Source organism: Orcinus orca, chromosome 1 (genome assembly GCF_937001465.1).
Source record: "Orcinus orca chromosome 1, mOrcOrc1.1, whole genome shotgun sequence".
NCBI lineage: Eukaryota > Metazoa > Chordata > Mammalia > Artiodactyla > Delphinidae > Orcinus > Orcinus orca.
In genome coordinates this window covers 180,496,877-180,549,738 of record NC_064559.1, presented here as the reverse complement: position 1 = coordinate 180,549,738, position 52,862 = coordinate 180,496,877, and the positions used below count along the sequence as shown (strand labels likewise).

Below are 52,862 nucleotides of genomic sequence, written 5' to 3'. Positions count from 1 at the left end.
GAAATGGTCCGTCTTGGAGGAGGGGTGAGGGGTGTCGGTTAGGAAAGTGTCAGCGCTATATGCTCCAGGTTTGGAGCAGAGGGAGACTCGAACTGACTCCAGACGTTAAAGGGGGCAGTAGGTTTCCAAGCCTCTGCCTTTCCTAGGCCTGGGGGTCGGAAGTCTTGGGGTGTAGATCACACTCAGGTAGAACTCACTCTGGGGGACCTCGGGCAGGTCACTTCTAGCCTTGGACCTCAGTTCCTCGTGCTTGTCAAGTGGGTCTCCGGCTTTAACCCCGGGGTTACGCGGAGGCGCGCAGCCGGACGCGGGCTCCAGGCTGGAGAACGTGGCTTGGTGGCACAAGCCGCAGAGGGGTTTGGGCCGGCGGGAGGCCCGACGGGCTCCAGGATTGGCTGGCGGCGGTGTAGCAGAGCTCCAGGATTGGCCAGTTAGAGAGGGCAGGGCCCAACCTTTTAAGAGGCGCGTGGGGAGTGCAGTGAGCGAGTCAGCGGCGTTCGTAGCGGCGGCGGCGGCTACAACTACAACGCGAGCCCGGGCGGAGCGGAGGCCCGCGGAGCAGAGGAACATCGCGGAGCAGAGGAACATCCCGGCTTCCCGGTCCGGGGCGGCGTGGCCCGCGGCTCATGGCCAAAGGAGAGGGCGCCGAGAGCGGCTCCGCCGCGGGGCTGCTGCCCACGGGCATCCTCCAAGCCGGTGAACGCCCGGTCCAGGTGAAGGTGAGGGCCGGGCACCCCGGGTGGAGGGTCAAGGGTGGGCGGCAGGCTGAGGTTGGGGCGTCACGGGATAAACCTGGTTCTGGGACACCTTGGGCTAAGCCGGGAACAGGAGGACCCAGAGGCAGGAGAGGGCCCTGGGGTGCCCTGGAGGCAGGCAGTGATGGAGAAGGTTTGTAGGCGCTGGCCCCCTTTTGCCCACCCCCCACTCTGGGTGTCTCTGGGGAGCGGCCCCACCGGCGGCTCCACGTTGTGCCCGGCTCCGCTCTGCCTAGTCGGTTTCCGTTCCTCTGTGACCAGACGCTTAATTTTGCTGCCCTAGACGCCAGAGAGACCCCAGAAATCTGGGAAACCCAACTTGGTCCCAAATCTCTCATCCCCCTGCTCTCCACCCCCACATGCTACGCCTGCTTCTCAACTCCGCAGTGAGGGCCGCTCAAGTTCATTCATAAGAGCAAGGGCTCTGCTCTTAAAGGAGCCGCATTCCGCAGGCGTTTGTGTCAGTGTAGGTGTCGGCCCGCGCGCGGCGCTTTGCGCGTCTTGACCTTCGGCCCCATTCCCAGCTCTCTGGACTTAATGAAGGACCCAATGACATCAGACGGCCCCAGGGAGGGATCCCAGGCAAAAGATATCTAGATATCTAGGAGGTGACTGCCTTTTCGTTTTAATTTTATTAACCGATCCTTGGAAGAAGCCTGGGAAAGCAATTATGCTGCTCCCGTGTATGAGTAATCTACTTTCCCTGGGCAACCTTAACCTCCCTAGTGCCCCACCCAGAGAGGGTCCAGCCCTGCACCTAGAGGACTTTCCTCTCCTCTCCAAGATCCTCTGGGAACTGGGGGAGGGGGACAGGGAGAGAGGGAGGGTAGGACAGCTCCTGGGTTTGCCTGAAGGTCTGGCTGCCTCCAGGGGCCAGGGAGGCTCTGGGACAGATGGAAGGAACAGCTGGGCCTAGAGCCAGCTGGGTTGGGCCCTTAGGGATCTCTAGAGCCCTCACCCAGTAGGCAGGTTCACTAGCCTCTGAACCAGGGCAGAAGCCAGGGCTGGGCTTAGGCAGCTCTTGGCGGCAAGAGGATTTTCAGGTTGTGGCAGCTGGTGCCAGGTGGGGACAGGTCCATTGCTGGCGCGTGCTCCCTCTCCAACTTGGAAACAAACAGAACTGAGGCCTTTGGAGGAGTCATTAAGTGAAGACGAGCTGATAAGGATCTGGGTTTGGGGTGGGGTGGCTTAGGGGCTACTTCCTCAGTATGGATTCCCCTTTTCCAGATTCTTAAGAACAGAGAATACCTTTCATTTCTTGTGGGAAGTGAGCTCTCCCTGGGTGGGAATAGGGCAAGGCAGACTTGTTCCTCCTGGCAAAGTTCCAGAGTTTCCTGTCTCTGGAAACTTCCAGGATGAAGGCCAGGATCGTGGATCTCTTTTCATTCTTTCCTCTTCTTCCCAGAAGGAGTCGAAGAAGAAAAACCAGTTGTCCATTTGCAACAAACTTTGCTATGCAGTTGGGGGGACACCCTACCAGGTGACGGGTTGTGCCCTGGGGTTCTTCCTGCAGATCTACCTGTTGGATGTAGCTCAGGTGAGTGAGCTGAGCCCGCTAGGGCTCCTCCATCACCCCAAGGTGGGAGAGACTATGGACTCCAGGGTAGGGTCAGTTTCCCCATCTGTGAAATGGGACTGGGAATCCCTACTCTCCTGCCTCTCAGAGTCACAGCGGGTGAGAAATAAGAAGGCTTTGGAGAGTATCCAGAAGGGGAGTCTCTGCCCCAGGCATCTTAGCTGGCAAGGTCAGCTCACTCCTCCTTGCCTGGCAAGAGCAACAGAGCCTGGAGGGGTAGGCGGTGGTGTGATAGAATGGAGCCCGCTGTGATGTTCTTAGAAGAGACTGGCACACAATACCCCCAGCTGGACAGCAGTAGCTGGCTTGGCTCAGGGGTTGGTGACTTTGCAAGCAAGGCATCTTGTATTCACTTAATAGATGGGGAAGCCTAAGCCCCAGAAAAGACAAATGACCTAATTTAAGCAGCTAGTTTTTGAGCAACTCCCATGGGCCAGGCCCTAAATGGGGTGCAAATATGGGGAACCTGCTGTCAAAATGTAAAAAGTTAGAAAAGTCAGACTGGGGAAACTGCAGTGTGGGAGAGGCCTCTCCAGCTTCCTGGAGCGATAGTAATAGTAGAGCCTATTGATGGATGAGGAAGAGTCCAGAGAAACTGTCTATTTAGGCCTAGAAGGTTTGGGGGGAGGGGGATAGCTTGAATGGGTAGTGATAGTAACAGTCTACTTTTTCAACATTTTTTCTATTGATTTCTTTTTCCACATCCAAGATAGAGCTTGACCCTGTAAGATAGGGATCATAACCCCATTATACAGATGGGGAAATTGAGGGCCACTGCGGTGACCCAGCAAGTGCTATTTCTGATATCAGGTGGTTGGGGCTTGTGAGAGGGAGGCAAGGAACTGAATTCTGGATTCATTCTAATTGATGGGAGTGTTTTTCAAGGGCAGCGGAGGGGAGGACCTAGGGGGAAATATCTGGGAAAGTTTCCAAGGAGACACACAGTGCTACTTCTGTTGGGAAACTGTTGTTGTCATTATTAACAAGGCAAGTGATGATGCTTAAGGCCTGGGTGGGAGAAGTACAGGGTCCTAATGGCCAGGCTGAAGTAGGGAGGGAGCCCTGCCTTTGCCCGTCGGTGAGGGTGGATGTTGCCCATCCGTTGAAGGATGAGGAAGTCATCTTTTGCCTGTTCCCCATCCCAGGTGGATCCTTTCTCTGCTTCCATCATCCTGTTTGTGGGCCGAGCTTGGGATGCCATCACAGACCCCCTGGTGGGCTTCTGCATTAGCAAATCCCCCTGGACCCGCCTAGGCCGCCTCATGCCCTGGTGAGTAGAAAATGCTCCTTCTGAGGTGGTAGAAGGCGGGGCTTCTGACATGTCTGCTACCCCGTGGTCCTTCCACATGGTTTGTCACAGGCTGGGGGGTGAGGAGGAGGAATGATGCAGAAACCCCAGCAAGGTCTCAGCTGCCCCAGGCATGGGCATTGGAACTCCTGCCAGTTCATACCCAGGCTGGCCGAATTGCTAGACTGAGCAGCTTCCCCTGGCCCAGGCCCCATTCCTCCCCAAGGTCCTTTTCCCTTCCATGAAGCTGGAATTCTAACTTCTCCCGCTCCATCACTTCCCATAATCGTTGAAAGGTTACGCTCTGGAGCCAGCCTGCCTCATTTTGAATACCGACTTAGCCACTTAGAGCTGTACGACCTTGGGCAAGACATTTAACATCTCAGCCTCAAGTTTCTTCATCTGCAAAGTGGGGATAATGATTATGCCTGTCTCACAGGGTTGTGGTGAGAATTAAATTTTTTAATACGTAACGTGCTTAGAACCATTTCTGGCACTTATTAAGTATAATTTGGCACCCCTGCAGAGTGGCTCCTGGTGGAGGGGTAAGCGTGGAAGGTAAAACCCAGAAGGGACAGCATAACCTCTGGCTCCTTGGACCGTGAGAACTACCTTTTCCTTTGACACAGAGCCTACAGGCCTCAGCCTCAGGCTTTGAGGCAAGGCTGGGGGGTGGTTGTGCTACAGATCAGCTGGCAAAGGCAGGCGCGAGGGACAGGCTGACAGGCCAGGGCTCTGGCTCCCTCCAGGACATCCTGCTTGGTGGTTGGGGGGCGGGGGGGGGACATGCCCCTTTCATCTCTAGCCCATCCAGGCTCGAGTGGGCGCCTTCCTGCCCCAGGGGCGCCCATACCTGGTCTCCGGCCTTCAAGGCCTTCAAAGCTCTTCCCACAGTCCCTGCCCCCCAGCACAGCTTCCTTTCCCACGAGGTCCCCCTCCCACTGAAATCCCGCCAGCCCCTGGCAAAGGCCCAGCTTGGGGCCTTTGATCCAAGCTTCAGGGCCAGTGGGCAGGAGAGTCTGCCTTACCTGCACAGGCTGCTGGGGTTCCCGGTGAGCCAGCCCCTGAGACTGGGCCTGGTACCCGCCCCCCTGGCAGCCACTCAGGGGCGGGGCTGAGCTGCCACATCTCCTCGTAAGACACAGCCAATGGCAGGCAGCTGCCCGGGCCAGCCTGAAGCAGCAGCAGCAGTAATAGCAGCAGCCCGGGCCAGCCCGAAGCAGCAGCAGCCCGGGTTACTCCCAGCACATTTGGTTCCACAGCCCCGGCTGCTTGGATGGAGTGTTTGGGGAAGGCTGCCAGAGGAGCCCTGGTTCTCTGAGGATCTGGGAGGGGTGGGGTAGAGTAAGGGCGGGAGAGCAGAGGAAGCCCTCCCTTTGGGAGGTGAGATCTGAGGACGTCTCGCCCACGCAGGCACGTGCGGCAACCAGCTTGGTGAAGTAGCTGAGGGCCCTTCAGGCTGGTTTGTGATTCAGCACGTGGCCTCAGCTGTCAGGGTGAGAACTCCTGGCGACACCTCTGAGTGGTACCCCCACCCCTGTCTGAACGCATGCTGAGGGCTGCCGTGTAACGTACATGACCCTCCTCTTCATCCACCCCCGTTAGGACCTGGGACCTGGCACCCCTTCTGCTTTCGGTGTAGAAAGAGGCTGGGCCTTCCAGGGCTCCTGAGCCCTGGGGCCCCCTCTCCCAGGCCTCAGACCAGTCCCTGCCCTCAGCCAGCATTTAAATCCTCCGTTTCAGACGAGGAAGACTCTGACGGAACACTTTCCTGGAGTTCCCGGCCACCCATTGAGAGGCAGAGTGTCAGCAGGGTCCCATGGGAGATGCAGCAGGGATGGATCTGAGGTCTGATTCCCAGCCCAGTGCTCTCGGCAGCTCCCTGAAGTCTCCCGCTGAGCTTTCCTGGTGTGATAATCACAGCAAACACTTGTTGTGTCCCAAGAACTGTTCTACATTTTAATATCAACTTAAGTCTCAAAACGACTTCAACCCTGTGAAATAGAGCCAAAGTCCTTACAATGGCCTATTGGGCCCTACATGACCTGGCACCCCATTTCCTGTCCAACCTCATTTCCTAATTCCATCTCCCATGCGCACGCCACTCTCTCTGGCCCCCTGGCCTCCTTCCTCCTCCCCAGGCCTGCTGGGGCACATTTCCCACCTGAGCCCTGTTGCCCCGCGACCTCTGCCAGGCCAGCTCCCTCCTCTCATTCGAGGCCTGGCACAGAGGCCACCTTCTCAGTGAGGGCTACCTTGGCCACCTGCTTGTGAATCATACCCACATACTCCCAATCCCCTTTAGCCTGCTTTCCTTCTTTTTTCTACAGCACTTAATCACCGTCTACGATGTTATGTGGCTTTTTTGGTGTGTGGTAGAATACACTATTTAAAAATTTTTTAATTTACCATTTTAGCCATTTTCAAGTGTACAATTCAGTGGCATTAAGTATAGTCACATTGTTGTGCGACCATCTCTCCAGAACTTGTTCCAAACTGAAACTCTGTACCCGTTAAACACTAACACCCCATTCCTTGCTCCCCTCCAGCCCCTGGCAACCAACTACTTTCTGTCTGTGAATTTGACTCATCTAAGTGGGATCATGCCAGATTTGTCTTTCTGTGTCAGGCTGATTTCACTTAGCATAAGGTCTTCAAGTTTTATGTTGTAGCAAGTGTCAGAATTTCATTCCTTTTTAAGGCTGGATAGTATATATCTTATGTTTATTTTTTGTTTGCCAACTAGAATGTAAATTCCACAAGGGCAATGACTTGTCTGTTTTGTTTACTGATACGTCCCAAGTCATTAGAATAGTGCTCAGCACAGAGTTGGCACTTGAATATTTCTTGAGTAAGTGTTGAAGGTAAGGTAGGTGCTATTACTATTATCGTTTGTAAACAATAATTTGGTAAAATGAACCTCAAAAGTTAAATAACTTGCCCAAGACCAAGTTATTTATAGTTACTGGTAGAGCCAGAACTGGATCCCGGAAGTGTGGCTCCAAAGGCCTTTTCACCATGGTTCTCTGCTGCCTTTCTATACTGATGCCGTGAAGTTGGACCATCCTGAGATCTAACTAGGATGGTGTGGGACTCACATGTGGGGAGGCACTGGGCCCAGTCCTCCCCTCTGGCGCTCCAGAAGCAACACCTTCACCTGGAGTTGGCCTCCCCCACTCCTGTGTATGCACACATGGGTGAGATCCCACTGGGATGTCTCCTCCCCCACTGCCTCCCTGCCCCACCATCTGAGGTCTTGGCCTGCATTCTCAGCCCCTCAGCCCATAGAAAGCCCCTGTCTTTGGAGCCTTCACACCTGGGGAGATGCAGGCAAGACTCAGGAGGGTCTGACCTCATACCCCATGCTCAGGATTGTAGGCTGGGGGCCCTGCCTCAGTGTGCCCTTCTGGGCTGGGCCATCAGTCCCTTCCCAGAGACCCTGGGGCGGGTACATCCAGGGGGAGGAATTTCCTTCCTGCCGGGCACCCTGTGAGGCTGCAGAGCAGTCCAGCCTGGGCCCTGATCCTGGGGTTTTGGCATCCTGCCTCCACTCAAACCCTCCCCTTCCTCAGGATCATCTTCTCCACGCCCCTGGCCATCATCGCCTACTTCCTCATCTGGTTCGTGCCTGACTTCCAACAGGGCCAGACCCTGTGGTACTTGCTTTTCTACTGCCTCTTTGAGACGCTGGTCACGGTGAGTATGGGCAGGGGTGCAGGAAGTCCCTGGGGCCTCCGGGGTTGGTGCCCGAAGCCACATCTGTCTGTCCATCGTCTGACTGGCCGAGGGCCTCTCTTCCATGCCAGTGTTTCCACGTTCCCTACTCAGCTCTCACCATGTTCATCAGCACGGAACAGAGTGAGCGGGATTCTGCCACTGCGTATCGTAAGTCTCCCCAGCCCACTGAGCCCACCCACCAGGGACCCAGGGTCTCCACTCCCTGACCCTCCTACCATGTTTCTTCCCTTGTGGGCCCAGCTCCCTGCTCTTGGGAGTGGGTGTGAAACCATCTTAAAAATAACTTATTGCTCTGGTGAGACCAGGAAGGTGGAAGGACCAGGGAGAGGTCACATAGCGAGGCCATGAGTTTAGGCCAAGGTGCCGTCTACCCCAGTACCCAGTACCCATCCTATCTGGAGCTGCTACTATCGCCTGTGGCTAGAGCTGGGCTTATATCCATCTGACCTTCCTCCCTGGGGGCCCACAAACCGTGCGGCCCCTCAAAAGGACTTGCTTTTTCCTGCTCAGGGATGACCGTGGAGGTATTAGGTACAGTGCTGGGCACAGCAATCCAGGGGCAGATTGTGGGCCAAGCACATACACCTTGTGTCCAGGACGCCAATGCTTCTACAGTAGCCTTGGAAGGTGTCAATCGCACGCAGAGCGCCACCTCGCTCAGAGAAACGGTAAGGCCCTGGCAGGGCAGGGCTGGGGGAGATGAGGAACGATGGGGTGATTTTGCCATTATCCTCAAAATATTAATAATGACTAGTGTTTGTAAATGTTGGGCATCTGTTACACAAAGTGTTAATGTGCCCACTTTGCAGATAAGGAAACTGAAGCACAGGGAGGCTAAATAATTTGTCCAGGGTAATCGAGCTAGTGAGTTGCAGAAACTAGATTTGGGGAGCTTTGAACTGTGGGCTCTCAGACTCCACAGCCTGGCCTTCTTAACCTTTTGTTCACCTGGACTTGGCCTTGGGAAGCAATAGCAGGCGCAGGCTGATTTTCCCATTTCGCGGATAGAGACAGTGAGGCCCCCAGAGAAGGGACTGATCCAAGGTCATTGAGTAGAGCTGCTGGGAGCTGGGATGAAATCAGACTGACTGTTTCTCTATGTCACCTTTCCCCTCTTTACAGCAAAACGCATACCTGCTGGCGGCAGGGGTCATTGCCTCCATCTATGTCATCTGCGCTGTCATCCTGACCCTGGGCGTGCGGGAGCAGAGAGGTGAGGGGTCCTGGGGAGGGGTGCAGGCCCCAGCGTGGGGTGGTTTTGTCCCTTTGCCTCAGGCTTGGGGAGGGGCCTCTGTTCCTGCCTCACCGTCCCCTCTGGCCCCCAGAACCCTACGAGACTCAGCAGGCCAAGCCGATGCCCTTCTTTCGGGGCCTCCGGCTGGTCATGAGCCATGGCCCGTACATCAAGCTTATTGCCGGCTTCCTCTTCACCTCCTTGGCTTTCATGGTGAGTCGGGCCCTGATATGCTCAGCCTGGGCGGGAGGGCGTATGTGGAACGAGGGGCGGGGTAGGCCTCGGACTCAGGATGGGACAAAGCCCGAGGGACAGGTGGAATGGAGGCGGAGTGAGCAGGGGTCCCTGGAGCATGGGGAATGTCATGGAGGCTCAGCCCCAACTACATCACCTGTTTCCTTACCTTTCCTTCCCACCACGCTCTCCTGTCCCCCAGCTGGTGGAGGGGAACTTCGCTCTGTTTTGCACCTACACCTTGGGTTTTCGTAACGAATTCCAGAATCTGCTCCTGGCCATCATGGTGCGTGTGGGGCCCCGAGGGTGGCCGAAGTGGCTTAGGCTGCGAGATGGTTCTTTGGATAGCCAGAGGACGTTTCCCAGACTGGCCCAAGGTCATGAGGGATGAGGGAGGCTTCTCAGAACCTTTGGATCTGACCTACCACTGCTTAGGTAGGACGATGAAAGAAAGAGTTTGGGTACATATATCAAATCTTTATGTTGTACACCTTGAACTAGTACAATGTTATATGTCAATTATATCTCAATTACACTGGGGGAAAAAGAAGAAAGGGTTTGGGGTTAGATGTTCAAGTAGAGAGCATAGCAAAAGCAAAGGTGTGGAAGCCAGAACTTCCGGAGCTCTGTGCTCAGAGAAGGCAGGAGATGAGATGGGGACTCGCTCTCAGCTCCCCTGAAGAGCCATCGGGTGCCTGTCCTCAACTGTCCAGATGATGTCATCTGTCTCTTGAGCAGGGCTGGGAGCACCTTTAGAGTTCTGGGAAGAGCAGGGGGTATTCCATGGCTCTAACCCACTTCCCTCTCCTCCCCCTTTGCCCATCCACAGTTCTCGGCCACAGTCACCATCCCCATCTGGCAGTGGTTCCTAACCCGGTTTGGCAAGAAGATGGCTGTGTACATTGGGATCTCAGTGAGTGGGGCTGAAGGACAGGGCCTGGGCTGACTTGGGGGCTACTGATGGGAGCTTCCCAGCTGACTCGTATTCCTGTGCCCGCTCCCCTAGTCAGCAGTGCCATTTCTCATCTTGGTGGCCCTCATGGAGAGTAACCTGATTGTCACATATGTGGTAGCTGTGGCAGCTGGCGTCAGTGTAGCAGCTGCCTTCTTACTACCCTGGTAAGTATATATAGGCCCACCGGGGTATGTTTCCCAGCCTCCCACCCCCCAGTTCTGAAGCTCCTTAGGGAGAATCCTGTGGGGCTTGTCTCCCTGCAGGCCATTCTGTGGGTCCAGGTTGGGGGTGGGGCAGGTCTTCCCAGTACAGTTGTACAGGTTGTGAACTGCACAACCACATCTAGTCAGGGTGGGAAATGGGGGCTTAGATCTAGCCTGCACTCTATACCTGCCTAGCTGAGCAACTAGATCTGGGGCTACTTCATCTTGGAGGAAGGGGCCGTCTTTTTTATTCACATGAAGTTGCCCACTCCTCATTGAACTGTGTGTGAGCTGTGGGACTGCAAACTCTCAGAGGACCACTCTTATTGACACGGACCACATGGGCTAGTGGAGGTCTGGGGTTGCTAGGTGGAAGGGTGCTCACGGCTGCCACCACCGTGTACAGGTCCATGCTGCCTGACGTCATTGATGACTTCCACTTGAAGCAGCCCCATATCCATGGGACCGAGCCCATCTTCTTCTCCTTCTATGTCTTCTTCACCAAGTTTGCCTCCGGAGTCTCCCTGGGCATCTCCACCCTCAGTCTGGAGTGAGTGGGGGGGGGAGTCTGGGCAGTGCTGGGCAGGGGTAGGTCCCAGGTGCCCCATCCTCACCACTCCCCTAACCACTGGGTCCCACAGCTTTACTGGGTACCAGACCCGTGGCTGCTCCCAGCCAGCACGTGTCAAGTTCACACTGAAGATGCTGGTGACCATGGCTCCCATAGTCCTCATCCTCATAGGCCTGCTGCTCTTTAAGCTGTACCCCATTGACGAGGAGAAGCGGCGGCAGAACAAGAAGGCCCTGCAGGGCCTGAGGTGAGTGGGGAAGGGACAGGGAGGTGGACGAGGGGACATCATCCAGTCTAAGCCCTCGGCTAGTACCTCCTGGGGCCAAAGCCAGATTTGCCTTCCACACATCTTCCCTGGACAGCTCCTCCTCTGCCCTTTCCCCCAGCTGATTCATCACCGTGGCAGTTAACATTTCTTGAACACAGGCTGCCTGCCTGGGCTGAGTGGTTTTACATTTATTCATTCAACAAGTACTTAATGGGACGCCTATGTGCCAGGCATTGCTCTAGTGAATGAAACAGATAAATCCCTGCCCTCAAGGAGTTTACATTGTAGAGAATGTACTCGTGATCTCCTATGGTCGTCCAACAACCTTGGGTGTCAGAGATTCCTATGATTCCCACTCTGCAGATGAAGACACTGAGGCTTAACCAGGAAGAGTGACAAGTGATAAGGGGCAGAGCTGGGGTTTGAGCCCTGGTGTTCTGACTCCAGAGCCCACACTCTTCACGGCTCTCCTGGTGTGCAGGACCTCAGGTGCGGAGACCAGAGGGCAGGGTGGAGTGAGTTGTGCCAGCCCAGCTCGCCCAGGCCAGGGCGTGGTACTGGGGCTTGGGGTGCCTTGTGGGCTGCAAGAACAGCAAACAAACCTACCAGCAGTTTCTGGGCTGAGAGTGGGAGTGAGCAAACTACGTCCTGTGATTTAGACCAGCCTGGCAGCGAGCTAAGACCTCAGAGCCAAGATCCTGTGGGGAACAAGCAGGTGGGTGAGGGTGCTTCCTCCAGCCCGTCTCCTCTGGCTTTTGCAGGGAAGAGGCCAGCAGCTCGGGGTGCTCTGACACAGACTCTACAGAACTAGCCAGAATCCTCTAGGGCCTGCTGGGTGGCCCGAAGCCACCATGCACAGGGCCTGGGTCGCCAGGCCAGATGAGGAATCTGGGCCTGCTTGCCTGCTCACTGAACAGCTGGTCTCCAGATGCCAGGAAGGGAGCCAAAGACTCAAGAGTGAGCGACTCAGGACGCCTCCTGTGCCCATCGTGAGGCGGGCTGTTCACACAGCCACCAGCCTCCCTCTGCCCACCACAGGGGCCAAGCCCAGGGGCTGCTACTGTGAATATGCCACAAGGACTGATCGGGCCTAGCCCGGGACACTAATGTAGAAACGTTTTATACAGAGACTAATTAATAACTTAATGACCATGTACATAGCAGTCTGTGTTTGTATATGTCTGTGAGCTATTAATGTTATTAATTTTCATAAAAGCTGGGAAACGGAGCTGCCTGTTTTCTGTCTTTGTCCTGACACTGAGCCGTTCTGTGCCAAGGTGCAGAGAGTGAGGGAGCGCTCAGCCGCAGGTGCCCTGGGGGGCGAGAATGTGTGTGGAGGTGTGATAACAGCATCAGCTAACATTTACTAAACACCTGTCTGTACCAGGCTCAGGTGTGGAAGCTTTCCTCTCACTTTGCTGATGTTCTCACTTAATCCTGGGAACCATCCTGCTAGGTCAGGACTGTCCCCATTTTAAAGATGATGAAACTGAGCCCCAGTGTTGAGAGGGACTTAGCTAAACTCACACAGCCAAAAGAGACCTAACTGGAGTAACATCCCGGGTCTTCGAGACTAGTGCCTTAACCACTATCCACTGCTCCCCTGTGTCTGAGAGTGGCCAGTTTGCTCTGCTCAGGCCCGCATGCTCTGCTTCCCACCCTAGGCTTGCCTGAGCATGTGACGCTGGCTGTGCTGGGGCAGACTCTGTGATTGGGCCCCTGTGGGGTCCCCAGAGACCTGTGATTCTTCCTCCACCACTGATAATGACAGTGTTGGAAGGCGGGAATGTGCCCAGCTGGGTGTATGTGTTGGTTGAGGGGAGGGGGTCTCACTACTGGTGGCGGGGAGGAGCATGGTGGGGAAGGCCTAGTTTGTAGCATTTGCCTATTTCCAAGCTGTAAATATTCTCACTATAGCCAATTTCAAGTTACCAGCAGTTGTTCTCTCCTGCGAAATTCCTGAAAATTTAATAATTTGCCCCCACAAGCTGGTAGGAACTTGCCTCAGCAAGTCATTGGGGGGTTTTTTTGGTTTTATTTTTGCGGTACGTGGGCCTCTCACTGTTGTGGCCTCTCCCGTTGCGGAGCACAGGCTCCGGATGCGCAGGCTCAGCGGCCATGGCTCACGGGCCCAGCTGCTCCGCGGCATGTGGGATCTTCCCGGACCGGGGCACGAACCCGTGTCCCCTGCATCGGCAGGCGGACTCTCAGCCACTGTGCCACCAGGGAAGCCCCAAGTCATTGGGTTTTACACACTTAGATGAAACTCCAAAAAATGAGGAAAGCAACACTGGCAGGATCAAGAGGCTACCCATCCAACCCCTTTATTCTATATCGATGGATAAATGAGGCCCAGAGAAGAGGCGTGCTTAGACTCTTTAGGCTTGGTTTTTACTTTGGGTTTGGGGTTTTTTTTTTTTTTTTTGAGTTGGAGCTCCATTTTTTGGATGAAGTTCTACTCAACCACTTTTTTTTTTTTAATTTATTTCTTTTATTTACTTATTTTTGGCTGCGTTGGGTCTTCCTTGCTGCGTGCAGGCTTTCTCTAGTTGTGGCGAGCGGGGGCTACTTTTCGTTGTGTGGCCTTCTCGTTGTGGTGGCTTCTCTTGTCGCGGAGCACAGGCTCTAAGGTGCGTGGGCTTCAGTAGTTGCAGCACGCGGGCTCAGTAGCTGTGGCGCACAGGCTCAGTAGTTGCGGAGCACGGGCTTAGTTGCTCCGCGGCATGTGGGATCTTCCCGGACCAGGGCTCAAACCCATGTCCCCTGCATTGGCAGGCAGATTCTTAACCACTGCGCCACCAGGGAAGCCCTCAACCACTTTTTAAAATTTATAAAGTGTTAATAACAGGCACTGTTACACATGCTTAATAAATATCAATTTAATTAGTCCTCATAACTTCCCTCTGAGTGAGGTAGGTACATTTCCATTCAGTAGTTTTGCCACCACCAAGCCAGGTCCTGCTGCTGCCTTTGGAGCTGCCCTCAGGGTCAGAGGCTGCTCTGGTCTGACCTCCGTAGCTGGAGCGTTCAAGGACTCCAAGATGACATTTGCAGAGGTCCACTCACACCTCTCTTCTCCCTCCACTCTGATCAATAGCCACCAAATCCCATCTTTAAAACAGAAATTTCCTAAACCACCCAAGCTTACTTCTTTCCCATCCCTGCAATTCTCAGGTCTTATCTTCTCTCACCTTGGATGATTATACCAGCATCCTCACTGGCTGACTGACTGATTTGATCTCAAATCAGATTTGATTCCTTCCGCAAGCTATCCAAGATAACCTAGTAGATTTCCTGTTTAGAAACTCCTTTGAGTCCCCATTGTCTTCAGGAGGAAATCCAAGACCCCTGCTGACTTCCCCAGCTCTAGATTTAGATGCAGCCCTTTTTGCAGGTCACCTGCCTGGCCCTGGAACACACCTCTGGCCCTTGGTCCCCTTGGCAGACACTGGTCCAGTGTGCCTTTGCTCCAGCATGCCTCTCGAAAGCTATGCCTGTCCCTTGCATCTTTGGGGCAGCTCTGGGAATCCATGCCCTCGTCATGGTCGCCTACACAGCGCCCAGGGCCAGGCATGGAGGGGAGGGGTGGGGCGTGTGGAGGTGAATGAATGAGCTAAGACTAGAGAGGGCTTTGTCAGCCAGACCCAACTCCCACTGACCCACTAGGAGGCTTCCCCGGTCTCAGTTTCCCTCCATTGTACCTTGGGGATTTAGAATTGAAAACCCTTGCTTCTCCAGTTTCATGTTCACAGAAAGTGGTTCTCCTCAAAGACCCTTTGCTGACGCTTGCGGGTGTGATTTAGGAGGCTGGATGGGCGGGGGAAGTGGGAAAGCGATCTGGGATCCCAGGGACTCCTTGGATCATTGGCTGCTCCAGGTGCCTCTGGACAGCTCATACCTTCCTGTCCTTCGGGAGACGCTGCCACCTTGACTTCCTCTACGCTTGGATCCAGCAACACTACAACAAACCCTGCCTCTCCCTCTTCACTGTCCTTCTGCCCTCAGCCAGGCAAAGCACGTACCCCTCCACTCCACCCCTGCTGAGGACCAGATGTGGCTTTGACTCCACCTGCTGGAAGAAAGGGGAAACACCTTTTAACACTGCAAAGAAGGATTTCCGGATCTGTCCTTGACTGGCTCTAGGACCCTGGTTATCCATTTACGCAACAAATATTTATAATGGGCCTATTATGTGTCATGCATCGATTAGTCTCTGAGGATAGAGTGGTGAACAAAACAGAGCTTACATTCTTAGTGGGGACCAATGACAAATAAATGGACATGCACATAAGATAATTTCAGATTGCAATAAGCACCATGAAAGAAATAAGCAGGGTGCACTAATAGAGGGAAATGGTGTGGAGGTTATTTTATTTATTTTATCTGGAGGTTATTTTAAATCAGGTGCTCAGGAAAGAATGTTCTGAGAAAGTGATGTTTGAATCAAATCACAAAGGAGGAGAATTAGACAGACATTTGAAGAGCTTGGGGGAAAGTATTGCAGGTAGAAGCGACAGCTAGCATAAAAACCCAGAGGTAGGAAAGAACCTAGTGTATCTGAAGTACTGAAAGAACACTGTGCAGCCAGAGAGTCATGAAGGAGAGGGTAGATGGTGTGACATGGATTTGGAGAGCTACGTGGGAACCAGCTCACCCAGGGCCTTGCAGCCCACAGTGAGAGTTTCAGTTCTATTTTGAGAGCAGCCAAAGCCATTGAAGAGGTTTAAAAATTGATTTACATTTCTACAAAATTGATTTACATTTCTAAAAAAGTGTAGGCAGAGGCAGATGGCACAGGGCTTTGTGAACCAAAAGGATTTTTCTCTTTATCCTAAGAGCAGACAGAAGCCATTGACAAGTTTTAAGTAGGGGAACCATATGATGATTAAGAGTTTAGAAAGACTGTATCATCTGCTTTGTGCAGAAAGGATTGAAGGAAGTGAAAGTGGAAGCAGGATGACTAATGAAGAGGCTGCTCTTGAAATGTTCCTGGGTAATGAAGAGTACCAGACAGAGGTGGTGGCAGTGGAAACAGAAAGAAGACAGAGTTGGCAGCTGTTTGGCCTGGATAGTTGACAGAGAAAGGGTGAGAGAGGGAGAGGGAAAGAGAGAAATGAAGGTGATGTCTAGATTTCTTTTTTTCTTAACAATTTTATTTATTTATTATTGGCTGCATTGGGTCTTCATTGCTGTGCGTGGGATGTCTCTAGTTGAAGCAAGGGGTGCTACTCTTCGTTGTGATGAGAGGGCTTCTCATTATGGTGGCTTCTCTTGTTGCATACTATGGACTCTAGGCATGCAGGCTTCACTAGTTGTGGCACACAGGCTCAGTAGTTGTGGTGCACGGGCTTAGTTGCTCCACAGCATGTGGGATCTTCCTGGACCAGGGCTCGAACACACGTCCCCTGCATTGGCAGCCAGATTCTTAACCACTGTACCACCAGGGAAGTCCAATGCCTAGATTTCTAATTTAGGGAACAGAGAGGGAGCAATAGAGGAGCTCCCTCTGTAATAGAGGGAGCACTGGAGGAGGAGCAAGCTTGGGGGACAAAACAATTCATTTGTCACCTGTTTGTATCATTTTCATATAAAAAAAAAAAGGAAGAAATCACACTTAGAAATTCGACTAAATCAGAAACAAAGATATGCACTATCACCACTATTACTATGTAACCTTTCATTGGAGATATTAGCCAATGCAATTAGATAAAAAAAGAAATAAAATTGGAAAGTAGGTAAAATTATATTTATTTGCCAATGATTGTATTCCAAGAGAACCCAAGTGAATCAACTGAAAAACTCCGCTAAACAAGAAAAGTCCATAAGGATATGGGATATAAAATTAACATACAAAAATCAATACAGAGAGGGCAGACAGCAGAAGCAAGAATTACAATTCTGCAGCGTGTGGAGGGAAAACCACATTCACAGAAAGAAAGACAAAATGAAAAGACAGAGGACTTGGTACCAGATGAAGGAACAAGATAAAACCCAAGAAAAACAACTAAATGAAGTGGAGATAGGCAACCTTCCAGAAAAAGAATTCAGAATAATGATGGTGAAGATGATCCAGGACCTCAGAAAAAGAATGGAGGCAAAGATCGAGAAGATGCAAGAAATGTTTAACAAAGACCTAGAAGAATTAAAGAACAAACACCTAGAAGAATTAGAGAACAAACAAACAGAGATGAACAATACAATAACTGAAATGAAAAATACACTAGGAGGAATCAACATGAGAATAACTGAGGCAGAAGAACGGATAAGTGACCCAGAAGACAGAATGGTGGAATTTACTGCCACGGAACAGAATAAAGAAAAAAGAATGAAAAGAAATGAAGACAGCCTAGGAGACCTCTGGGACAACATTAAATGCAACAACATTTGCATTATAGGTGTCCCAGAAGGAGAAGTGAGAGAGAAAGGACCAGAGAAAATATTTGAAGAGATTATTGTCAAAAACATCCCAAACATGGGAAAGGAAATAGCCACCCAAGTGCAGGAAGTGCAGAGAGTCCCAGGCAGGATAAAACCAAGGAGAAACACGGCGAGACACATAGTAATCAAATTGACAAAAATTAAAGACAAAGAAAACTTATTGAAAGCAACCAGGGAAAAGCGATAAATAACATACAAGGGAACTCCCATAAGGTTAACAGCTGATTTCTCAGCAGCAACTCTACAAGCCAGAAGGGAGTGGCACAATATATTTAAAGTGGTGAAAGGGAAGACCCTACAACCAAGATTACTCTACCTGGCAAGGATCTCATTCAGATTCGATGGAGAAATCAAAAGCTTTACAGACAAGCAAAAGCTAAGAGAATTCAGCATCACAAAACCAGCTCTACAACAAATGCTAAAGGAACTTCTCTAAGTGGGAAACACAAGAGAAGAAAAGGACCTACACAAACAAACTCATAACAACTAAGAAAATGGTAATAGAACATACGTATCGATAATTACCTTAAAAGTGAATAGATTAAATGCTCCAACCAAAAGACACAGGCTCACTGAATGGATACAAAAGCAAGAACCATATATACACTGTCTACAAGAGACCCACTTCAGACCTGGGGACATACAGACTGAAAGTGAGGGGATGGAAAAAGATATTCCATGCAAATGGAAATCAAAAGAAAGCTAGAGTAGCAATACTCATATCAGATAAAATAGATTTTAAAATAAAGAATGTTACAAGAGACAAAGAAGGACACTAGATAATGATTAAGGGATCAATCCAGGAAGAAGATATAACAATTATAAATATATATGCACCCAGCATAGGAGCACCTCAATACATAAGGCAACTGCTAACAGCTATAAAAGAGGAAATCGACAGTAATACAATAGTAGTGGGGGACTTCAACACCTCACTTACACCAATGGACAGATCATCCAGACAGAAAATTAATAAAGAAACACAAGCTTTAAATGACACAATAGACCAGATAGATTTAATTGACATTTATAGGACATTCCATCCAAAAACAGCAGATTACACTTTCTTCTCAAGTGCACACAGAACATCCTACAGGATAGATCACATCTTGGGTAGCAAATCAAGCCATGGTAAATTTAAGAAAATTGAAATCATGTCAAGCATCTTTTCTGACCACAATGCTACAAGATTAGAAATAAATTACAGGGAAAAAAATGTAAAAAACACAAACACATGGAGGCTAAACAATCACTTACCAAATAATCAAGAGATCATTGAAGAAATCAAAGAGGAAATCAAAAATACCTAGAGACAAATGACAATGAAAACATGACGATCCAAAACCTATGGGATGCAGCAAAAGCAGTTCTAAGAGGGAAGTTTATAGCAATACAAGCCTACCTCAAGAAACAAGAAAAATCTCAAATAAACAATCCAAACTTAAAGGAAGGTTAGAGAAAGGAACTAGAGAAAGAAGAAAAAACAAAACCCAAAGTTTGTAAAAGGAAAGAAATCATAATGATCAGAGCAGAAATAAATGAAATAGAAACAAAGAAAACAATAGCAAAGATCAATCAAACTAAAAGCTGGTTCTTTGAGAAGGTAAACAAAATTGATAAACCTTAGCCAGACTCATCAAGAAAAAGAGGGAGAGGACTCAAATCAGTAAAATTAGAAATGAAAAAGGAGAAGTTACAACAGAAATACAAAGCATCTTAAGAGACTACTACAAGCAACTCTATGCCAATAAAATGGACAACCTGGAAGAAATGGACAAATTCTTAGAAATGTATAACCTACCAAGACTGAACCAGGAAGCAATAGAAAATATGAACAGACGAATGACAAGCACTGAAATTGAAACTGTGATTAAAAATCTTCCAACAAACAAAAGTCCAGGACCAGATGGCTTCACAGGTGAATTCTATCAAACATTTAGAGAAGAGCTAACACCCAACCTTCTCAACTCTTCCAAAAACTGCCGAGGAAGGAACACTCCCAAACTCATTCTATGAGGCCACCATCACCCTGATACCAAAACCAGACAAAGATACTACAAAAAAAGAAAATTACAGACCAGTATCATGGATGAATATAGACGCAAAAACCCTCAACAAAATACCAGCAAACAGAATCCAACAACACATTAAAAGGATCATACACTATGATCAAGTGGGATTTATCCCAGGGATGCAAGGATACTTCAATATATGCAAATCAGTGTGATACACCATGTTAACAAACTGAAGAATAAAAACCATATAATCATCTCAATAGATGCAGAAAAATCTTTTGACAAAATTCAACACCCATTTATGATAAAAACTCTCCAGGGCCTCCCTGGTGGCGCAGTGGTTGAGAGTCCGCCTGCCGATGCAGGGGACACGGGTTCGTGCCCGGTCCGGGAGGATCCCATATGCCGCGGAGCGGCTGGGCCTGTGAGCCACGGCTGCTGAGCCTGCGCGTCCGGGGCCTGTGCTCCGCAATGGGAGAGGCCACAGCAGTGAGAGGCCCGCGTACCGCAAAAAAAAAAAAAAAAAAAACTCTCCAGAAAGTGGACATAGAGGGAACCTACCTCAACATAATAAAGGCCATATATGAAAAACCCACAGCAAATGTCATTCTCAATGGTGATAAACTGAAAGCATTTCCTCTAAGATCAGGAACAAGACAAGGATGTCCACTCTTATGACTATTATTCAACATAGATTTGGAAGTCCTAGCCACAGCAATCAGAGGAGAAAAAGAAATAAAAGGAATCCAAATTGGAAAAGAAGAAGTAAAACTGTCACTGTTTGCAGGTGACATGATACTATACATAGAGAATCCTAAGGATGCCACCAGAAAACTCCTAGAGCTAATCAGTGAATTTGGTAAAGTTGCAGGATACAAAACTAATGCACAGAAATCTCTTGCATTCCTATACACTAACAACAAAAGATCAGAAGGAGAAATTAAGGAAACAATCCCATTCACCATTGCAACAAAAAGAATAAAATACCTAGGAATAAACCTACCTAAGGAGGTAAAAGACCTGTACTCAGAAAACTATAAGACACTGATGAAAGAAATCAAAGATGAAACAAACAAATGGAGATATATACCATGTTCTTGGATTGGAAGAATCAATATTGTGAAAATGACTATACTACCCAAAGCAATCTACAGATTCAATGTAATCCCTATTAAACTACCAGTGACCTTTTTTACAGAACTAGAACAAAACATCTTAAAATTTGTATGGAGACACTAAAGACCTCGAATAGCCAAAGCAGCCTTGAGGGCAAAAAATGGAGCTGAAGAAATCAGACTCCCTGACTTCAGACTATACTACAAAGCTACAGTAATCAAGACAATATGGTATTGGCACAAAAACAGAAATATAGATCAATGGAACAGGATAGAAAGCCCAGAGATAAACCCATGCACCTGTGGTCAACTAATCTATGACAAAGGAGGCACAGATATACAGTGGAGAAAAGACAGTCTTTTCAATAAATGGTTCTTGGAAAACTGGGCAGCTACATATAAAAGAATGAAATTAGAACACTCCCTAACACCATACACAAAAATAAACTAAAAATGGATTAGAGACTTAATGTAAGACCGGACACTATAAAACTCTTAGAGGAAAACACAGGAAGAACACTCTTTGACATAAATCACAGCAAGATCTTTTTTGATCCACCTCCTAGAGTAAGGGAAATAAAAACAAAAATAAACAAATGGGACCTAATGAAACTTAAAAGCTTTTGCAAAGCAAATGAAACTGCAAACAAGACGAAAAGGCAACCCTCGGGATGGGAGAAAATATTTGCAAACGAATCAACAGACAAAGGATTAATCTCCAAAATATATAAACAGCTCAGCCAGCTCAAGACCAAGAAAACAAACAACCCAATCCAAAAATGGGCAGAAGACCTAAATAGACATTTCTCCAAAGAAGATATACAGATTGCCAACAAACACATGAAAGAATGCTCAACATCATTAATCATTAGAGAAATGCAAATCAAAACTACAATGTGATATCATATCACACCAGTCAGAATGGCCATCATAAAAAAATCTACAAACAATAAATGCTGGAGAGGGTGTGGAGAAAAGAGAACCCTCTTGCACTGTTGGTGGGAATGTAAATTGATACAGCACTATGGAGAACAGTATGGAGTTTCCTTAAAAAAACAGAAATAGAACTACCATATGACCCAGCAGTCCCACTACTGGGCATATACCCTGAGAAAACCATAATTCAAAAAGGGTCATGTGGGCTTCCCTGGCGGCGTAGTGGTTGAGAATCCGCCTGCCAGTGCAGGGGGCATGGGTTTGAGCCCTGGTCTGGGAAGATCCCACATGCCACGGAGCAACTAAGCCCGTGTGCCACAACTACTGAGCCTGTGTTCTAGAGCCTGTGAGCCACAACTACTGAGCCCATGTGCCACAACTACGGAAGCCCATGTGCCTACAGCCCGTGCTCCACAACGAGAGAAGCCACTGCAATGAGAAGCCTGTGCACTGCAACGAAGAGTAGCCCCCGCTCTCCACAACTAGAGAAAGCCTGCGCACAGCAACGAACACCCAACACAGCCAAAAATAAATAAATAAAATAAATAAATTTATTTAAAAAAAAAAAGGGTCATGTACCAGAATGTTCATTGCAGCTCTATTTACAATAGCCAGGACATGGAAGCAACCTTAAGTGTCCATCAGCAGATGAATGGGTAAAGAAGATGTGGCACATGTATACAATGGAATATTACTCGGCCATAAAAAGAAATGAAATTGAGTTATTTGTAGTGAGGTGGATGGACCTAGCGTCTGTCATACAGAGTGAAGTAAGTCAGAAAGAGAAAAACAAATACCGTATGCTAACACATATATATGGAATCTAAAAAAAAAAGAAGGTCATGAAAAACCTAGGGACAAGATGGGAATAAAGACGCAGACCTACTAGAGAATGGACTTGAGGACATGGGGAGAGGGAAGGGTAAGCTGGGACAAAGTAAGAGAGTGCTAGTGTATATATGGACATATATACACTACCAAATGTAAAATAGATAGTTAGTGGGAAGCAGTCGCACAGCACAGGGAGATCAGCTCGGTGCTTTGTGACCAGCTAGAAGGGTGGGATAGGGTGAGTGGGAGGGAGACAAAAGGGGGAGGAGATATGGGGATATATGTATATGTATAACTGATTCACTTTGTTATAAAGCAGAAACTAACACACAATTGTAAAACAATTATACGCCAATAAAAATGTTAAAAAAACAAAACAACTGCATCGTTTGACATGATAACCACTACCATGTGTGGCTATTTGAATTTAAATGCAAAATAATTAAAATTAAATGAAAAAAATTCGGTTTCTCAGTCCTATTGGTTACATTTTAAGTTCTCAATAGCCACGTGTGCTTAGTGGCTATTGTATTCATGTAATTATAGAACATATCCATCATTGCACAAAGTTCTGTTGTCCAGTGCTAAGTTAGAAGATAAGGGGAAAGAGAAGACCACACTTATGAGAGCAACAAATTACCTAGGAATAGGAAAAAAATAGCTCTCTGTTACACCACATGACCTATTTGGTCACAGATCCCCTGTCTAGACCGCTCTGTATTTCAGGTCACAGCCAAAGTCTCATCTCTTTGGGAATCTTCCCTGACTCTTCCAGGCTGACTCAGAGGTCACTCCAGTACCCACCAGGGCAACATACAGTTGATTCTCATTATTTGCAGATTCCGTGTTTGCAAATTTCCTACTTGCTAAAATTCATTTGTAACCCCAAGAAGCGGGGCAGGAGAGGAGAGAAGAAGGCAGCAGCAATGACAGAGGCGGTAGAGAACCAGGGAAGGTTTAGGACTGGGTGTTTTGGATGAGATCCAGAGCCTCCCTCTTTTTTTTTTTTTCTTCAGCTAACACAGCAAAAGAGATGATTTATTGTACACATGTTACATTCAGCCACAAGTGAGAACAGAACTAGTCCAGAATGTCAAAGGTCCAGGGCAAAGGACCAAAAGGGACCGTTTTGATACGAGCAAGGGGGTTCTCTCAAAGGTGGTCGAGGCGATCAGAATGGTCATCGATGTTCCAGATACACTGAGACAAGTTCTAGACAGTAGGCAAGCAGTCCAACAATTTGTACCAGCGTCCCTGGCCTCTGGCTTCCCTTGTTTCTGCTCCTGTGGCTTTCTAGGGTTTCCCTCTTTTTCTCCAGGGCAGCTGTGAGAGGCAGGGTGGGGCTCACATCTCCAGGGCAATCAAGGAAGTGCCCGATTGCTATGGCCTAAAGTGCTTTCCATTTTCTGGGGTGAGGCCTAAGCCCTAAAGTGGCCCAGCCTTGAGTAAGTTCTGATTGTTCACCCATCCAGGAAATTACCTTCTGTCTGGCAGAGATCCTGTTGAAAATGACCTGGGGTGGGTGGACTGGGTCCCCACTCCAAGGTGATCCAATATGGCCTGGATAGCTTGGAGGGAGTCTGGCATATCTTGGGGGTGACCTGGGTCAGAGAAGCAAGGAGGGGGCAGGACTGTCTGCCCTTATAGTGGTTCATCAGAGATGAGAGATGAGGCCTGAAGTCTCTCTGTCTCCCATGGCAGTCACCGCAGTCACTCAACCCAGTACCTTTCCCTTAGGACCCCCATGCAGCCTCAAAGGACATCTGTAATGGGGAAGGTAGGGGAACCACCCAGGGCAGCCCGCAGGTTCAGAGAGGGCAATGGAGTCACACAAGGTCACACAGCCAACCAGAGACAGAAGCAGAATGGAATCTAGTTCTCACTCCCACACTTAGAGTTATTTTTGTTTTCCCTCCAAATTATCAGTTTCTTTCTTACTTTTTTTTTTCAGTATTAATGCTTTATTTCCTAAACAGGGTAGTGGTTTCACAGGTGTTTATTACATTAGTCCTTATAGCCTCTGTATGTCTGAAATACATCATAATTTTTAAAGGGGGTAAATGGTAAATTTGTAGAATACAAGAACAATTTAGAGGAGAGCTTGCTGAGGGAGGGGCATGGATGGGCATAGAGATGAAGAAGTAACAGTCGTGTCTCAGGGCTGAGGAAGTGATCTCCATCCCCTTCATCCCCACTGCAGTTTTCTTGGTTCAGGTTTTCATCTTTTCAATAGCTTCCTGTTTGTTTTCCCTTGTTAAAGTCTTGTTCCCCAGAATTTATTGTTTATAGTTCTGAGCGGAATTGTCAGTTTCTGAAGGACCAAGACTCTTGTCCTGTGTCAGTCCCTTCCCCTTTACTTCCACCAGGGCCCAGACTCCAGAGCTAGTTTCCTAGGAGATGGGTTTGGTCTTTTCTGTTAACACCCAGGCTAGATGCAGATCCACTCCCTGCTATTTCTTAAAGGGACCCAGGCACAGAGCCCACAAGGGAAGAGACTAGGTTGTCTAATCCAACTGCCACCTGATGCTTAGACGCCGCAAAGACATTTCCGCCTGTGGCTGTCTGGCTGCATTTTGCTCACACACACCATTGGCAGACAGTTCATTATGGTTCAAGTCAGTCTTTTTATTTCTAAAGAAAGGTGTAAAAACGATATTCCTCATCCTAAATGGAAACTGGGTGCTTGTGCTTTGCCCCCCACATACCCTGGATCTGTCTTTGGAGTCTGCACAAAACACAACCTCCTTCAATCTCATCTCAAACTGCAGAGAGTTGAAGATAGACCCATGTCCCCAGAAATGGGTTCAAGGCTTGGTTTCACTCCTTTAGTTGCTTTAATTTCCTGTAAAAAGCATGCGTTTATTTGCTTTTGTAATTATAAAGGAAGCTCCTTATTAAAAACTTTTTTTATTATGGTAAATTTCATATAGGAAAATGCACAAATCTTAACTGTACAGCTCAACTTTTCCCTATGTATACACCCACATAACCTCCACCCAGTTCAAGATATAGAACATTTCTATCTCCCCGGAAGTTCCCTTGTGCCTTTTTCAATCAATACCCAATCCACCAGAGGTAACGACTATTCTGATTTCTGTCACCATAGGTTAGTTTTGCTTATTCTTGAACTTCTTATGAATGGAACCATATAGTATGTATTCTTCTGTGTCTGGTTTCTTTGCCTTAGCACAATGTTTTTGAGATTTATCTGTGTTGTTCTGTGTACTAGTATTCTTTTTTTCATTTTGATTATTGCTGGTAATATTTCATTTTGTGAATACATCACCAAGTGTTTTATTCTCCTGTTGATGGATATTTGGATTTTGTCCAATTTTGGCTGTTGACTAAAGTTGCTGTGAACATTCTTGTACCAGACTTCTGACAGACATATGAACTAATTTTTCTTGGGTGTATGTCTGCATGTGGAATTGTTGCATCATAGTGTAGATGTATGTCTGGTTTTTTAAGGATCTGCCAAATAATAACATATGAAAATTCAAGTTAGTCCACATCCTCAGCAACCCTAGATGACAGGTTTTTTTTTAAAGCCTTTCTTCTGAATGTATCAAGTATCTCATTGTTGCTTTGACGTGCATTCTTTGATGAGATATTATTTTAAGCAGTTTCATACATTACTGGCCATTTGTCCTTTGTGAAATGCTTGTTCCAAGTCTTTTACTCATTTTGAATTGAATGTTTGTATTTTTCTTAACGATTTGTAAGGGTTCTTTCTATATTCTGGATACGATTTATCAGTCTCTACCTTGCTGATTTGTTTTCTTAATGGTATCTGTTGATGATTAGATGTTTTTAAGTCCAATTTATCCATTTTTTAAGAGCTAAGTGCATTTTGTGATCTGACTATCTTTACCTACCCCAATATCAAAAAAACTCTATGTATTTATTTAGAAGTTTGAGTGTTGAAGTTTTGACATTTAGGTCTATGATCCACCTTAGAATTATTTTCTGTGTATAGTTTAAGGGTCAGGGTTCTTTTTTCTCCACATACATCTAATTGTTCCAATATCATTCATTAAAGCGCCATCCTTCCTCTACTTAATTACAATGACACCTTTGATGAAAATCAAGAGAGCATACACGTGTGGGTCCATTCTAGACGCTTTATTCTGTTCCAGTGATCGTATTTGCCTATTTTTGCTCCAAAAGGTCCCTGCTATTAATTACTATAGCTTTATAGTAAATCTTGAAATCTGGTGACTTAAGTCTTCCAACTTTTTTTCAAGAGTTCTTGTATATTCTGGGCTTCCCTCGTGGTGCAGTGGTTAAGAATCCACCTGTCAATGCAGGAGACACGGGTTTGAGCCCTTGTCCGGGAAGATCCTGCATGCCACGGAGCAACTAAGCCCTTGTGCCACAACTACTGAGCCTGTGCTCTAGAGCCCGCGAGCCACAACTACTGAGGCTTCGTGCTGCAACTACTGAAGACTGCACGCCTAGAGCCTGTGCTCCGCAACAAGAAAAGCCACCGCAATGAGGAGCCCGCGCGTCGCAACAAAGAGCAGTCCCGGCTCTCCACAACTAGATACAACTAGGGAAAGCCTGGGCACAGTAATGAAGACCCAATGCAGCCAAAAAAAAAAAAAAGAGTTCTTGCATATTCTAGGTCCTTTAATTATCGTGTAAATTTTTCTATCACCTTGTCAATTTACACACAATCACACACACACATACTACACACATGGCTTGTGGGAATTTTAATTGGATTGCATTGAAACTATAGACCAATTTAGAAAAAATCAATAACAATATTGAGTCTTCCAATTTATGAACATGGAATATCTGTCCATTTACTGAGGTAATCTTTAATTTTTCTCCAGATATATTTTATAGTTTTCAGTGTCAAGGTCTTGCACACCTTTCAATAGATTTATTCCTAGGTATTTAATATTTTTCATGCAGTTACAAATAGCATTGGTTTTTTTATTTATGAAATTTATTTTCTTATATAAATTATGTATTTCTCTGGGCAGACAACCTTCACCTTATTGCACTAACAGCACATCTGTAATACCAAGCTACAGGACAAGTCTTAACAAGGTCTGTATTCAACGGAGCACTTGTCTACCGGGCACTGTAGAAGAGGATGAGGAAAAGCCAGGACTCATCTCAGGTGAAGAACGGGGAGGGGGCAATGTGTCTCGCCTCTGACAGTTGGTTTTCTCCCGGGAAAGGGAACATGCAAAGTTATGTCTGGATTCTGGAAGGGGGAGGAGATCTTGGAGGCTGAGAAGCCCAGTGCAACACTGCAGCTCAGCTCCCTTTATCTCTGGGGGAAGCAGGGACTCCTCTTTCACTCATCTGTAACACATCACTCTGGCCTAGCTGATGCTTTGGGTAAACAGAGACAGGGGTCATCCTCGAATTAGCAGCACTTAAGAACAGGCCATACACTGCCACAGTGTGCCACACTCCCTGGGTGTCCCTGGCCCCAGGGACCTGAAAGCTGTGTATCCTAGGGAGAGGTGCCACTCAAGACCCAGAGATGGCTGTGGAAGTCCCTTTATCTAATGGAGCTGGGGATGATGCTTGGACGTCCCCATGACCACACTTAGCTAGCAACGCTCTGGTGTTGGATCTTCCAACCATTGGTCAAAGCTGTAATGAGACCGAGTCTGTAGGCAGAGTGAAGGGATACCTGAGTAGGAAGGGGGAGGAGCGTGGGGATGGGGGCGGGTAATGGGCAGTGATTGTAACATGATTAGGTCCTCCTTGCAGATGGAGGCTGGGCTGAACTGGGAGTGGGGTTAGGAGGGGCTGCAAGCCCCTGCCCGGAGCTCCTCTCACTCTGCCTTTGAACAACGCTGAAGACAAGTTGCTCACATTCTCTAGAGCACGTTCTTGATACAGGGATGGGGGCTTTGGGGGGAAGTGGTGACTTGGTATTGGCCAAGAGCCACATTAAGCCTTTATGAGGGCAACCACCACAGTCTTGGCATTGAGACTGCATAGGTCACAGTAGACCTGGCCAGTGCCCACAAAGACGATGGGTTTGCTTGTGATGTAGGTCATAGAAATAGCAGCTCCCACCTTGTCATCAATGGTATCAAGTTTGGTAAGGACACCGAGGTGTCTGGGCCATAGAATGGTCAGCCAAGTCTCTGTTGAACTTGACCAGCTTGTCCACGGCCTCATTGCCTACTAAGGCCTCCCGCACAAACAGCACCAAGTCAGTGCGTTGACAGTAATGAGCTTGGCCAGGGCAGTCATCAGAGGGGCATTGTCTTGCATGCGGCCAGCTGTGTCCACCAGCACCACATCAAAACCTTGGTTATGTGCAAAGGCAACGGCTTCCATGGTAATGCCAGCAGTATCCTTGCCATAGCCCTTCTCAAACAACTGCACCATGGTGTGGCTGCCGTGATTCTCGGGGGGGTGTAGGGCACTCAAACGCCGGGTGTGTGTCCGCAGCTGCTCCACAGCCCCAGCACGAAATGTATCGCAGGCAGGAATGAGGACACTGAAGCCGTTCTCTAACAGCAGGAAGGAAATCTTGGCAAGATTAATAGACTTCCCCATGTCATTCACACCACAGAAAGTGACCACGTAAGGGCGCTGATGGTGCTGGGCATCCATGATATCCTGGAGCGTGTCCACACAGTGCTGTAGCTGCAGAACCTGCACCAGGGACTCTTGGAGAGCTTGCTTGGGAAGTCACCGTGCTGAACGTCCCCATCACCTTCCCTTCCAGCTTGCTGGCCACAGATTCACAGAGTTGCACTGCAGTGTCTGCTGCCACGTTCTTAGCAATGAGATGGTCATGCATCTTGTCCCGCACAGATTCCATGTCTTCACGACTCAAGCTCTTGGAACCCTCAAGGTCCCTCAGCATCCCACACATGCCATCCAGGTTCCCCTTGGTAGCACTAGGTTTGATGGCGTTTTGAGCAGCCCCTTAGTCATCTGAGCTGCTGCGGTCCAGATCCTAAAGCTGCCTCCCAGACCCAGTCCCTCGAATCCAGTTGATGCCCTCGGCTGGGGCCACCTCAGGGGCTCCATTGATGGTGGGAGTGCAATAGTCCAAGACTTCTCTGTTAGCAGAGCCACCCAGTGCCCACACCCTGGGCACTTTTTTGCCCTTCTCCTTGGGAGCATTTGACTTACTGGACTTGCCGGACTTCTCCATACCCCTCCCATGCTTCTGAATGAACTCTTTTCACTTCCTGCGGATCAATTCCTGTTTGGAAAGTTCTATCCCGTTCTCAGGCCCCACTGGGAGACCTGACTTTTCTGCAGGGACTTCTTTGCTGGTAGCCAAAGGGCCATCAGAACCTTCCTTCTTGGTCCCCTTGTTTTTTTTTTTTTTTTTTTTTGCTGTTCTTGGCTTTTTCCTTAGGCTTTTCACCCCGTGTCTCAATCATGGACCTCACAGGTTTCTTGGCCTTTTCAGAATCTTCCAATTTCTTCATGGCTGTGGGAGCACGGATCTTACTGCTCTCCTCTGATTCACGAAGGAGCCGCAGAAAGTCATTCTGGCAACTGAAAGTACCATTCAACAGACTTAGGGCACGTTGCTGTCGGATCTCAGTGCGGTACTTGTCACAAAACAGCCGGTGCACAGCGTCTATCAACTTGCCTGCATATGTCAGTGTTAGGATCTTCTGAAAACCTACCACAAACACCAGCTCAAACTGGTTGTCCAGTTTATACCTGAGCGTGAGTGCCTCATGGGTGAAGGAGTTGTTACCTCCCCTTTCCTGCCACAGTACCGAACGAATCAACGCGTTAATGAGCCGGGTGCATGAGTCGCTCACGCCCTGGAAGCACCAGAGCACGAGCCACCTTTGGAGAAAATGGTGAAGAAGTTGAGCGTGGCGGCAGCGGGAAAGGAACCGGGCTGGCGCCGGGAACTCAGGCCGAGATGGTCGCTGCTTCCTGCTGCGCCAAGCGCTGGACACGTCCCACCAGTGGCCCCGGACACCGGCTCCAATGGTATTGTTTTGTTAAGTTTCATTTTCCAATTGTTTCTTGCTAGTATGTATCGACAGAAATACATTTGTTTTGTATATTGACCTTGTATCCAGTAGCCTTTTTAAATTCACTTATTAATTCTATGAAACTTCCATATATTTAATTTAAAAAACATCTTCATCGATCTTAAAGTTCCAGCTGGTATTTTCATTATTTTAAAGAATCCCATTTATTGACCATCACCGCTTATCTTTCTGGCTCACTCTCTTAAATATCGTGAATCCATTAACTTTCTAACCTCTTCAGGACCTCCAGCCCATTGACCCTACCACCTTTTTATTGCCCTTCACCTTGCCTACTTACCTCTTGGGGTCCATGGTCTCATCATTATCATTACTTTCTTGCCCTCTTTCCTCTATATAGATCTTGCTTGGATACATTCCTGTTTAAATCCAAATCCCAGGCTCAACATGGTTGAGAAAAAGACACAACAATATTGGCTAGTTTCACTATAAATGGGCCTGTGATGCTACTCATTTCCCAAGTCCATTTGTTCTTCCACTCTTAACTATCTCACACCCTCTGTCTTCTCAAACCTCCAAAGCCTCCTCTCCACCCTCACTCTCAAATGGTGATCTTGCTTCTTATTTCATTAGAAAAGCAATCAAAAGAGAACTTCTACATTCTACGACCAACACATCAACCTACCCACCAGTATCTGCACTCCTTTATTCGAGCGCATTCGTCATACAATAGTTTTCTCTCTCTCTCTCTCACATCTTCCATTACTCCCTCTCTAATGATTCATTCTCAGCAGCTTACAAACAGGCCATGTTATCTCCTGTCTTAAAACCCAAATCAGGGCTTCCCTGGTGGCGCAGTGGATAAGCATCTGCCTGCCAATGCAGGGGATATGGGTTCGATCCCTGGTCCGGGAAGATCTCACATGCGGCGGAACGACTAAGCCCATGCTCCACAACTACTGAGCCTGTGCTCAGGAGCCTGTGATCCACAACTACTGAAACCCGCGTGCCTAGAGACCATGATCTGCAACAAGAGAAGCCACCGCAATGAGAAGCCCCCGCTCGCCACAACTGGAGAAAGCCCACGCACAGCAATGAAGACCCAACACAGCCAAAAAAAGAAAAAAAAGAAAATAAAATCAAACCAAATCCCTCCTCTGACAGCACACTTTTTTCTAGGTACCGTCTCATTTTTCTAATCTACTTTATAGCAACACATCTCAAAAGATTGCCTTTATCCTCTCTCTCTACTTTGTCTACTCCCATTCTCTCTTGAACCCACTCCAGTCCACTTACCCTAGCCGCAGGGAGTGCTGTAACAGGCAGCAGAGCAAAGAGCAGTATCTAGAGAGAGGGATGATTGGACTCTAATCCGGTCAGCTTTTGCCCCAACTATTACACCAAAACTGCTCTTGTCAAGGTCACCAATGACCTCCATGTTGCTAAGTCCAGTGGTCAGTTGCCCTCTTACTTGCTTATCTACAGCCCAGATGATCACTTCCTCCTTGAAACTCATTTGACCTCACAGGGACACTCTTCTCTCTTTGTTCTCTTTTTCCCTCTGGGGCTTTCCTCCCATCTTCCCAACCTCTACCTGAAGTGCCCAGGACCCAGTCTCAGACCTCTTCTCTTGTCTACACTTGGTCGATGGCTCTCAACCCTATCAGATCCAATACTCCCTTTTAATTTAATTTAATTTATTTTTTAAATGTTTTATCATAAATAATGTCAAACATACAAACGAAAGTGGAGAGAATAGTACAATGTATTCCCATATATCTATTACCTGGGTTCAATATTTAACAATACTTCTCCCCATTTGCTTTACCTATCCCTTTTTCTCTTTTTCTTTGCAGAAGTCTGGGATTTGAAAGCAAATCCCCAGACACCAGTCATTTCACTCCTACCTACTTCAGTATGCATTTCTTTTTTTCTTTTTCTCTCTTTCTTTTGTAATTCAAGCAAGATCGGTATGCATTTCTTTTTTTTTTTTTTTGCTGTACGCGTGCCTCTCACCGCTGCGGTCTCTCCGGCTGTGGAGCACAGGCTCCGGACGCACAGGCTCAGCAGCCATGGCTCATGGGCCCAGCCGCTCTGCGGCACGCGGGATCCTCCTGGACCAGGGCACGAACTCGCATCCCCCGCATCGGCAGGTGGACCCCCAACCACTGCGCCACCAGGGAAACCCCTGGTATGCATTTCTTAAAGACATGGGCCATTGTCTTGCAAAACCACAATGCCGTGACCATACCTAACAGCATTTAAAATAGTTCTTTGGTATCATTTAATATCCAGTCCATAATTACACTTTCCCTAATGTCTCAGATATGTGTTATTACAGTGGATTTGTTCAAACTTGGATCCAAACAGGTCTTCACATTATATTTTGCTGCCGTATCCTTTCAACTTTATTCATTGCCAGCAGTCCTCCTCTTCCCTTTATTTTTCATATCATTGACTTATTGCAGAAACCAGCTCAATTGCCCTGTAGAATGTTCCACATTCTGGATTTATTCCTTTTTTATAACAAATCTTTTGTAATTTGCCCTTTACTGTCCTGAAATGAAATTGAGAAATAATGTAGCTACTGTATTAGTTAGGGTCTGGCAGGAAACAGATGGCACACTCAAGCCGAGTCCAATCAAGGCCAGTTTTATAAAGGGATTATTGACAAAGGTTGGGCAAAGTGAAGGGAACCAACAAGAAATGAGGAAGCACTAGAGGACGTGTCTGCCATCCCTGGGCCTGAAGGACCAAGAGGAGGGAGTGGTATCTCCCTCTGGCTGAACCCCACAGGAAGCCACTGGGCAAGGGAGCTGGTTGATGTCATTTATGAAAGTTGGCCTCCTGGGGCAGGTAGCAGGGTGCAGTAGAGCAGAGAGTAGACCGGGTCGAGAGGGACAAATGAAGTATATCCCTCAAAGCAGTCTACACACACAATTTCAAAATAATGAATTGAATTTCCTGTATTACAAGGAAAAACAAGAGGAAACTAATGTATAAAGTATTATATATTTGAATATGCAAAAATTTTGCACCACTTCACCAGAAGCCCTAATGGAATCATCAGATGCTTGCAGCCGTTCCTAGAATCACTGTGTCAGCCAAAGCGGCACATGCAGACTGATCCAGGAGAACTGGAGTGGCATCTCAAATACAGAGAGAAGCCATGTTGCTGATTTTCGAATCAAGACCAAGCACCCTCTTGCAACAATTACAGGGAAATGGCGTTCCTGGGAAACTTGGTGTATATTAAAACAATACCCCGAATACTCGGTGTTTATGTGGAGAATAGATTTAGGCTCTATGTTGAGATAAATAATAAACATATTTTTTACCAAATGAATGTCTGATAGAACATTTTTAATTAATTAATTTATTTATTTGCGGTACGCGAGCCTCTCACTGTTGTGGCCTCTCCCGTTGCGGAGCAGAGGCTCTGGACGCACAGGTCCAGCGGCCATAGCTCACAGGCCCAGCCGCTCCGCGGCACGTGGGATCTTCCCAGACCGGGGCACGAACCCATGTCCCCTGCATCGGCAGGCGGACTCTCAACCACTGCGCCACCAGGGAAGCCCCTGATAGAACATTTGAAAATCATATGGAATGCGGGACAATTTCTGTTATGCAGGACTGTCCCGTGCATTGCAGGATGCCGAAGAGCCCCGGCCCCACCCACTAAAGCCTCATAGTGTGCCCCACCCTAATCATGAATACATAACCTCCCCCAGCAAAAACGTCCTGGCAATTTTCCAAAATTTTTTCTAGTGGGTGGATCATCCTGTTGGAGAATCATTGGCTTAAGTGATCTCCTCTGGTCTCATGGATTTAAGTACACTGACGGCTTCCAAATTATTCATTGTCTCATCCTCTCTCCTGAGTGTACACTTGTAGATTAAATTTCTACTTCATGTCTCTGTTTACATCACTAACTGGCACCTCAGAGTTTACATGTTACAACCAAAACCTTGAACCTACTCCTGAATGCAGGCATCTCCAACCTTCTCCTCCCCCAGATTTTTTTTTTTTTTGGCTGCATTGTGTCTTCGTTGCTGCGCATGGGCTTTCTCTTCATTGCGGTGCGCATGCTTCTCATTGCAGTGGCTTCTCTTGCTGTGGAGCATGGGCTCTAGGCGTGCGGGCTTTAATAGTTGTGGCACACGGGCTCAGTAGTTACAGCTCGTGGGCTCTAGAGTGGGCTCAGCAGTTGTGGCGCATGGGCTTAGTTGCTCCGAGGCATGTGGGATCTTCCCAGACCAGGGCTTGAACCTATGTCCCCTGCATTGGCAGGTGGATTCTTAACCACTACGCCACCAGAAAAGTCCCAAGATTTATTTTAGTTTAGTAAGTAACAATTTAATTCTTCTAGTTGTTCAGGCCAAAAATATTAGAATCATTCCCAACACCTCTCTTTTTCTCATGCTCCACATGGGATCCATCATCAATTCAGTTGGCTCCACCTCCGAAATACATTCCAATCTGATCAATTTTACCGTCCCCACCACCACTTTGGTCCAAGCCATTGTCATCTCCCAAAACTGTCACAACAGCCTCCAAAAGGGTCTCCCTGTTTCCACCCTGGCCTCTACTTTCTATCTGCAACATGGCAGCCAGTGAGATCACTTAAAAAATGTGAGTTAGATCAGCTCCCGCCTCTACTCAAAACAATGCAAAGTTCTAAGTGAAATGGGAACCTCTGATATCTCTGTGTCTCCAAATTCCTTCTTCCTGTAAGGAGGCCAGTCAGATTGGATTAGGGCCCATCCGAACAGTCTCTTTTAACTTACACACCTCTTTCAAAGTAGTCCATTCTGAGGTACTGGGGATTGAGCTTCAACATATGAATTTTGGAGAAACACAATTCAGCCTATAACAACATCCCTATTCATATGAGGGGTAGTTGCATTGTATTAAGGAAAACATTACTGTTCTTTGAAAGTTAAATATGGACAGAAGAATGTATATGAATTTCACTGACTAGGTAAAGGGGTAGACCATATCAGATTGTTGGCATCTCAGCACCATTCTCACTTCCTTCTAAGATTCATCCTCACTTCCCCTATATTTTGGAGGCTGGAAGCCTCAAGACTATGTTTCCCAGATTCCCTCGACAGCACAGTTCTGGGTTGTGTCCTGCAAATGAGAGGTGCACGTGTGAGATTTTCAAAGCAGAGGAAAGGAGAGACCATTATTACTCTGTCAGTGGTGACCAGGCCAGGGCTTCTGCAGGCGGCAGGTGGAGGTTTGGAGTGTAGCTTCAGGCGTCCTCCTGTGAATCACCCACTTTGTGTCTCTGGTAACTGAGATCATTGGTGTTGGTTCCTTATGATTTCTGCACTTCCTGATTGCCTAAACATTAACAGACATATTTTTGGCTGCAGAATTCTTTGCAAGATACTTCTCAAAATCTTGTATTATCATTACCAAGCCCTCTTCTTCTCCCTTGATTATACAGGCATGGAGGCCCAGCTGGGCAGACCAAGTTGCAGTAGCCTAGTTCTCCAACTGGGAGCAGAGGAAGAGAGCTGTTTCTCATCAGCTTTCGTAATACCCTCAAGGCTTGGGTTCTAACATTTTTCCCAGGGAAACTCTGCACTGGTGGTTGGTTGCAGGACATTTAGGGTGATGAATTAAATATTGCACATAGGATTGGAAGACTTTAGTTCTAGGCCTAGCCTAACTATGGGATTACTACATGGCCTTGGACAAAACCCTTGACTTTTGGGGTCTTACTTTCCCCATTTATAAAATGGGAGAAAGAAGAAAAAAAACAAATTTGAGTTATAGCTAACATTTACACAGTACTTTCTATGTTCCAGTCATTATTCTGAAGACTTTTCATATAGCCACTCATTGAATCATCATAAAAATCATATGAGAAAGGTACCATTTATATCTTACATTTGGGGAAACAGATACTAAGAAACTTACCCAGGAAGTCTGTGTCCTTGTCGGGGCTTTGAGCCATTAAGCTATTTGGCCTCTTGTTTCATGAAAATGTGTGATAAATGGCAATCGATTTACAGTTTGGATGTACTGGCCTTTGTCCCAAGTTCTTTGGCCTCCCAAACAAAGTAGGAATTCACTGGATCCAGGAACTAAAGACATTAGGAATTGTCCTGTGTCTTTCCCTCGTGTGACTCTCTGCATAACTTTGCACAGCATTTTGTTCCACTGGCAGGTAGAAGACGACCAACCCATAGCTCTGAAGCATATTTCTCTGTTCAAGTGACCTCCGCTGATTGAGTTGGACACTGCAGATTCTAATTATGGATTTCCCTGAGAGAGAGAGAGAGAGAGACCCTATTAGCCCAGCTAGAATCTGGAAATGACTGCTCTCCAATCACTTGGAGGCGGTACGTTCACTTGCTGGACTATAGAGATATTTAGGTCTTTTTCACCAGCTCAGGGACAGTAATATGTCTCTGTCCTTACGGAAAAATCTCTTCCTTCTCCAAGCCTGGCAGCCAGCCTCAATCTTCCAGGGACAGCTCAGTTATAGTGGAAAGAGCCTTCCATGCAACCTGAAGTCCTGGGATGGGATCGACATCCAGGTCACCGCTTACTGACTATGTGACCTCAGGCAAGTTATATAAGCTCCCTGAGCCTCTGTGTACTCATTTCAGAAAAATCAGAAAATGCAAACAGTTATAACTAGAAAAAGAAAACCACCCTCTTTGTCCCCTTCTTTCTCCCTTTTACTAGGCTCCTTTTGATGTAACACACACAGGCACAGATGGGAGGAGTCTAAGGGTTTAGTTTCAAAGCTTTGGCAGGGCTTTTGTGTCTTTGTAGAAAAAGGAAAAGCCATTAAGAAGTACCTGGCTCTTCAATAGCCTTGCTCACTATTCCCAGTGGCCTGAGTGAACACAGTTTGGGAGGCCAAGGATCAAAGAAGGAAAATAAAACTGTTCTGCATTGCAGATAGAAGTCCTACCCATTGTGAGAGAGGTGGCCTTGCAAATTACGGGGGTAGAGGAGGTGAGGTAGCTAAGTCAGGAACAATTAGTGAAACCCAAGAGCAGAGAATTGTATAAACCTCTAAGGGAAGGTAGGCCACTAGGACAAGTATGGGAGGGGTAGGTTTCCCCTTCCTGTTCTGACCCAGTCAGTGGCAGCAGGCCACCTCTAATCTAATCTAGAAGAGCCCCTTAGAGGAAATTAGTAAAGGGCGCCCCCTCTCTGAGTGGATGCAGCTCTGTGCCAGGGTGCAGGGTTCGGTGAGTGGACTGTGAGCTGCACACCTTACATGCGTTCATGGTCTCCAAGGCTACACTCAGCAACCCTGAGTGCCACTCCTCAATGCAGACTAGTGAGCTGCAAGGAAGGTCTGCTGAGAGGACAGACGAGCCCAAACAAGGGTGATGCCCAGAGCTTTCCCCTCATCTCAAGACACACCTGGTGGGATGAGAAAAGGAGAGGCCAAGCATGCAGCCCGGCTCCCTACCCTCTGAGATTACGTAAAATTGCCTCTACAAAAATAAATAAATAAATATTTTTAAAAAGTAAAAAACAGGGCTTCCCTGGTGGCGCAGTGGTTGAGAGTCCGCCTGCCGATGCAGGGGACGCGGGTTCGTGCCCGGTCCGGGAAGATCCCACATGCCACAGAGCGGCTGGGCCTGTGAGCCATGGCCGCTGAGCCTGCGTGTCCAGAGGCTGTGCTCTGTAACGGGAGAGGCCACAACAGTGAGAGGCCTGCATACCGCAAAAAAAAAAAAAAAAAAAAAAAAAGTAAAAAACAAAACAAACAAACCAGCAATTGCCTCTAGCCTCCAATCCCAAACCCTGTGAAGGAAATCCACAGCCTTCTTCAGAATCCTGTGAGTTCCTAGGGATTACATTCTCAGGTTATCCCACTGGGTTTCTGATCCCTTCTACATGTATGACCTCACTTCTTTCTCCAAGTTTTACAAAAACTACTCATAGTAAACATTAATTTGAGTAGTAGGTATAAGATTAGAGGCAGGCAGGGAAGTATTTACATTGAAGAAGGGAAAGCTCCAATCTTAAATATTTATTTATTTGGCTGCGCCGGGTCTTAGTTGCGGCATGCGGGATCTAGTTCCCTGACCAGGGATCAAACCTGGGCCCCCTGCATTGGGAGCTCAGAGTCTTAGCCACTGGGCCACAATGGAAGTCCCCCGATCTTTTTTATTTATTTATTTATTTATTTTTGGCTGTGTTGGGTCTTTGTTGATGCACACGGGCTTTCTCTAGTTGTGGTGATCGGGGCCTACGCTTTGTTGCGGTGTGCTGGCTTCTCATTGTAGTGGCTTCTCGTTGCGGAGTAAGGGCTCTACGTGCGTGGGCTTCAGTAGTTGTGGCATGCGGGCTCAGTAGTTGTGGCTCGTGGGCTCTAGAGCACAGGCTCAATCGTTGTGGCTCATGGGCTTAGTTGCTCCGCGGCATGTGGGATCTTCCCAGACCAGGGCTTGAACCCGTGTCCCCTGCATTGACAGGCGGATTCTTAACCACTGCGCCACCAGGGAAGCCTGGGGAGTCCCCCAGTCTTAAAATTCTTTTCAGTTATCCTGCCATTCTATGGGTTTCTCACTGACATTTAACCCCATGTACATCCAGTCTTCCAGAATTTTGCTGGCTCCCCTTACTCTCCCTTTCCTGTATATCCCTCCCTCTAGAATTACCTTCTGTACTCCAATTTGCCTTCCTCTATTATGCAGACCAATTCAGCTCTCCCCAACTCTGAATCTGCAATATGGATATCTAAACTCATCAAGTGGGGGGGTCTTATATTTAATGGAATCCACCCTTCGTATAACACCATACATGTGATACAGTTGTGAGAACCTAAGGGGGAAAAAATGTTAGCTTCATTTACCATGAAATCCTGGTGAACCTCCTGGGTAATGTGATGCTTAGTAAATAGGAGGCATAGAATATCAGGTAAAGTTGAAGTAGAGTGATTTTTTTTTTTTTTAAGCCAGACTGAAAACTTGAGTTGTTACCTGGACCTCCACATGGCTGGGAAATGTGAAATATTCTGCATATCTAGCTTAGTCAGAAATACACTGATCTTCTATTAACTTGATCTTTAAATAGAAATTAAGGTCTCTCAATAATGAAGCCTTCAAATTGCCACTCCCTGAAGACAAAGATCAGTTTTGTGGGCCCTGAGGATTATATAGTTTTACTGGGTACTTTTTTTTTTTTTTTTTTTTTGCGGTACGTGGGCCTCTCACTGTTGTGGCCTCTCCCGTTGCGGAGCACAGGCTCCAGACGCACAGGCTCAGCGGCCATGGCTCACGGGCCTAGCCGCTCCGTGGCATGTGGGATCTTCCCGGACTGGGGCACGAACCCGTGTCCCCTGCATCAGCAGGCGGACTCTCAACCACTGCGCCACCAGGGAAGCCCTGGGTGCTTTTTTAGTTTTTTATTTTTTATTTTTTTTATTTTTTTTGAATATAAAAATTTATTTTTTTAAGTCAAAGTATGCAACAAATAAAACCTACAGAAAACAGATTTTCCCATCACAATCTGTTGCTTTACCAAATAATAGTTTGAAAACATATTCCTTCAGTCATTATAAAGTTCTTAAAATACAAAAGAAATTAAATCTGTAAGAAAGTCTAGTAGACCAGATGCTGTTGTCAGGACTTTTATATCGGTGGTTATGCTTCAGTACATCCCACGCCATCCACCTCCACTCATGCCACCTTGCCCATAGTAACCGCCACTGCCTCCACCACCACGGCCATAACCACCCAGGCCATCCGGAGTACCATATCCTCCACTGTAATTGTTCCCCATTCCCATTCTTCCCACAGATCCATAGCCTCCCTGATTATCCATTCCATCTCTGCCATAGGCTCCCATTCCAGAACCTCCCATTCCAGAGCCGCCTCCAGGAGTTGAATTCAAGAAGAGTTCAATGTATCGATGTTGCATGTTATTCTTATCTTTAGACATGGCAGCTACTGCATCTTCATGTGTCACAAACTCTACATCTGCTTCTCCTGTTGCTCTGCCATCAGCTCCAATATCAATATGCACTCGGATTGGATTTAGTGGTGAGAAGAAATTAGCAATGTCATTTTCAGTTGCACGGAAAGGTAATCCCCTCATATGTACAAAATGACCACCATGAAAACCTGAGCTTGCATCACCAGCTGCACCATAGCCATGTCCTCCCATACCTCTTCCATCTCTCATTCTGTCATCGAAGCCATCATTTCCATAGCCATAATTATTATAGCCACCATAGTCATCAAAACCTCCATAACCACCATCATATCCATCACCTCCTCGTCGCATTCTGTCATACATACTTCCACGCCCAGCTCCATAATAACCCCCTCTTCCTCCTATTGGTCTATCATATGGTCCCGGTCGCTGGCCCAGCAATCTTCTTGGTGGATCATAAAATCCTTTGATTTCACACTGCTACTTCTGAAGATCTCAATATACCTGTGCCCTATTCTTTCCTTGTGTTTCCCCAGAGCATTTTCTGCTATCTCCTTTGAAGCAAACTGCACGAAGGCCTCCCCTGTGCTTCTCCCCTGGTAGTCCATCGTCAATGTTATCCCATTTGGCACGATTTCCAACCCTTGAAAGAACTGAACTATTTCCTCTTTGCTGCAACCAAATGGCAGTCCACGAAGTCGTACTGTCCCATCACTAGCGTCATTTGGACCATTATGTTTCATAACCCAATCCATCTCAATACCGTTTGATTTAAATGCCCCTTTTACTTCAGATACCCTGTCGGGCGACAGTAGCACCGACTCCGGTGCTCAGGGGGTCCGGTCGTGAGCAGGGAGAAGTCGCCCGCCTCGTGCAGTGCTCCCACAACGGTTCTTCCCCTGGGTGCTTTTTTAAATCGTGGTTCTTAAACATTAAAAAATTATTAGTATAAATATAACTCAGTGAGACTTCAATGTCCTGCGTTGGAGATGATGAAGGAGAGGGGAAGTGGGGAAGTGCTGACTGACACAAGTTAAGTCACTTTGTGCAATTATGCCTAAAGATGGAGCTATCGAAGTCAATGCAAATCCAGAGTATTTTGATTGTCCATGACTTGGGGACAGAGATCAAAGCAAAAAATCTTCCTTCTAGTTAAGTTTAATAAGTCAGAGAGTCTGCTGTGTTCCAAGAAGTTCAAATATTGATACATCCTGCCCAGACTTCAGTGAATCACAATTCGTATCTTAGATGGTAGAGAGGGAGGGCCAAGTGGAACTACCTATTACAAACTGGTCTTTCTCTGTTCTGTGGAGAAGAGATAGTCAAGCTGACATAGAAATTCCTAATAAAGATATTTAGGATCATTTTTTTTTCAATGGGGTCTCACGGATGACCACACAGCTGGCAATCTGCCAGGATTCTTGGGAATGACAAAAAGTGGTGATTGCTGAGTTAAGGGTGTGGATGTTGAGTGGCTTGGAATGGTTGGGACAGAAGTTCTCTCAGGGTGTCAGCAAAATAGAAGGTCCCAGGGACACAGTATTTGCTGCTCTTTTCCCCCAGCTCATATCATCATATGATATGAGCTCATATCATAACTGAATCTCCTTTTCCTGGTACCTGTCACAAAACCTGGGAATAAGGGTTGTCAACTTGGTTGCAAATGGCGGGGAGCAAAAGAATACATAAGTATGAACACAAAATTGGGTACAGGATTTTGGAAGGCTCTCACACAAGGAAGGGGTTCTAAATCTTAAGCTTCATTAATTTTATGTTAAATGTGTGTCTATTTTGACCTGAGTCAGAGAACATTTTTCTGCCCACTGTATTTCTGGCCATTGGTCCTTCTGGAAGGCATCATAGAAAAGGATCAAAATCCATCATGTTCATTCCTGCCGAGTGATGGCGTAACATCAGAGCAGCAACCCTGGGCCATCATAGGAACTAGCCTTTCACTAGCTCATCAAAGGTCAACTTTGTAATGAGAGAAGCAAGTAGAACAGCAGGGATGTATCTGGAAAACATCAGGTTATTGTGACTATCTTTTCAGCATTCTCGTGCTGATTGCTCAGAGGTTGTTTGCACTAGCTGCACAATGAAGGATAGAGGACAGCCAAGATGATCAGGCCAAGCTCTGCAATTTATAACTTCCCATAAAGTTCTCAGGCAGCAACACTTCCCTCTTTTTTTTTTTTTTTTTTATTTGTTAGGGATGGAAAGTCACACCATTTTTTTGAGATGGCCCCTGGCTTCCTACAACATAGCCAGGGATGACACAAGAGGATATGTTTTCCAGTTGCCTTTTAAATTAGCCCATGACTGTATATCTGATGTGATCTGATTTATATTTTGAAAAGTTCTTTCTGGCTGTTGTGTGGAGAACTGATAGTGGGGACGTGAGTGATAGCAGGCAGGTGAGTTGGGGGCTCTGCAGTAGTCTAGGCAAGAAATGATGGGGGTTTAGACTTGATAGGTAGGACTTCAGAGAAGAGGTTAGAGTCTTTAAAAAGGAGAGTCAACAGGATTGCTAATGAATTGGATGTGGGGTGAGGGCTGTAGGATGGGAAGGAAAAGAGGATTCGCAATTGCTTCCTAAGGTTTTGGCCTGAACTACTAGATAAGATTTCAGAAAAGGGGAAGATGGGGGCAAGTGTAGAAAAAAAGAGTTAAGAATTCTCTTTTGATCATGAAATTGATCAAGTCAAGCTCCACAGACTATGGAACAGCTATTCTAAACAATGAAAAATTTCAAGTCATTCAGTAAAATATCCATCCATTAAAGAACAAGCTCTATAAAAACCAATGCAGGGGCTTCCTTGGTGGCGCAGTGTTGAGAATCTGCCTGCCAATGCAGGGGACACGGGTTCTAGCCCTGGTCTGGGAAGATCCCACATGCCATGGAGCAACTGGGCCCGTGAGCCACAACTACTGAGCCTGCGCGTCTGGAGCCCGTGCTCTGCAACAAGAGTGGCCACGATAGTGAGAGGCCCGCGCACTGCGATGAAGAGTGGCCCCCGCTTGCCACAACTGGAGAAAGCCTCATGCAGAAACGAAGACACACACAGCCAAAAAAAAAAAAAAAAAAAAAACCAATGCAAATAATATATTTATATGAATAAATTTTGTTTCTTTTACTCTGACACAGAGAAGTTCATGTCCTGTCAGTGTTATAACTAGGTCAACATAACCAAATTCCACATCGTCTGGAGACTTTCAAGGTTAAAAAAATAATAAGTATGAGAAGAAGTAAAACTACAGGAGAAATTAACACGACACTGTAAATCAACTATACTTCATAAAATAAAATTTAAAAAAAAGAAGTAAAGCACAAATGACCACCATGTTTGCAGGCCAAACAATAATATCTAAAAGGCAAGTCTCAAGGTTTAATTATCAACAACAGAGAATTCTGAAAGAGAATTTTGTTAAATGGGGAAAGTCTTGGGACTTCCCTGGTGGCACAGTGGTTAAGAATCCACTTGCCAATGCAGGGGACATGGGTTCGATCCCTGGTCTGGGAGGATCCCACATGCCGCGGAGCAACTAAGTCCGTACACCACAACTACTGAAGCCAGTGCGCTGCAACTACTGAAGCCTGCTTGCCTAGAGCCTGTGCTCTTCAACAAGAGAAACTACTGCAATGAGAAGCCCGCACACTGCAATGAAGATTAGCCCCCGCTCGCCGCAACTAGAGAAAGCCCATGCATAGCAACGAAGACCCAATGCAGCCAAAAATAAATTAATCAAATAAGTAAATTTTTTAAATATGGGGAAAGTCTTTTACATGCCTTCTCGTTAATTGATTGATTAATAAATTACTAATAATCTCACATGCAAACAAAAAATGCACTCAACTCCTTCCAAAAGGAGAAAATCTATGTCCAGTTATGGCATCCGTTCCTTCCCTGGTTACATGTGCTCATTTAACAAACATGTAATGAATGTCTATTATGTACCAGGCACATTGCAAAATTATTGAACATAATTATGAACAGAACATCTTCCTTGTCTCTGTGGAGCTTGTAGTCTAGTTGGGGAGATAGAAATATAAACATATGGCAACTTTCAACTTCAGCAATCTGGAATACTAGATAACCTGAAAATGTTCAGATGATAAACACTTAGAAACGCTGACTAAAATTTAAGGAAATGCATAACTGAACTGGTAAGAAGAAAGAGTAATTTCCAGGGTCCAAAGTAAAGAGAGAGCTGAAAACCAGAGTGGTAAGCATGAGAGCAGATGATGTAACTACCCTGGGGGAAGGCTCAATCCCAATAATCTAAAGTATTCTAGGATCTATTCAATGTGGGAAAGGACTAAACAAGGACATGAACCCCAGGGGTGAGAATCACTGGGTGCTACCTTGAAGGCTGACTACCACAACCCACCTGGCAAAGCACTGGTCCAACCAAGGTGCTGGCCAATGACAAGACAATCTGGACTGGTGGGAGAGGAGAGAAGTCATAAATACCACAATCAGCTCCATTAAGCGAGGACTGCTGCCTCTACTTACGTTTCCTTCCTTGCTGTGCCATGGATATTTTTTCTCTTTTATTTAGATATAACTTTGTGAGATAACAGAAAATATATATACTGTTCTCTGCCCCTGGTTCTTGATAAAGAGCTCTAAAACCCTTGTAATTTCCTAATCTCAAGGAATTAATTAATTCCTAATTAATAAAAGCACCAGGAGGATCTTTCATTCTAATATTTGCTCTTTGACCCCAGGTCCTGACACAGAGTTCCTTGGAATTTCCTGAGTGATAGTAATGCCTTTGTTCTAATGAGGTGACTCAGTGGGCTCCTGGATGGGGGCTGGTCACCAGAAAGACCAAGCCATGATTAGAATCTTGGAATTTTCAGTTTGACCTTCCACTCTCTAGAGAGGAAAGAGGGGCTTGAAATGGAGTTAATAATTGATCACATCTATGTGATGAAGCCTCCATAAAAATCCCAATAGTATGAGGTTCTGAGTGCTTCCAGGTTGGTGAACATGTGGAGATATAGGGAGAGGGGCATGCCCAAAGGGGGCATGGAAGGTCTGTGCCTCTTCCCTGGTGCTTTGCTCTGTGCATCTCTTCTATCTGGATGTTCATCTGTGTCCTTTATCATACCTTTTATAATAAACTGGTAAACAGTAAGCGAACAGTTTTCCTGAGTCCTGTGAGCCACTCTAGTAAATTAATCAAACCCAATGAAGAGGTCATGGGAACCTCCAACTGACAGCCAGCTGGCCAGAAGCACAGGTGACAACCTGGACTTGCAATTGGCAGACGAAGTATGGGGGGAGGAGAAGTCTTGTAGGACTGAGCCCTTAACCTATGGAATCTGAAGCTAACTGCAGGTAGATGGTGTCAGGATTGAGTTAGACTGTAGGAGATCCAGCTAGCATCACAGAGAATTGCTTGTTGTGGGGATAAACCCCACACATCTGGTGTCAGAAATGTTTTGAGTGTGTTAGTGGTATGAAAGTAAAGGAGAAACACAGGAGGAAAACTGGGTTTTTCCTTCTCAAGCTGACATAGAGTAATATGCAGAAAGTCAGATATATTTAGAAAGTAATTATCCTTCTCTTTCCTTCTCCCTTCCCCTAGACTCATGTATGATGTGAATTGTGATGGTTAAATTTGTCATTTTGTCCACAAGTTGCAAAATATGGAGGGGGATCATGATGGAACCAGGGGAGAAATGGATGCTGTAACTGGACATGGGTTATCGCCTTTTGGAAGGAGTTGAGTGTATTCTTTGTTTGCGTGTGAGATAATTACATTATGTTAGGCAGAGGCATTTAAAAATTGTATATGGTATGAAAAAAAAGTGGGAGGACGTTGCTTGGCAACCATGGTTGGAATGCAGAGGACATCTGTTGTTTTCCTCTATCTCCTTTCGGAGAATGCCTCCTCCCCCGCTATACGCTGGCTTGGTGGGGCTGTCAGTCATGGTTCTCTGCCCTTCCCTAGTCAGGGGATGGCGTCTAATCCTGACTAGGCCACTTGGAAGTGCTTTCTCTGGAAGAATATTTTAGAGGGAGACAAGAGAACAAAAAACTCTTCAAGTTGATTCATTCTGGGGCAGTATCCTGAAGGGCCTTTCTGATTGTTTTTATTACCTACATATGCAGAACTGCCCTGATTCCCGATTATCTTGATACTTAACTGTTCAGACCATTTTTTGATTTTGTGAATTTTCACATTTTCTTTCGACAAATCCTTTGATGTTCCCCCTTAAGTTAGCCAGAGTTGGTTTCTGCTGCTTGTAGCCAAAGAAATTTATTTGGTAGTTGATTCCTCAGTGTTAAGCTCAGTTAGAAGAATCCCACTAGAAAAGAACACTAAATTCAGTTAGAATGGTTTTGTAGCAAAGAGGACCCCCAAATAAGCTGATATTTAGTGATCCAGCTCTTTCAACACATGTATATAGCAATTTCCTCCCCGGGCATACCTCCATAGTGTCTGGACTGAAAAAGGTTTCAGGAAGGGCACCAGTACTTGCTGATACATTATATTCACAACCACTACCTAGGATATGGCCTTATAGGTTTTGCACTACAAAAAACTCCAGGGAGTGCCATTCACGTAGATTATGACGTGAACGGTGCCCTTGATGTTGCAGTGACCTATTACTCCCCTCTCATAGTCCCTGTTGCTGGATTTGGCTTTTTGCGTAAGCCCCATACAGTCTCCTCCTCTTGAATTTTCCCCCAAGTGCACAGTTGAATTTCCTTCCAATCAGTCAGGGCTAAACCAATCCATCAGATGAGTTTGCATGTGTACGAATCAAATAGTGGACATAGATCAAGACTGATTCTCAGGAGGTTCCTAGGAAATCAGAGGATACACTGACTATTTATATCCCCCCGAAATTCATATACTGAAGCCCTAAACTCAGGTATGGCTGTATTTGATGATGGGGCCTCTAAAGAAGTCATTAAAGTTAACTGAGATCATGAAAGTGGGCTCATGGTCCAATAGGATTAGTGTCCTTTTAAGAAGAGATACCAGAGAACTCTCATTCTCTCTCTCTCCACACACATACACTGAGGAAAGGCCATGTGAGGAGGTAGCAAGAAGGTGGTTGTCTGCAAGCCAGGAAGAGAGTCCTCACAAGAAAGTGAATTAGCTGGCACCTTGATCTTCACTAGAAACTGAATTGGCTGGCACCTTGATCTTAGACTTTCCAGCCTCTAGAATTGTGAGAAAATTAATTTCTGTTTTTTAAGTCACCCAAGTCTACGGTATTTTGTTATGGCAACTCAAGCCGACTAAGACAGATTTAAATAGGCATGTGGAGGTGGAGAGAAGGGCATTAATGACTTTCACTTGTCAGAAATACTGACTCCCAAAGTGTGTCCAATCTAGCCGCTTTGCTACATGAAGAAGATAAAATGAGTTGATTGGGTGTCTTTTTGTTTGTTGTGGGGGAGGACAGGTGAATGGAAAATGTGGGAGAGAATAGAATCAAATCTTTCTATGTTTTATATTTTCTTCAACATACAATCCATAAATACCTTGTCACTATAGCAAAGTAATTATTATACCATGACTACCACCACAATCACACACACATAAGCATTAGAACAGAAATTGTATTAATCATCAGGGAAGTGCAAATCAAAACAACAATGAAATACCACTTCACACCCACTAAGATGGTTATAATAAAAAAGACAGACAGTGACAAGTTTTAGAGAGAATATTGAGAAATTGGAACACTGATCCATTGCTGGTGGGAATGTAAAATGGTGAAGCTGCTGTGGAAAATAGTTTAGCAGTTTTTCAAAAAGTTAAACACAGAGTTGCCAAGTGATCCAGCAATTTTACTCCTAGGTATACCCAAGAAAGTTGAAAACGTATGTTCATACCACAACTTGTACACAAATGTTCATAGCAACACTATTGGGACTTCCCTGGTGGGGCAGTGGTTAAGAATCAGCCTGCCAATTCAGGGAACACGGGTTTGATCCCTGGTCCGGGAAGATCCCATATGCCACAGAGCAACTAAGCCCATGCGCCACAACTACTGAAGCCCACATGCCTAAAGCCCGTTCTCCACAACAAGCCACTGCAATGAGAAGCCCATGCACTACAATGAAGAGTAGCCCCTGCTTGCCACAACTAGAGAAAGCCCGTGCGTAGCAACGAAGACCCAACACAGCCAAGAGTCAGTAATAATAATAATTTTTAAAAATTTTTAAAAAGATATAGCAGCATTATTCATAATAGCCAAAAAGTGGGAAAAAAACAAATGTCCATTAACTGATGAATGAATGAACAAAATATGGTACATCCATAAATGCAATAATATTCAGCTACAAAAAAGAATGAACTACTGATATATGCTGCAACATGGATAAACCTCAAAAACATTCTGCTTAGTGAAAGAAGCCAGATGCAAAAGGCCACATGTTGTATGATTCCATTTGTATGAAATGCTCAGGGACTTTCCTGGCGATACAGAGGTGAAAACTCTGTGCTTCCACTGCAGTGGGTGCGGGTTCTATCCCTGGTCAGGAAAATGACATCCTGCATGCCACGCTGAGTGTGGCCAAAAAAAAAAAATCAGAATAAGCAAATTCATAGACAGGAAGTAGCTTAGTGGTTGTCAGATGCTGGGTGGGAGTCATGGGGGATGACTGCTAAGGGATGTGGGGCTTTTTCTTCTTTTTGGCCGCACAGCATGCGGGATCTAGTTCCCCAACCAGGATCGAAACCGTTCCCCCCTGCGTGGAGTCTTAATCGTTGGACCGCCAGGGAAGTCCCAGTATGGGGTTTCTACTTGGGGTGATGAAAATGTTCTGGAATTAGATAGTAGTGATGGCTGCAAACTCTCTTAAATATACTAAAAATGACTGAATTGTACACTTAGAAGGGTGAATTTTATACTATGTGAATTATATCTCTATAAAGAAAACCAGAAAGGATAGCAAGCTGACTTCTATACTTATAGATCTTGGACAGTCAGCCATTTGGTAACACCATCCAACTTTGCATTTTCTACCAAAACGCAAGAAGGAATTACTCAGAGAATAAGGAGAAAGAATTGGTTATAAGCTACAGAACATTAATTTTAAAAAAATTTATATTGTATACAAGGCTAATTATAAATGCCATATAAAATTCTACAAAATATAAACAATACCTAAATGCATAACGTAGAAAGTTAAAATCTCCTAAAACCTATTTTATGAGCTAATGTATGGTGGTAGTTTAACAAATCCTGACATCTCAAGTCTAATAAAATAAAAGTTTATTTATTTATTTATTTTTGGCACGTTGGGTCTTCATTGCTCACGTGGGCTTTCTCTAGTTGTGGTGAGTGGGGGCTACTCTTCCTTGCTGTGTGCGGGCTTCTCATTGTGGTGGTTTCTCTTGTTGCAGAGCACAGGCTCTCGGCACTTGGGCTTCAGTAGTTGTGGCATGCAGGCTCAGTAGTTGTGGTGCACTGGCATAGTTGCTCCGCAGCATGTGGCATCTTCCCAGACCAGGGCTCGAACTTGTGTCCCCTGGATTGGCAGGCGGATTCTTAAACACTGTGCCGCCAGGGAAGTCCCTTTTCCATTTTAAACGTTGAAAAAAATTGCTGTATTTTTTTTTGTTAGTATGCAGGAGTTCCTTGTCTTTTCTAGATTAAGGACCAGTAAACTATAGCCCATAGACCAAATGTGGCACACCTTTGGTTTTCGTAAATAAAGTTTTATTAGAACACAGTCACACTCATTCACTTACTGTATACGGCTGCTTTCCTACTACAACAGTAGAGGTGAATAGTTGTGTCAGAGATCATCTGGACTACAAAGCCAGCTTAAATTTTCACTCTTTGGTCTTTTACAGAAAGAGTTTGCCAAATCCTGTTCTAGTTAATAATCTCTTATTGGTGTGAGACAAGGCAAATATCTTTTCCCATTTTGTCATCTCTCTTTTGACTTTGTCTATACAGTCCTTTATTGAACCAAAAAGAATCTTGATTTAATGTAATCAAATCCATTAATTTTTCTTTTTTACCTCAAGTTACACTTTTTTGAAGTTTAGAAAACAATTTCTGTTCTGCCTCTAGGTTACAAAATATCTTCCTAATTTTTTTCTTATTAAATTCATAACTTTACCTTTTTTTTTTTCTTTTTTTGCGGTACGCAGGCCCCTCACTGCTGTGGCCTCTCCCGTTGTGGAACACAGGCTCCGGACGCGCAGGCTCAGTGGCCATGGCTCATAGGGCCCAGCCGCTCCGCGGCATATGGGATCTTCCCGGACCAGGGCACAAACCCGTGTCCCCTGCATCGGCAGGCAGACTCTCAACCACTGCGCCACCAGGGAAGCCCCATAACTTTACCTTTTATGTTTAGGTGTTTAACCCATTTGGAACTCACCTTTATATAGGGTGTTAAATAGAGATCTAGTATTTTTCTGCATATAGTGAGCCAATTTATCAAAAACTATCTACTAACCAGTTAGCCTCTGTGCCAGTTTTCAATGTACTGCCTCACAGTTCCAAATCTACCCATCATTGCCTGCTCAGCAACACTTAAGATGATCCCTTTAAATATTTCTCCATTCTCTATTAGCATCTGGCATAATGTTAAGCTAGTCAGTAGAGGATGCTGGAGGAACACTGAGGAAAAAGATTTTTCCTGATTCCTTCTCTCATCAGGCTCTTGCAGTATGCAGTTTCTGTGACACTGGGCTTGCAGCACATAACTTCTCCAGCACCTGGTTCCTAGATTGTGCAGTGGCCTGCAGTGCCCAGTATGCAGCAGCTTCTCCTGGCACCCTCTTAGGTAGATTTTCAGAAAAATTCACTGGTGCAACTTCATAATCCGGTGAAGAGGACACTCCTTTGTCAACCCATTCTGGGTCTCAGGCTGCCCACTCTTCTGTGGGCATTGTCCTAGAGGTAGTATCTATTCCTTACATCTGAGATTCTTGTATTCTTTAGGTTCTCTTTTTATTTCTTACTACTTAATCTCCTGTTATTTCATCCCATGTTATAGTTAATAGTTCTCTATGTTAAACTTTTCCTGTTCATATTACTGTATGGTGTCTGTCTCTTGCTTGGACCCTGACTGATACAGTCATATTCTCATTTATTTGTGCTATACTTTTATCATATATTAAATTCCCATATTTATACATAGGTCTATCTCTGAGATCTCTCTTTTGTTCTATTTGGCCTATTGCGCTAATTTAATCTTAAGTGAGAAAATAGGTGCAAAGTATCTAGCCATTACCTATCATATAGTAGGTACTCATTAAACGATATTGATTATGGTAGAGACTGCCTATCTTTGCCCTCAAAGACCAATAATCTGACTTTGGTTTAATTTTATGGGCTGAAAAAAGGGAGTCAGGTCGAGTAGAGGAGAGTGGACTATTTCTCAGTTCAGTCAACTTATGAATGAATGAAAATCTAGAAGTCACTGGATTTTTCTGACTTTAAGCCACTGCTTTAGCCATCAGCCATAATTTCAATTCATGCAGACATTTATTCCCACAAGGATACTGATAGATTTATTCTATAATTTAAAAATTTTCTTAAACATAATAATTATAAATCTGTACAATGTAGCCTCATATAGGAACTCGGATGAATATAATGTATTCCAAGTATACACAATGCTTTGTTTCTTTTACATTCTTGTTCCAAAAAGAAAGTTTCTCTCACCAGTTAAATACGACTGAGTAATAAGACAAAATCTAAACAAACAGAAAAACATCTCCTGTTCTTGGAAGGGAAGACTTGAAATGTCCAGTCTATCAAAATTGATACATTTAATACAGTTAGAATTATAAACAATATTTTTTTGAAATGGACAAAATAATTTTTAACTTGATTTTGTAGACAGTCTCCAGAGATGAATGTGATCAATTCCTTCCCTTGATGATGCAGAGTTCTCTCTCCCCTTAAACCTGGACTGGACTTAATGACTCACTTAATCAAAAGAATAGAATGCTGACTCGCTTAATCAATAGAATGCAGAGAAAGTATCATTCTGGGACTTCCAAAGTTAGATCATAAGAAATACTGCAGCTTCCATGGGGATCTCTTGGAATGTTTTCTCTTCAGACACTCCCCCTCAGAACCCAGACACCATGGTGTGAGAATCCCAAGCCACACGGATAGGTCACTTGTAGGCACTTTGATTAACAGCCCCAACTAAGCTCCCAGTAGAGAGTCAACATGAATTCCCAGTTATGTGAACGAACCATCTTGGATATCCAGCCCAGTCAAGCCTTCAGATGGCTCCAGCCCCAGCCATCATCTGACAGTAATCACATGAGAGACCGCCCAAGTGAGGAATGCCCAGCTGGGCCCAGGCAACTCCCTGGAGCATGAGAGCTAATAAATTATTGTTTTAATTTACTAAGTTTTAGTGTGGTTTGTTATGCAGTAATAGATAACTGGAAAAGAAATTGATACCAGAAGTGTTATCCTGCTGTGACAAAAACCTAAAACATGTGGCAATGGCTTGGGGCCAAGGAGTGTTTGGAAGCTGGAAGGGCCTCAGGGAGACGGTTAGTGAAGACTTGAAGGAGAGAAAGGAAATTGTTATTGGAGGCCAGAGAAAAGATAACTCCTGTTAGGTAGTAGCAAAAAGTTCAGAAGAACGTCACCTGTGGTAAAACACAAAATAGAAAATGTAGTCAATGCGTAGGTGAATTTGGCTAAGGAGATTGCTAGGTAGACTGTTCCAAGTGCCAACTGGCTCCTTTTAGCTGTCAGTGGTAAGGTACTGAAAGAGAGAGATACGTTAAAAGGGAACTAGTCGGCTTTTTAGAAAAATTTAGAGGCTATATGAAGGGCTCAGGACAGTTTTTCCAGCCATTAAAAGTTTCTCAA

At 46.1% G+C, this 52,862-nt stretch overlaps 2 protein-coding genes and 1 pseudogene across 9 annotated transcripts; 1 reads left to right on the top strand and 2 right to left on the bottom strand.

The window, feature by feature from the left end:
* Window positions 1-469: 469 nt before the first annotated feature.
* On the top strand, window positions 470-12,050 carry MFSD2A (MFSD2 lysolipid transporter A, lysophospholipid). 8 transcript variants are annotated; one of them, XM_033422044.2, is made up of 14 exons: window positions 471-713; window positions 2,164-2,292; window positions 3,477-3,601; window positions 7,192-7,315; window positions 7,426-7,504; window positions 7,868-8,025; window positions 8,480-8,570; window positions 8,683-8,804; window positions 9,028-9,111; window positions 9,655-9,738; window positions 9,832-9,944; window positions 10,390-10,533; window positions 10,625-10,801; window positions 11,584-12,050. In XM_033422044.2, exons 1-14 carry the CDS (start codon window positions 627-629, stop codon window positions 11,645-11,647), a joined length of 1,581 nt encoding a protein of 526 aa, XP_033277935.1. In that variant the 5' UTR covers window positions 471-626; the 3' UTR covers window positions 11,648-12,050. The 8 variants fall into 8 exon arrangements, 7 of the variants coding, with proteins under 7 accessions (XP_033277939.1, XP_033277935.1, XP_033277936.1 ...); XR_004481595.2 differs by having other exon boundaries at window positions 472-719; window positions 10,726-10,801; XM_033422045.2 differs by having other exon boundaries at window positions 472-719; window positions 9,091-9,111.
* Window positions 12,051-28,032: 15,982 nt separating this feature from the next.
* On the bottom strand, window positions 28,033-32,025 carry LOC101274986 (signal recognition particle receptor subunit alpha-like; annotated as a pseudogene).
* Window positions 32,026-39,538: 7,513 nt separating this feature from the next.
* Window positions 39,539-40,524, bottom strand: LOC125960689 (heterogeneous nuclear ribonucleoprotein H3-like). The gene has a single exon (XM_049695514.1). It carries the CDS (start codon window positions 40,391-40,393, stop codon window positions 39,746-39,748), a length of 648 nt encoding a protein of 215 aa, XP_049551471.1. The 5' UTR covers window positions 40,394-40,524; the 3' UTR covers window positions 39,539-39,745.
* Window positions 40,525-52,862: the final 12,338 nt, after the last annotated feature.

Bases quoted from the DNA above. Each gene is read 5' to 3' on its own strand.
- LOC125960689 (XM_049695514.1), bottom strand. From the start codon at position 40,393: ATGTATGACAGAATGCGACGAGGAGGTGATGGATATGATGGTGGTTAT.
- MFSD2A (XM_012531845.3), top strand. From the start codon at position 627: ATGGCCAAAGGAGAGGGCGCCGAGAGCGGCTCCGCCGCGGGGCTGCTG. The intron at 7,505-7,867 runs GTAAGTCTCCCC...TTTCCTGCTCAG, and splicing joins GGATTCTGCCACTGCGTATC to GGATGACCGTGGAGGTATTA. The intron at 9,112-9,654 runs GTGCGTGTGGGG...GCCCATCCACAG, and splicing joins ATCTGCTCCTGGCCATCATG to TTCTCGGCCACAGTCACCAT.